At 37.8% G+C, this 56,697-nt stretch overlaps 1 protein-coding gene across 4 annotated transcripts; it reads left to right on the top strand.

Moving 5' to 3' along the window:
* The first annotated feature begins 294 nt into the window (after positions 1 to 294).
* On the top strand, positions 295 to 50,929 carry LOC126377840 (uncharacterized). Of its 4 annotated transcripts, none has more exons than XM_050025808.1 (14): positions 295 to 737; positions 31,253 to 31,373; positions 31,683 to 31,804; positions 32,723 to 32,815; positions 33,457 to 33,607; positions 37,522 to 37,633; positions 39,736 to 40,105; positions 41,050 to 41,180; positions 42,256 to 42,464; positions 42,589 to 42,726; positions 44,122 to 44,310; positions 46,688 to 46,888; positions 48,013 to 48,090; positions 49,394 to 50,929. In XM_050025808.1, exons 1-14 carry the CDS (start codon positions 687 to 689, stop codon positions 49,810 to 49,812), a joined length of 2,385 nt encoding a protein of 794 aa, XP_049881765.1. In that variant the 5' UTR covers positions 295 to 686; the 3' UTR covers positions 49,813 to 50,929. The 4 variants fall into 4 exon arrangements, 3 of the variants coding, with proteins under 3 accessions (XP_049881765.1, XP_049881766.1, XP_049881767.1); XR_007567997.1 differs by having other exon boundaries at positions 297 to 737; positions 48,013 to 48,345; positions 49,394 to 49,511; XM_050025809.1 differs by lacking the exon at positions 48,013 to 48,090.
* Positions 50,930 to 56,697: the final 5,768 nt, after the last annotated feature.

Raw genomic sequence — 56,697 nt, forward strand, 5'->3', positions numbered from 1 at the left:
GCAAACAAGTACAACTTCATGTTAACGGATCGTAAATATTGATTTTAATGATAGATAGCGACATGAATTAGATAGATTAGATAGAGACTTTCTCCGTAATAATCCGGTGTCCAGCTATGCAAAAAGGAAACTATTATCAGCATATCAGATGCAAATCACGCCACTTATCTGAACCCCACTTGGGAAAACGAGACGGCGAACATACCCATCCTTTTCGGCACACTAACTCGACGGAGCGTGGTCTCTCATTTTTCTACCTATCAGCTGATTTAGTTATTTCTTAGCCGCGCTAACTAGTTGTCTACCGAGGAAAATGCATAACGGATTTGAATAGCAACGCGATTCACGTCAGAGAAGCACCAATTACATTGTATAGTGAGTCAGCCGACGGCGCAGCCGCGCTACGGACGCCAGCAATTAGGTTTTTTACGATACAAATTTCTAAATTCAAAAGAAACGCGACTAGAAAACGAAACGAAACGAACTCAAACACATACTCTTTTCGAAAATTTAACTTCTCGACGAATTTTTAATTGTTTAAAACGATTTTCTTTTCGAACTAAATTTTAGTGCGGTCGATTTTTTGTGATTTTCTTTTTCTGAAGTGAACTTTTTTGTAGTTTGTACTGTTATAAAGTGCCAGTGTTTTAGTGAGATGGTGTCGTGATCGACATTTGTTTGTTGCAATGGAAAGAAGTGTTTTGGCAGATACGAGACACGTACATTGGGCTTCGGAAGTGAGTACCTAATCGTACAGGCTGAATGTTCGTTCACCTTTGCCCTTCGGTTGCGTGTGAAAACGCGAGGACTTCGTCATAACACTGTACCAACTGTATATAAGTATAACAAGCCACAATTAATTGGGTTAAGATACTGTTTATTTGTTTTTTATTGCTTGCCATTTACTGTTTCTCATTAAACGTCGAGTGGCTACAATTTCAATAGATTTATTTATGTACGTTTTCCTAAGTATTATACTGCGTTTTTTTTATGTGGCTTAACCTGTATTGGGTTGGTTTTCCCTTCGCGGGTTGGAAGGTCAGACAGGCAGTCGCTTCTGTAAAAAACCGGACCTGTCAAATCTTCAGGTTAGGTAAGCGGACCTTGTGAAAAACAGGATACCTAACACAGAGATGGTTTCTTAAGAATTTTAAAACGGCCTGTCTTTATTTGACGTGACTTATTGTGGATTTTCCGCAAATGGCATTAACTACTTGGCCGGTATACAACGGCCTTCATGGTCTAGTGATTGAGCGTTAGACTCTATCTATCTAGAGGTAATGTATTCGATTCCCGGTGAGCACCACCACGCCACGGTCGCGCCACCAGCAAAATATAATTATGCAGTTGACGTAGTAGATACCAGGGGGGTTAAAAAGGCCGTATCGAAGCAATTCATCTGAAAAAGCAATATTGCTATTTATTGTGTGCGCATACTTTTATATGTGCGCAGGACCGATCGTTGTGGAGATCCTTGGGGGAGGCCTATGCCCAGCAGTGGGCGTCATACGGCTGTTGATGATGATGATGAAGTGAATTGCTTTGATGTGGCCTTTTTAACCCCCTGGTGACTACTAAGTCAACTGCATATATTTTGTTGGTGGCGCGACCGTGGCGTGGTGTTGGTTGTGTGAGGTAACCTTTATACAACTGCATACCTTTTACATGGTGTCCTAATGAGATAAAACTTTTAGACTCTCATAGCTACCCGTTTCATAGTTACCGGCCTGTTCTCAAAGTGGAAATGTTCCTATTATAAAATCTCTTTTAGTTAGGACACTGGCTGCTTTTTTCAAATTCTTTTCTTCTTGTACTCTAACTTTATCTAAAGGCTACACAAATAAAATAAATAAAAAATGAAAAAGTGTTTATTTCTTCTTTTAAACAACATTATGTTATGAGGCAACCCCAGGAAGCAAGGTTAATGCTTGGGGTGGGGATGTCTCGCTCTTACCCTAATTGTTAACACTAAATAGTTGACAATAAAGCTCTTTTTACATAAATTTTTCACCTTATTACTGCCGGGAATATTACCAAAGTAGTATCACTGCTACCAACGCAATAAAAAAGCAGTGAAATACTGATATTTCGTCGACCTACTTAGAGATACAATTTAAGTTGTAAACTGCAGCAAATTCGTCATACTTACGTAACTTGGCTCACGCATGAATGATAATTTCTTTTTTTAAGCAACCTCTACTTACATTTCCTCACCGACGTCGCTAACAGACGTATCTGAATTTTTTGGCGAATCTGATTTGCACTTTTGGCAATTGTCAATAAGACACAAATAATTTCACCAAATAAATGGAGATATATCAGTTTGCAAAGTCAGCCACGATTTGTATGTCGTTGTTCGTAACACATAGTTATATCAAATTCAAATTCAAATATATTTATTTCAGACATTAAAACATCCATACGGGTTAGTATGAAAGGCAACTTAATAGCTAATGTTATCTTAATAATATACTTATAAATAAAGCTGGGTTTCGGCATTTTTTTATATATATATTTTTAATTGTTTTTATATCGTCACTGGAAAGGCAAAATTACGTAAGCGCCAAAATAGGTATTTTGGGTTTTTTATATATTCGGAATCAGCGTTTCATTCTGCGTCGATCTGTCTGGGTAGCATTGCGATACGAGCACTTTTTTGGCGCTTACGTAAATTTAAAAATAGTTGACTTTTTTCAATTCCAGTTTCTTAAACGACAAGATTTTGGTGTTTTTTTCGCGACTGGTGTACTTATAAGTAATATTGTGTTCCTATATAATAACTACATATTAACTTTAAGTAAATTTGGCATTCTATAGTTAGAAAAGTATCATTTTATTAGTAATTTTGGACTACTGAAAATAAAAAATAGACTATGTATAAGTCATTTTTATTTACAGCTTTTAAAATAAGTAAGGCGTATAAGAAAAAAATGTCTTAGCATGTTTATGCAGTGAATGGCGAATAAGTAATTTTGACTTACAGTATTTAGAATAAGTAAGGCGTGTACGTAAATTTGCCTTCGCATTTTTATGCTGTTATTAAGCAAGTTTGTGGGCTAGCAGTAAGTTTCCCAGGAAGTTATTTTTTAACAATAGATCTAAAAGTAAAACTATTTCAGTATTGATTTTATAATTTATTACCGACCCGCCCGGCTTCGCTCGGGTGCAATGCTGAGGAAAAATTAAATTATTTACGACATCACATTAAAATCCTCAAAAATAACAGTATTTCTACACTATTTATTGGGTGTTATTATACATACCTATAAACTTTCCTCTTGAATCACTCTATCTATTAAAGAAAATTGCATCAAAATCCGTTGCGCAATTTTAAAGATTTAAGCGTACATAGGGATATAGGGACAGAAAAAGCGACTTTGTTATACTTTTTAAGTTCTGTCGTTTGCATATTTAGCGCCAATTTTGAATTGAGAACTTAAAATTCAAATTTGTTGGAATTTCGAACATCAAAACAATTGAAAGCATTAGGATTAATGCAATTGTTTAGTCACAGCGTTCGTTTGAATCTGTCAGGTCACGTCCGAAAATGAATCTTACAAAGAAAAATTTTCTATAACTTTTGAAGAGGCCTACCTCGACTTCGGTGTTTCAAAGAGTTAAAATCTCTATTCCACGATGAAGTGCCATGTCTGCGGACCATCGAACGCTGGTATTTAGAATTCGAGCGTGGACATCCGCCTTCACTGAAGATAATATCGTTGCTGTGAGACAACTAATCCTCAAAAATCGTCATGTGACATACCGAGAATAGAGGCGTTATTAGGCATTTCAGGGACAACCATTTAAACGATATTGCATGAGGCACTTGGTGTGAGAAAACTAGTTTGCCGTTGCATCCCGCATTTTCTGACGATCATAAGGTAGCCCGCGTCAGATGGTGTAAGAAAACTCTTCAGAGGTTCAACCGAGGAGACTCAAATCACGTGTACGACATCATCAGTGGTGACGAATCTTGGATTTATGCTATTATCCTGATTCCAAACAACAATCCACAGTTTGGGTCTTCCAAAACGAGTCAAAGCCGACTAAAGTTGTTCGCTCTCGAAGCACTTCAAAGAAGATGGTGGCTACCTTCGTGGAGAAAATCGGTCATGTTGCGATAATTGCACTTGAAGATCGTAGGACGGTTAATGCGGATTGGTATACCACAATTTGTTTACCACAAGTCATAGCCGAAATTCGAAAATCTAACCCAAAGCGACGCATGATGATGCGCAGGGGTGCAGGATGCTGCACCATGACAACGCAAGCTCACACGCCGCTCGTCAAACGATTATTTGAAGCAGGAAAACGTAGAAATTCTTGACCATCCTCCATACAGTCCTGACCTAAGCTCCAATGATTTCTTTACATTTCCTAAAATTAAAAAAGAAACTCTTCGCGGTCAAAGGTTCCAGTGCGGTGAAGAAGCGGCCAACGCTTTCAAGTCAGCCATTTTGAACACCTCTACTTTGGAGTGGAATAAATGTTAAATAATACCTGGTTCGAGCGAATGGAAAAGTGTATTAAACTTCGTGGTAAATACTTTGAAAAACAATAAGGGGAATTATTGAGGAATTAGAAATTATTGAGGAATTAAAAAGACTTGACCCTTCCAGAGACTTGACTCGACTTAGAGCCACGTATGCTTGTCCTAATTCAAACAATTTTGAGCCCAAATATACTACTGCATGGTCGACTGTGCTGCCCTGCATATGTTATGTTATGTTAGTGGGCTCTGTTTTCCGCATTTAGACTCTAAGGTGGCCCATTATGCGCGTAATTGTTGACTACGTAAGCCAACCTATCTCCTTCCAGAAGCTCAGAAGCCTCCTGGGGATTTCACAGGCTTCGCGGAGCGACCCCATTCCTTTGAGGATTTTACCCGTTGTGCTGACACTCCCGTGCATTCCAGGATTACATGGGGGGCAGTTTCTTCTGCGTCCAGACAGCCTCTGCAAAGTGGGCTGTCCGTTATCCCTAAGTTAAATAGGTGCTTGTTGAGTGGGCAGTGACCCATTATACTGCCCACTACTATTCGGAGGTCATTGCGGTTTAAGCGAAGCAGTCGGCGAGTGAATTGGATATCATAGGCATGATATCCTTCGACTGTCTGCATGTGGGCAGCTGTGCCCATCTATCGTTGTTTAGTTGCTGGGTATGGTCCCGTACCCACGAGCGTAACTGACTGAAAGGTATCGGCAGGATTAGTTCGGGTCCATATACCCTGGTGTCTGATCCTCTTCTTGCCAGTTCGTCGGCGGCATCATTACCCAGCGATCCACTGTGCTGCCCTGCATATTATGGACGGTGGATGCCAATGACAAAATTAAGGGCAACATCCTTCTTTCAGCCATTTTGTAATATCGTCCATCTTGGATTTGAAATTTTGACATAATGACAGTATTCTACTAGTGTAGTCCTATCATTTGATACCTCTATTGAGGGGGTTGTGGAAAAATATGTACCTAGTCCGCTATTTTGGAACGGCGGCCATCTTGGATTTTAAATTTTGACATAATCACAGTATTCTACTTGTGTAGCTTTTTCATTTGATACCCATATTGAGGGGGTTTGGAAAAATATGTAATCCCCCATTATGTACCGGCTGCCATCTTAGATTTATAATGTTATTGATTTTATTATATTGTATTGACATCGGAATTAAAGGTGCGTACCATTCAGATCAATCTGACAACAGGAAGGTACTTAAACTGCAATTTCTAATTTTGATACAAATATATACCGTACGGGTTTAGCTAAATAATCCGTTTAACCCTTTCACGGACAGAGACCATGGGTCATTGGTGGTCCATAATAGGTAGTATGACACCTTGGAATCGGAACGTCCGTATACGTTCTGTCTTTGAAAGTGTTAAAAAGAAACTTTTACAAACAGATAACGGGTTGTACGCTATTATTTATATTTTATGAAACTTTATTTCTGGCACTTCAGTATTTTAATAGCCATTTTTATAAATCAATTGAAGTAATAAGTAGTTTAAGGAGGTATTGAGAATAATTATTTGTCTCTTACGTCTTTTTACCCATGTAAGATATTACAAAAACTTACTTTAAAGAATCTTTGGTGTACTGACATAATCAATCGATCACTTTTTAGGCAATTTTTACATAATGAAAGCAGATGTGTAAAAGTCGTTACAGTAACTTTTACTCCGCTAACATTACAGTATTATTATATTTAAAGAAATATTGTCGTTCTCGTATGCATTGTCGTAAGAGCTGTAAGTAATTTTGCTTCCAAATAATATTTTAACCAGATGGCGGTTAAGTAAATTTGCTTTACTGTAAACTGAAGTCATTTTTACGTAAGCGCCACTATATCCTAAAATAGCAATCCAACTGTTATGATATGTATTGCTGGACATAGACAATTAAAAAACAATGTAACCTTACTTTGACGTCATCTAAATTGGATAATTGGGTAAAAAGTTATGATAAAAAAACTAAAAAATGAAACTTTAAACGGCTTTTTCTCGAAATGGCCTTTTGGCGCTTACGTAATTTTGCCTTTCCAGTGACGATATCTACTTATTTATTTTAATTTTATTTTTTTGTCCTGTGCTCAATAAATGAACCCTGGGCGCAGGCCGCTATAACTTTCAGGTGGCTGTTTCCGCTTCCACGCACCCTGCACATCAAGGATGCTACTCTCTTTCTCAAAATAGCAGCGAAACCATCTATAAAAAAATTGAGTTTAATATTTTGTAACATTGCAACACTCTCTTTACATTTTTAAGGTGTGCATTTAAGATGTGCTTCTCTGTAGTTAGAGCAAATAAATGCATTAACAGTGTAAATTCAGTGCATATTATTTAATAAAACACGCAAACAAAACAGTTGCAAACTTGTTCTAATTCGATCAGTCTTTAGGGGATTAGTTTCTGCCTAACATTGACGTGTGTTCCATAAATTTTATGCGATTGCCCGTCTCTTTCCTTTTCAATGGATGAGAAAAGGACAGGTATAACTTAAAATAAAATTAGTTGATGTGTGCATCAGCACTAGTATTTGAAATAATGATATATCCACGGTAGATCGTTTAAAACTGTAATAGGCTAGTTTTAAAGATTAACTTTGTGTGCAATGAGGTTTATTTCATTTCGTAAACGGAGTAAATTGGTATTTCCTTAAGGACTACATTGATATTCCACCTATCATATTAGTATAAAAGAAAGATATTTAGTTCAAAATCAGAATCACTTATTCAACGTATTTAACTCAGTATGTCTAGTATGCATAAATAATTCATCATCTCCCTAGCATTATCCCGTTTCTCACAGGGTCCGCTTACCTAACCTGAAGATATGACAGGTCCGGTTTTTACAGAAGCGACTGCGTGACCTTGCAACCCGCGTGAAAACCAGCCCAATACAGGATAGGTCACATACCTCCGAAAATGCATTTCTCGGGAATGTGGATTTCCTTGCGATGTTTTCCTTCACCACCGAGATATATATCCACCGTGTATTTGCCGTGGACAATTTGTTAGGTGTCAGTGGCGGTGTAGTAATTTATCTTGGAGGTAAACCTAGCATACTGGCCCCGTGTCGTTTGGCTGTGAACGATTGGTCATCCAGGCACATAAAGGCCAGGTAAATAAATAACTTAAAAATGTTAGGTTACGTTATGTTTCTGCATAGGACTACTAATAGAAACAGATACATACAACTTACGACAAGGGAGCTTAAAAGGGCCACATCGAAGCAATTCATCTGATAAACAATATTGCTAATTGGCATTTGCGCATATAAAAATAAGTGAACAATGGCCCCGATTCCTGCAGACATCGCCTAATTTTATTTTAAGTTATATCCGTCATTTTCATATCCGTCGAAAAGGAAAGGGACCGATGATTCACAGCTCTTAATTTTAGGAAGAATGAGTAAATGAATGAATGAACCCGGGTGAATCAAAAGATACGTCGCTGGTATGCAATCCGTTTGACGTGCTGTCTACTTAACTGTGTCGGGTTATTGACGGATGTAACATTTTTAGACGGTTGGTTTAGATTTGTGCTTAAAATTGACGTGTGTTCCATAAATTTTATGCTTGTCGATTACCCGTCCCTTTCCTTTTCGGCGGATAAGAAAATGACAGATATAACTTAAAATAAAATTAGATGCTATTTACAGGAATTAGCACCAATGTCAAATAGTAATATTGCTTTTTTTTAGATGAATTGCTTCGATGTCGCCTTTTTAACCCCCAAGGTATTTATACCAGGCTTGTAAAGCTTAGGTTATTATAACAGATTTTATAGTAGGTTTACCCTACGTTGACAGATAATGAAGTCAGTTATGAGGGGATTTACTCTTATATGCCAGGGACAAGTCCGACAATGGGACAGACACAAAAACGGTTTCATCATCACTAATTTAAGAACCACGATCGTGTCGATGTAGCATTCTCCACGCTACTTTTTTGAAGGAAAAATGGAGCAGTGGTTTCCCTCTTGCCTTCTGCCTAAATAAAGACAGATCTAAAGGTGACAAAAACCGTTTTCGTTTTTCTATTTTAAGTAACTTATTTATGAATTTTATTAAAGAAAAACGTAATATTAAGTGCGACATTTTGTCACTTTTCTATGACGTCACAGTATGCTTTTTCATACAAATTCCATAGTAATTTCGTGTTTTTACGTTTAGTAAAAAGTTTAGTGTTATGTTTAGTGATTTGACTAGTTGGAAACTACCCTATTACTTCCAACGTATTTTAGAAATAATATAACATTTAAAGGTGACCGTCGGTTTTGACGGACACTCCTGCGTGCTTCATGGACTCGACTAAGACCTATAATAAAGATATATAATAAAGATTAAAAACTATAATATAGAACATGAGATCTTCAGCATTAATAATAAGTAGATGCTACTGGCCCCGATTCCTGCAGACACCTCCTATTTATTTTAAGTTATACCTGTCATTTTCTTATCCGCCGAAAAGGAAAGAGACGGATGATTGACAACTATTAATTTTAATGAATAACCCGGGCTAATAAAATAGGCATCTCGCTCATATGGAATCCGTTTGTCGTGTTCTGTCAACTTAATTCTGTCTGGTTATTAGCCAATATAAAATTTCGGAAGGGTTTTTAAATTTCTGCCTAAAGTTGACGAGTGTTTTATAATTTAATTTTATACCTATCGATTACCCGTCACTTTCTTTTTCAGCGGATAAGAAAATGACAGGTATAACTTAAAATAACATTAAATGATGTATACAGGAATCAGTACCATTAAATTACAATACTTAAGTAAATCTCGTCAAAACCACACTGTCTTGCTTCAAATTGCTTAACTCTGTTAATCGTTTCAAGTCGTCGTTTCGTACCTCACAATATCAATTACCGATTTACGAAATATAAAGGTTGAAACAATGTCGGAATCAATCGGATCTGTTGCCTATAGCCTGAGGTACCCAGACTTTAAGCAATCAATGTTTCAGAACTCCATCTCAAATTAAAAGCTGTAATTTCCACGGTTTCCCAATGTGAGTCAAATTAATAGTTTCTAGAACCTAAAGAACCGTGTTACAGTCACATGTCTACAGCCGCTTTCCGAATATTGATAATAAAACTCTAAGTTGCGTAATACGAACACCGTGACGTTCGTTGCATATCTACAAAATCCGGGTCGTGTGAGAATCGCTTAGAGTACTCACCTACCACCATAGGAAAAGAAAGTCATGAATTTTCCGACAGGAAATTCCAGTTGATATTCTATACTCCGTGGTTGAGCGTTGGGCTCACGATCCGGAGGTCCTGGGTTCGATTCCCGGTGGGGACATATCACAAAGAAAAATTAGTCCCTAGTTTGGTTAGGACAATACAGGCTAATCACCTGATTGTCCGAAAGTAAGACGATCCGTGCTTCGGAAGGCACGTTAAGCCGTTGGTCCCGGTTACTACTTACGTAAGTCCGTAGTCGTTATATGAGTCATGTCAGGGGCCTTTGGCGGCTCAATAGTACCCCTGACACCAGGGTTGATGAGGTTGGTAATTCACCTCACAACACACACGATAGAAAAGAAGTTGATATTTACTCAGAACCATCGTCTGAATCATTGCCCTCAGTATTCGTTACGATGGGATTAACACCCTGTATTATATAATACCTTAGCTGTAGGCTTGTCTACATTAATGTAGATATATATTCAGTTTCAGTGCCACATACAAACGAGGTCGCATTTCATAGCTGTCTCATTTCATTTGTAATTAACTAAACGCCGACTACAACGTGTTACTCTGTAATTAAACGAGTAGATCGATGCCACATTGGGTAGTGTCTAGCTTGTGGTAGATTACCTGGATTTGTGACTAATTTTGTGCTAGAATTATGTCGGGACATAAATTAGGCTTTAGGCACGTTAAGCTGTTGGTCCCGGTTACTACTTACTGATGTAAGTGAGTAGTCGTTACATTAGCCATGTCAGGGGCCTTTGGCGGCTCAATAGTAAGCCTGACACTAGGGTTGATGAGGTTGGTAATCCACCTCACAACCCACACGATAGAAGAAGAATGTTCTATTTCGGGTTAATAGATAATAAAGACTTTTATAAAGTTTATTGGCATATGTCTCAGAATCGCCGTTACGTGTCTGAATTAGAGGTGTTCGTCAAAATGGCCTGGTAGTCAACCATTGCTTCCCTATTAGTGTCGCTTAGTACCCAGACAAAAAAAACAGTTTTCATCTCGATCTCCTCCGTGCTTCGGAAGGCACGTTAAGCCGTTGGTCCCGGCTGCATTAGCAGTCGTTAATAACCATCAATCCGCACTGGGCCCGCGTGATGGTTTAAGGCCCGATCTCCCTATCCATCCATAGGGAAGGCCCGTGCCCCTTGCAGTGGGGACGTTAATGGGCTGATGATGATGAGTAAGTATAAGAAGTTATTGTCAATCATGTTAGAGAGGACACTCTACCTCTGTCGGGTTTTACGACTGCACGGAAAGACAAGCAGCTGAACGTGTTCTATGTATGTATCATACTCATATTCGCTCCCAATCCAGCATAGAAGCTCTATTTGAATCTCAACACAAAACAGAAACAAGATAATAAAATCAGCTCATTTCTACACAGCCATTCAATTCCCTATCTCGTTCCCACAAAAATTCCATTAACAGAAAACAGTGGTTTTAAAACAAACAATATTATACAGACACTGAGAGATTCGTAAAGATAACTTCCAATTTCAACTCGTGAATATAGCTTGAATCTCGTAATTGCACTTGGAATTTCCCACTGTATATGGCTTGACTATAATATAATAATGGTTCTCATACGTTTCTACAACTTTCACCAGAGTGGCTAGGGAATCATATTGATTGTTTGCCACACAACTGAATACACACCGTCTAGTGATGGTCGTCGTTTTAATAGTAACTGTTAAATTATACTAGGGTGAATAATAGTGACAAAAAGGCCGCTTGTTGTGCATTTCTTGTCATCATCATCATCTCCGCCAATCGTCATTTCAGTACTCACACCTTTCATACACACATCAATCGATCAATCAATAATACGTTATTGCACAACGACAGACACACAGGATATAAACATACGAATAAAAAATAACACAATAGGCGGCCTTATTGCTAAACAGCAATTTCTGCCATGCAGAAAGAAGTTTATGCATTGGAGCACGTGATGGTGCAATAAACATATAATGATACCAACATAACTAAAAAATACCGTGAGTAAATAAATAAATATAATATATACTACGTATATACATACAATTAGCCTATACAATATAATACATATAAGGAAAATAAGAAAATTACTTCCAAGTTACGCCTGCAGGAAAAGCGACCCACACATACATACACACACACACCCACAGACACACACGCACACACACACACACACACACCCTTCACACACCCCATCCACTTTCTTGGGTCCCCTACCCCTATATACATGCACATTCTTACTCATAACCTTTCCTCCTTATATGCCTTCTTTGTTGTACATTTGTGCAACACAAGGAAGAAAAATGAGAAAAATATAATGTTTTTTTCTTATTTATCTTATCTTAAGTTCACGTCCACTTGGCGACTCAGGCACGATTCTTTTTTCTTAAAATTTGTACCGGGTGAGAACACTCAGCGCTTCCCATTTGGCAGGCTAAGTAGCGAACGCTATTCTAGCTAATGTACGATAAGTTACGTCAAAAATATGTTGTAAGAAGTTAGTCGAGAGAGACTAGCGAGCAATACTTTTTGTAGGACAAGCTAATTAGTATGATAATACCTAGATAGAGAAAACAGTAAGCTACGATGCTTTTGTCTTGGCTAGCTCTAACGTTACGCTCTCTAACGTTAACTAGTGACCTAATACCAACCTGTTATTAAATGAGTATCACTACATAGTATAAAACAAAGTTGGTTTTTCTGTCCCTATATCCTTATGAACGCTTAAATCTTTAAAACTACGCAACGGATTTTGATGGGTTTTTTTAGTTATTCAAGAGGAAGGTTTATATGTATAATAACATCCATTATATAGTGGAGAAATACTGTTATTTCTGAGGTTTTTAATGTGATGTCGTAAATAATTTCATTTTTTCCTCAGTATTGCACTCGAGCGAAGCCGGGGCGGGTCGCTTGTTTAATTATCTATTAAAGTAGCAGTTACAGTTCGTGTCGTGACTATTCTACTCCAGGCACATATATAGTAGCTAATACACAGCTGTGACACTACAATTAGTAGAATATGTGGCTGTCTCATTAAGAATAGAAACCTCATTTAAATACTTTGTAGGAAAGCCAAGATATCTTTATTTCTCTCTCTTTTCAACATAAGAGCCGGGTATGGCTCTTTCTCTTTCATTTATTTACCAACTCAGAATGAAACTCCATCATAGACAAGTAAATACCTACTTATTTTTTTGGACAGACATAATTAACTTGTTTTGTATGTTGTGTGCAATAAATTTGTATTTGTACACTTTCTTCTTCTATCGTATGGGTTATGAGGTGGACCTTGTCACCAGGGTTGATGAAGTTATCAACCCTGTTGTCAAGGTTGTTAATAAGCCGCCAAAGGCCCTAAGTAACTACCACGTAAGTAGTCACCGGGACCTTGCGTGCCTTCCGAAGTACAGATAATCTTACCTTCAGACAATCAGGTGATCAGCCTCTAATGCCCTAGACAAACTAGGAATCACAAAGTATGTCGGCACCTCCGGAATTCCTGTAAACACCATCTAATTTTATTTTAAGTTTATAAAATAAAATTAGGAGGTGTCGCAGGAATCGGGGTCATTATCATCTACTTATTATTAATACTGAATAGCTTAATTATAGTTTTTAATCTAAAATTACTTAAAATACTTAAAATAAAATTAAGATGTATCTGCAGGAATCGGGGCACACCTACCTACCTGCACCTACCTACCTACACCTACTTACCTACTGTTGACGACAGGTCGACATGGCGATCGGGGCATGAGGTGAGCCGTGGAGGCGGGGTCGCCCCGCACACCCGCACAGTCCCCGCGGCGTCTTAGTCTTAGTGTCGCACGAGTCCGTATCGACCGCGTTTATTTATCGATTATAATCTCGCTCACATAATTTATTACTATTGTGTTACAAAAAAAAAATGTTAAAAATGTTGTTGTGTGCTGTGTTAAAAATGGCTACGGTTGCATCTTTGTCGCGTGTTCAAGCAAAAAAACCATTAATTCACTCTCAAATGCAATTTTGTCAGTCACGGCAGAAAACTGGAGCAATTTCGAAAAACATGTCCAGAACCTTGAAAATGAATATTGGGAAAAAGACATGGGAATGGAAAATGAAATGGAAGATTTTATTATAAAAGTCGGAGATACCAGTAACGAAGATTCTTTAAGTTTTTGTAGCGATACGTTAGATGATTCAGATGAATAAATATTAACTTAAATGAAAACGTGGTATTATTTTATTCACATTTTGTTACATACATAATAAAAATATATCGATATTGAAAACGTCACGTCACTAGAGAATTGCCATGTCGACCTGTCGTCTACATTGCACCTACCTACCTACCTATATACCTACTTAAATAAACATTCGAAAGAAAAACCTACCCACTAGTAGGCATAAAGGCAGCGCCTCTCGCGTCCACAAGCCGTGCCTATCCATAGTGTGGCCCTAAAAAAGCACAAAGAGCACCATTAGTCCGCTCCAGCGACATTTCACGCTCTCAGCCATCTTACGCTCTAGCTAGAGCAACGTGACACCACTCTCCGCGACCCAATTTCTCTGTGAGATGTTAGTGGATGAGAAAACGAGGAAATTCGAGTCTAGTTTTTATTTTTTTAGGTTTTACTTGTGATGAGACTTACGCAAAATTACTTAAATATGTTCTTTTTTATTTCTAAACAAGAAATTATAACTAGTAGAGTCAATAAAGTCAGAGTTTCTTAACTAACTATTAATTTGGCAGAGAATAAAATAGAATAGAAATATGTAGTTTATTTTTCATGGTTAATTTATCAAATTTCCACAAACAATTACAAAAAAGAGTTTTAATGATTTTTTTCTTTAATATAGTCGTGAACTTATCTGTGTTATCAAATTTCCAAACACGGTGCTTACTATTCATCATCATCTCGCGTTATTCCGTTTTTCACAGGATCCGCTTACCTAATCCGAAGATTTGACAGGTCCGGTTTTTTATAGAAGCGTCTGCCTGTCTGACCTCCCAACCCCCTCACCGTTCGTTGGGGCGGTGCTTACCGTTCGTATGAAAGAAATTCAAGTTCGAAATTCAATGAGCTAATGGATCAGCCAACATTACAATTCACTCCAGAAGTGTTTGATAAGGAAGACGATATGTTTGTTATTCCGGATCAAGTTACGAAAGTCAGATATTTTGGGCCGCGAGTCAAGATTACTTTTCCCTCTTCTGCAGAGTCAGAGAAATTATGGACGAGAGTTGCCTTTAATCTGTCTAACTAAATAAAGCTAAACTTTTTCTGCCAATTTTTGGAGGAAATGAGGTACCTATTGCCGATTTATAGTCAAACCACGTAAGCTAAATTTATTTCAAGTAGTTTTCATTCTGGGTAAAAATTGAGACCAATTTTTTTTTTCCTGATTGAAATTAATTTGTCTATTGCGAGGTTTTGTTGAAAAAGATCACAATCGAATGTGAATTTTCAAAAAACGCTTACGTGGTATTCGATATAAGGCTACGATATGTGTCATGTATCCACTCACTGCTAGACTTCTTTTTTTATAAGAATTTGAGTACGTTTGACCACCATCCTGGTCTTAAGCAGCGACGACGTGGTCTAAGATGGAGCTTGCAAACTCAAATAGTGCCTATTCACTCTTGCCTTCACTCTTGCCTTGAAAATCCCGACTTCTTGTCGTGTCTATCCATTACTGGAGGTTGGCGATCAGCTCATGGATTGTGTGTCTGTCTCTAGCCATACGTAAGGTCTTATACCGTCGCCACCCTCGTCCACTCCTTGATATCATCTACCCATGTCATGTCATCCTCGGCCTTCAACTGTATTGATTATAAAAGGACACCACACATAGTTTTACATCAGAGTTAGAACTTCTCTTTGTAAGTAAGTATTCTACAAGATATAACACGACGGTAGACGAAACACATTTTTATGTAAATCTAGAGGGCGCCAAATTGAATTTAGCATGACGTAACATAGCCTATAACCACCGGACAATTAAGACGCTTCTAGAGACACCTCATTTGTTAAATTCTGACAAGTGGTTTAGAAGTTTGGTTGGAACAGACGTGCATACATAACATACATACATAACGGTCAAACACATATCGCTCGTTTTGCTTCGCCGCAGTCGGGTAATAATCAGCTTCGCAATTTTTATGTTCTGTTGTGGTTGGTATATTTTACAACTGCTTGTTTAACTTTTAAACAGTTTCTTAAAGTCTATCAAGAAGTCCTAGATATCCAGGTATCTCCACTATGTTCTTTAAATGCTAAAAGTTTTCAGGCAGAGATAAATTTTAAACTGCTTAAGTTCGTCTTTGAAACAACAACGATAAAAAAGTTTGCGTTTTATAGTGCGGAAATCGTGGTCATGTTTTTACTTAAATAATAGACGATCAAACGAACTTCTTGAAGCGAAGTTCGATCACTATTATATGAGTCGCTTCATTCGAAGATATAAGTATTATTAACCAGGTAGTCCTTTAAACCTACAGGCAACTCGCACGAATTTTAAAGATTCTATCGATTTTAAATCGATTGATTGATATTTTTTTTTTTTTTTTACTAGCTCGCGCCACCCTATACCGTCCTGTCACCTCATTTCGTTTAGAGAATAGGCTAAGCTACATTTAAGTCTTTTCTGTGTTTTGGGTTCAAGGGCGGGTGGGTGTGTTTATATCTTCGAATGAAGCGACTCATATAATAGTGATCGAACTTCGCTTCAAGAAGTTCGTTTGATCGTCTATTATATTTCGTCGCTTCATTCTTCAGATATAAGTATTATTAACCAGGTAGATGTTTAGAGATAGTGTTTATAATCAAACACGCCATATATACCACAAGAAAAGACTTTAATAAACAAAACTTTCTCTCCTTACAATGATTACTTATAATTTGTTAATCATATAATGGCGTAAATAAAAATCAAAATCAAGACGCTCTTCTGTCAACTGGAGTGCAAACTGATTTTGCAAATGCTCCTTCGTCGATGATTGGGCGATTGTAAAATCGAGCGAAAGTCAGGGATGAACTAGACCATCCGGCGGTTTTTCTTATTGTGTCTATGCTTACACCAGCCGACGCCGCCGCCGAGGTGGAGGCGTGTCGGGTGCTGTGTGCACTAAATGTGCTCACATCAATGCCGCTCTCCGCCAGAGTCTGCTTAATCCAGCGACTAATGGACTGCGGAGAGGCCTTTTTGTGGGGTTTTTTATAAGTCAAAATAAGGTTTTCAGTGCCCGCAGGTCGTAAACCTGAGGTAACACGGAGGTATTCATCGAGTGTCAAAACCGGGCAGATACTTAGGTTTTCCTGGAATGACGGCAAGTAAAGAGTGGGCTGCTCTCTACCAGCAGCAGACGTCTTAATAATATCGGGAATATAAATCTTTATACCGTTTGGGCACCTATCCACATTTTTCACCTTAATCAAAGATAGGGTCTGCACTCTGTGGCCAGTACAAAGGGCGAGTAACATTAAAAATTTTTTAGTTAATTTATCGAGGCTTAGATTGCTATTAGGCATCCACTGGGAAATGTAAGTAAGCACCATCTGTGGATCCCAAGTAGTTGAATACTTGGGACGAGAGGGGCGTTGTCTATATATACCTTTTAATAACCTTTTTATTCTTTCGTCCGAACCTAGGTCGTTGCCCAGGAGTAACGACAAAGCAGAGCGGTGACTGTTAATGGTACCGTAAGCGGCTCTTGAGTTGAATTGTTGTGTGATGCTCTGTCGCGGGGCCACCACCTCCAATTCAGTTGAAAACGATATAGATTACTGTACGTACCATGTACATAGTGTACGTGAAAAGATTTTATGTGTACGTGCTATAATTAGAAAGAAAACAACAAATTAAAGTGGCTTCGCTGGAGAGCATACTCCCCAGCGGAGCCACTCAGTTTGCATACTTCGAGATGTTTTCTTCCTGTAAATTGAAGTATAGTTTGATGTACGTACTACGTACATAGTGTACGTGAAAAGATTTTATGTGTACGTGCTATAATTAGAAAGAAAACAACAAATTAAAGTGGCTTCGCTGGAGAGCATACTCCCCAGCGGAGCCACTCAGTTTGCATACTTCGAGATGTTTTCTTCCTGTAAATTGTAGTATAGTTTGATGTACGTACTACGTACATAGTGTACGTGAATAGATTTTATGTGTACGTGCTATAATTAGAAAGAAAACAACAAATTAAAGTGTATATGACGGCATGAACAAAACGTGAAGCGCTGAAGATTTTAAGAAACAATCTCCTTGCGAGAACTTTTTATCTATGCACAAACTACTAAGAGAACCTATTTCAGACGAACGTCTCTCATACAAAACAAAGAGCCTCAGAATTTAGAGTATGACACTTGATTTGACATATAAAATTATATTGCCACACGCAAAAATAATTGTGGGGTTGCCATAGTAATGATATGGCACGGCGTGGCAGTAGTGATAGCTTTAAATTATTTAGATTACTTTAAATTTTGATGACAAGGTTTGGTGACGGATCGGTACGGCACTGACAATTTATGTCAAATCTGTCATAGATACACGGCCGGAAATGTTCATACAAAAAAATTGTACCATAGCGCAAATGTACCGAGTTTAGAAAATGACAGCTACTTCACCCCTCTCCTACTTCATTTCACCCCTCTGCGATCTTCCGCCATCTTGGGACAATCTTAGGTTAGGATATAAACATAGACACAAGGGCAAGCGCTGCCCGCCTGGCGTCCTAACCAAACAAAATCCAAAATCAATCATTGTTTCATTATAGTTTTATAAATGTAAGTGATCGAGTGAAATTTGCGTTGAATAAATTCCGTAGTTAGCCTCTCAACTAGAAAACTGTGATATCCATACAGTATGAGTGTAAGATAAGTAAGCGAAAAGACGAAAAGACGCTATATTTCACCAGTTTCCTAAAAGTGAGCTAGGAAGAACTCTAGAAGTGCAGAAGTTACAGTGTTTGTGTGATGACAATTTGCGAAGGCTTAGGACTACTGGGAACAATTGTGTTTGCCATGCGGATTGCACAAAGACATTTTTATTAAAAACTTTCCGGGTCTCTCAAGATTAGCAGTGTTATTATAAACAAAATATTAAAGGGTACAGATGTCTCTAGATTAGAGAGTTTAGAGGAAAGTTTGCCATTAATGCAAAAAGGCATATTTAAAATAATAATAATAAAGCTCTATTTCAGAAAAAAAATCCATAAAATATAAAACAAAATTAAAAAATAAAATGTTATACAAGTAAACTGCAGTCTTTTTTTATAAACCTTGTCATCAAAATTTAAAGTAATCTAAATAATTTAAAGCTATCACTACTGCCACGCCGTGCCATATCATTACTATGGCAACCCCACAATTATTTTTGCGTGTGGCAATATAATTTTATATGTCAAATCAAGTGTCATACTCTAAATTCTGAGGCTCTTTGTTTTGTATGAGAGACGTTCGTCTGAAATAGGTTCTCTTAGTAGTTTGTGCATAGATAAAAAGTTCTCGCAAGGAGATTGTTTCTTAAAATCTTCAGCGCTTCACGTTTTGTTCATGCCGTCATATACACTTTAATTTGTTGTTTTCTTTCTAATTATAGCACGTACACATAAAATCTTTTCACGTACACTATGTACGTAGTACGTACATCAAACTATACTACAATTTACAGGAAGAAAACATCTCGAAGTATGCAAACTGAGTGGCTCCGCTGGGGAGTATGCTCTCCAGCGAAGCCACTTTAATTTGTTGTTTTCTTTCTAATTATAGCACGTACACATAAAATCTTTTCACGTACACTATGTACGTAGTACGTACATCAAACTATACTTCAATTTACAGGAAGAAAACATCTCGAAGTATGCAAACTGAGTGGCTCCGCTGGGGAGTATGCTCTCCAGCGAAGCCACTTTAATTTGTTGTTTTCTTTCTAATTATAGCACGTACACATAAAATCTTTTCACGTACACTATGTACATGGTACGTACAGTAATCTATATCGTTTTCAACTGAATTGGAGGTGGTGGCTCCGCGACAGAGCATCACACGAATTGTTCAGTTAAAAAGGTAATAATCAATTCTATAGTGGGATTGAACACGTCTAAGCCCCGATGGTCACAGAATTGCCACCATAGCTTAAAAGAAGTATTATACTGTTTCATGGTGCTACTGGAAATTGATGAAAGCATTAGGTCGAGGGCTATTGGTGGGACCTTTCTTCTGATGAAGGCTCGCCGGAGAGCATCGCGGCTGCCAGGGTAAGCGTTTTGTGTAATGGATGCATCGATCTGAAATGGGATTTGAGAAGATTTCTTTTAGGGTTGAATATTATGATATCTGAAATTAACAAACTCTTGAGGAGGGGAAACCAAGGCTGTCCGGGCCAGTAAGGGAAAACGAGTGTTCCCGTGGCTTTGTCGCTGATTATTTTTCTAATGCATTTTAGCACGAGGGAAAAAGGGGGAAATGCATAAAAAAGGTCTGGATGCCAATTGACGGTGAAAGCGTCAACAGTTTCTGCATCCGGATCTCTTTTCCAAGAAATGTATCTACGGCATTTGGCGTTAATGCGAGAAGCGAATAAATCTATATTCGGTTCACCTAATGTATTAGTTATGTGTTTGAAAGCCCAATCAGCAAGTTCCCATTCGGTGTCACCGTCAAGTTTGCGTGATTCCTCGTCAGCTTCTACATTATCGTGAGTGTTTATGTACGAGGCAAAAAGCCAAATATTACGCTTCTCACACCACTGCCAAATGGATTTTGCTAAGTTATTTAGGTGTGGAAATTGTATTCCACCCATACGGTTTATATAGCAGAGTGCTGTTGAGTTATCTACTCTAAGTAGAATCGCACAGTTAGTGAGAGTACCAGCAAAGCATTTGAGAGCCATAAAAATGGCGAGAAGTTCTAAGTAATTAATATGATGGGAATGCTCTTCCTCTTTCCATCCACCATTGGCACGATTTCCATCACAAAATGCGCCCCAACCAGTTCTGGAAGCATCCGTAAATATTTCTATTTTAAAATCTTCTTGTGGTCTAAGGGGATTGAAAGAGGAAGTGATGTGCTTTTCCCACCATCGCAAATCTGGCAAAATAGTATTAGGTAAGCAGATCTTTGTGTCATAGTTTCTGTATTTTTCTAAGAACAGATATTTTTCCCTTTCTAGTTCCTTAGTGTACAACCAGCCATATTTGATGGCTGGGCATGCTGCGATTAATACACCAATAAGCTGTGAATATTCTCTTATTGTGCATCTCGGTAACATAGAATACTTTTTTACCAGATTTAAGATGTTATTTCTCTTTTCATGTGGAAGGGATAGGGACATATCAACCGTATCGAACATGAAACCAAGGAATTTACAAATTTGACGGGGTTCAAGGACACTTTTTTCGTAATTTATCACGAAACCCAAGCATTCAAGTAACTTAATGGTCTCTGTCACGTTTTTCTGACACTCACTGTATGTATTGCCTATACATAGAATATCATCAAGGTAAATAACCGATTGGTATCCTTGGAGTCTTAAATAATGTATGACCTCCTTCATTATTTTTGTGAATACACGTGGAGCGACAGATAGACCATAGGGCAAAGCATTGAAGCAATAAGTCTTCCTATCAAACTGAAAGGACAAGTATTTGCGATCTTCCGTTGCTATCGGGACGAGAAAATAAGCTTCCTTAAGGTCGACAGTAGCCATGAAGCCTTTTTCTGGTACCAACCTCGCTGCTGTCCTATGGTCTTCCATTTTAAAGTGAGCCTTTGAAATGAACTTGTTGAGACATTTTAAGTTTAAGATGAATCTTTTTCCTCCGTTGGGTTTTGGGGCTAAAAAAGTACTTGAAATAAAGGTGTCTGTGTCTACGTGTTTGCATAGCGAGATAGCTCCTAAGGTCAATAATTTATCTACAGCCAGGGACATATCGGTTTTTTCATGAGATGATAGGGAACTGCGAGGAGTTTGTTTCTGATAAACATCGCTACAAAATGGTATACGGTAACCATCATGAATCCAGGAAAGTATTAATGGATTATCGGTAATTTTTAGCCAACAGTTATAAAAGTAGCGTATTCTGCCAGCGTGTACCTCTACTGTTGTTGTGTTGGAGCACGTTGTGGCTTGTTCTGGAACGAGGTCCTCGACTGGGTCGACGATGGTGCTTTGCGGCTCCAGGACCCTGCAGATGAGGTCTTCTTTGTCCCCCCTCGCCCCCCTCTGTTCGACGGGTAGCGAGGAGGGCCCGCCCAGTTTCCCTGAGGCCGCGATCGACTTGTCGAAGCTTGTGCATTAGAAGGCGTTGATTTAGGAGCAGGCGCTGATTTCTTGATTTGAAGGCCTTGCTTTTCAATTACTCTTGAAGCCTTTATTTTTTCTGAGAGCTTTTTTCCAAAAAGCATCTCATCTCTTTCAACGTCTTGAACAATATTTGAAAAAGACTTGTCTAATCCCGGGGTAATGAATTTCATTCTAGCTTGCGTTTCTACGTGATGTAAGTCGCATAAAATGCGGGAGCTCTCACTTAAAAGTTTAATAATTTCCAGCTTATTATCATTGCCTTCAAGTAACAGGGTCAATGCTCTGTTAAGCGCAGTGATTCCTACGCCCAGCTGTTGCTGAACTGACTCAACCCTTTTATCTCGATTTCTTGTTGCGTCAGACACTGCTGCTGATATCTCGGGGTTTAGCTTCGGAGCTTGTAAAAGTGAGCAATTTTCAGGCACTAAGAATTGCTTCATAGTCTTTTCTTTCAGTTCCTTGTTAAGTCCCTTGCGTAAAATAGGGGTCCATAAGCGTGATAGACTATCGTGAATATTTTCGCCAAACTTAGGTAAGTCTTCGGTAGACTCGCCTAAGGCTAAAATAATGTCTGGATCAAGTTCAGGCACAGTGTCTTCTGGTTTTTGTTTCTCACTTGGTATATCCGAAGATTCCGAGGCAGGAACTTCCGGAACCGTCAAGGGTTCTTCGTTGTCCGGCAGAGGAACTTCTTCGGTAACCATTTCTTGATCGTCATCTAAAATTAGAGTGACGGTATTAACTAAATGTTTTAACCAAATAAGAGTGAACTAGGTAGCTAAAACTACGCGTAGCTATAAACAAACTAGCTAGGTGAAAGGAAAGTGTACCAACCTAAAGTTGGTGTCACATTCATTTTTTGCAGTAAAAGTGCTATTTACGAAGTAATATGGCGATATGTTATACGCTAGATATGTATAATTACCATCGTGATGACCCACGGTCAACCTCACGGTAAAATAGGAAAATAATAAAATTATTATTTTTCTTGAGGGTACTTGATTAAAGACATACTGTTGTATTAACCCACGGTTAATCTCTCAGCGTTCAAAAGTGCCACTGTGTTAACCCACAGTTAACCTCTAGGCCTAGTATAGTAAGAGACGAACACAAATATGTTAATTAATAAAACATAGAATAAGAAGATAAGTACCTGATTTGTTTTCCGATCCCGACGAATCAGCAATTAGGAGGAGGCGGTCCCTTTCTTGTTTTTCCTCGAGCTTTCTAATCTTGCGTTGATAACGATCTATCTTTTCGTTTAAACTTCTTTTCGGCATGATTATAAACTCAAAAACTTCAATAAGTAATATGATGATAGACGTGCGTGCGTTGCCTCGCACGAAAAAAGAATGAGGTGACAGGACGGTATAGGGTGGCGCGAGCTAGTAAAAAAAAAAAAAAAAAAAAAAATATCAATCAATCGATTTAAAATCGATAGAATCTTTAAAATTCGTGCGAGTTGCCTGTAGGTTTAAAGGACTACCTGGTTAATAATACTTATATCTGAAGAATGAAGCGACGAAATATAATAGATTTTACTGCCGAATTTTAATTTGTGACTGGCTAGAATACTTTACGTAATGTGACCTTTTATATTTGAGTCGTGAAGTTAAATTTTTTCTTACCATAATTTTCTTTATTTTTGACCCTTTAAACATCACTCGTTTGTCCGAACAAGTAATAACTCCTGGCGGGAATCTTGATATTATAATAGTCCTAACAACAACATAACATCTGTAACACAGGCTTACGCCTATCACAGACACCAGTCTCTCGCCTGCTTTATTAATCTGTACCCGTATTCATTGGATATTGTACTCAAGTTCTAAGCTAGTGAGAGAAATAAACATTATTTTTATTTTATTATTTTTATTACATAAGCTTACTACAGTGAAACCTGGTTAAGTGAGACATCAAGGGACCTGCAATGTCGTTTCACTTATAGAGGTATTCCACTTACCCAGTGTCTCAGATATACAGGTATAAATAAATATCTGTCTCATTTACAGAGGGTTAAATTAATAGAGGTGAGAATACAGGTTATTTCAGTTATACAGGTGCGATCATTAAATAAAATAACGTGTTATGTATTTTCCAAATAAACATCTGTATGATAGTAAAGCGAAACTAAAAATGAAGGTAATTGAAGCTCAAAATTTGTACTTACGTACTTGGAATTTGTGGGTAGAATAAGAATGAGTAAACAAACAATGTTATCTCAGTTACAGAGGTTTATGCATATAAAATTTACTCGCTGTCTCAGTTATACAGGTAACTATGATGATAAATCGAAAGAACGAATCCCAGATATAGAGGCTTACCTCGTCCCACTAACAGAGGTAATTCAGTGCCAAAGTGTTGGGACCTCAGCATGAGTTCCAGTTATGGAGGTTTCTCACTTATCCAGGTCCCACTTAACCAAGTTTCACTGTATATCCCAATCGCCGTATTCAGAAGTAACGACCTCCGCGGTCCAGTGGTTGACCGTTAGGCTCACGATCCGGAGATCCCGGGTTCGTATCCCAGTGCAGAAATATCACAACAATTATGATCCCTAGTTTAGTTAGGACATTACAGGCTGATCACCTGATTGTCCGAAAGTAAGATGATCCGTGCTTCGGATGGCACGTTAAGCCGTTGGTCCCGGTTACTACTTACCGATGTAAGGATCTGACATGACTCATGAGTGGTCATGGTCTATGTCGTGTCTGTTGCGAGGTTTCGTTGACACAAATCACCGGGTGAGAGCCTTCAGCGCTCCCCATTTGTCCGGCCAAGTAGTTAATACCATCTGCGGCAAATCTACAATAAGTCAACTCAAAATAAAGTAATTGTGTAACTCCTTTGGTATTCAACATAACAAAAACGTCAACCATAATATATAATTACCTAATTACAAATCTGTCCCTTTTCAAGGGCCGTCACCTCTTGTCATAATGTCAAAAACAGGTAATATGAAATAATAACCGGGTTACTCTACCCGGATTTTCTCACTTGCTAGTACTGGTTGTACCCGGGAGGTTATTGCGGTTCAAGAGATGCCCGCAAAATTGCCTGGCTCAACTCCGGATGATAGAGCTTGCTAGTGATGGGAAGTGAGAAATATCGATACCTGTATAATATTAATGATGTTGTTTCTGTTAATAAATTCAAATGTTCTTTGTTTTTCTTTTTTAAAGGTATAATGGGCTAATTCCAGTACACACCGTAAAAAAATAACGGGTATAACTTAAAATAAATTTAGATTTATTTTAAGTTATACCCGTTATTTTTTTATCGACGGGTAATCGACAGGCATAAAATTTATGGAACACACGCCAATTTTAGGTAGAAACTTAAACAAACCTCTCAAAATTTAACGTCGGCCAATAACCCGACATAATTAAGTTGACAGCACACGTTAAACAGGATGCATATCAGCGAGATTCCTATTTGATCGCCCCGGATTATTCATTCATTCATTGGTTTTAAAATTGACAGCTGTCAATCATCCGTTCCTTTTCGGTGAATAAGAATATTACAGGTATAACTTAAAAAAAAATGAGGAGGTGTCTGCAGAAATCCGGGCCATTTACTAATTTATTTTTATTTATTTATTTAAAAGGTACATTTATAATATATAATATACATTTATAGCTCTATCTATTCCTAAAATACTTACGGGCTTGACTTTATATAGCGTTGCCTTATAGTGACAACCGCGTAAGCGCGCCTGTTTTAAAAGGCACATTCTGATGTGATTGAGGTGAAAATTAACTAAGAATATAATTTTGTACCTGGATCGAAACTAAGCTGTGTCTACTATTAGGTTTTGTTAACAAAAACCACATCAAAATGATTTTTTTTTAATGGCGCTTTCGAACTGTTCACTATACGACGATGATACGGGTATATGAATTTGTTTAACAACAAAAAAGTTTTTTATTTCCTCAATAGTGACCCATAACTTAACCCATAATTAAGTCAACATTTAACCCATTTACGAAATAATAAACCCACCACAATTACGCCCTTGCCACGCACTAAAATAGTTATCAAAATCAAAACGTAAAGTGATTACGTATATTAATTAACGTCAATCATATCCAGAATGTTCGCAGTGGTCGGACTCCTTCAAATATTTCATGCATATGTTATAAATTTCACGTGAATAAGGTTACTGGAGCAATGCGGCGCCTGCGCGTGATTCAGTCGGTCGGTAGAGTGACCATGATTAATATGACGAATACTTAATTAATGAACAGAAATAATGAATGCCAGGAGAAAATATAAACAGAATCAAAGTATTACAAAATTTTGCGGAACAAAATATCAAGTTTAAATTAAAAATAGTTATGAAAAAATAAAATGTAAAAAAATGTTGTAAGTAAGTACATAATCTACCGAATACCTAAAGTCACACTTCACACGTGTTTTTTCCTAGTGTCGATTATCCTACTGCTGGGCAAAATCCTTCCCTTTTAGCTTCCACTTCTTCATGCCCTGAGCGATCTTCCTCCGTTGCGACTTCGTTCAGGACGGTTAAAAAGGCCACATTGAAGCTATTGATCTAAAACAGCAATATTGCTATTTGAAATTTGTTGTATGTTGATATTGCGCACTTACATAGTTTTATATTCGCAATTGTAAAATTACAATGTTTCTTTTTTAGACAACCAGGCCGTCTCTCCACCGCTTCCTGAATAAACATTTTCTCTCTCTCTCTCTCTCTCTCCTGAGTCTGCCACTGCTTCTCCACTCTCAGTGACATACATACATTTACCTTATTTATATTCCCACTGAAATCAAGACGTGCGAATATTTTTTGGCGATTTTTTTTTAATACGCGGACGAACCAACAACTTGTGGTGTAATAAATTAATGTTTAATGTGTGTATTGCCATCATCTCACGTACTCTCACCCACAGACTAACCCCAATAGACACCGGTACATATAACATCAGAACATCATCATACCGTCAGATTCATTTGCACCCATTTCTATCAACACTAAGCCAAAATATCAATAGATCATACAGGGTCTTCGTGACAATGTAGCGAAAACTTTGAGGTATGATTTAAACTATCTGAGTTGATATTAATTAAATGCTGAAAAAAAATTTAAAAAACACATCACGAATTTTGTAACAGAAAATTCCACTTGATATTAACTCAGAATCATTAGCTGAATCATCCCTCTCGATTTTGAAGTAACCTGACAAATGCTTTTTTTGGACGCAAACTTCACTTTCCTATTTTTAATAAATGATAATAATAATAGTATTAATAGTATTGTTATCATTTATTACAAATATCCATTATTATTTATTAAAAAATAAGAAACAAAGATGACTCAAAATCGATCAGAGATCACAATAATCCAAACACACTTTTATTTAATAGAACCATAGCGCAGAATAACATCTGTGAATTTGACTATTGAACGCCCAGCTAGGTTGGCCCGTCAGGGTATCCTATATAAAAACGAATGAGAACGATTTCGCTTGAATCAGCATCTACTGAGGATAGTCTGTGCTGTCGCCACAACAACTGACCCCAAATCCCGACACGATGAATTGTTAACTAACCGCCTCGTAAATGATCCAACCATGTCGTAACCACATCGTCACCCCATAAAGGGTAACCATAACGACTTTATTCACGCTTTAAAATTATCCAAACTAATGGAATTAAGTAATTTAAATGTGGGTAACTGTCTACGTACAGTCGTGTACCCACTTTAGAACCCTGTCGAACTATCATATTTGACATTTAATGAGACTTACGGTTTACTTTGTCAAAAAAGTTAATCTGACATGGTTTCAAAGTGTCTCATATTATTACTCGTGACCGTACATACTGGTATGATAGCATAGTGTGATGGCTCTGAACTTCAAATGCTAAGTATGGCTGCAACTTGTTTTTTGATGTCTTTATAGGTTTGTCACACATCCTATACTTAGGAATTATTGTCATGTTTTTTCTAACATGTCCGAGTCAGTCTAAGCTTAACACAAATCTTACGAAACACATTAAATGAAAGAAGCCCTATGTCTTAACCTACTTTTCTTCTTTCTGAAGATAATAAGTGTGTAGTACACACTAAAATTTGTTTTATATTATGGCAACACCGCATTTCAATCTTCCTTCTACCCTTTATTGGCGACAGGTGTTGCTATTTTTCACTTTTTGTTAATTTAAATAATACAGGCCATTTCTAAAAGTCGAGCATGTGTTTTTTATTTATATTTAACATCAGCGACGCACAATAAATACTTACCTCTCCTCAGAAGTCTGAAATGATTTATTGATATATTTTTTTATTAATATTTTTAGGGTTAATTTTGAAAGAAAGCATGAAACGTTTGTAATTTCAAAGACATTTTGTTGTTGACTAAAAAACGAGGTCAAAATATAGTAAAACCAGAGATAGCATCTTCTAAGTTATTATAATTTTCCAATAAACGGACATGACCGCCATACGATTATCCGGAACCATCAAATGCATGTGGGCACCCGAGCGTGCGTGGAATAATGCATTAAGTCACCACGCGCTCGAATGTCGTTGGACAAACTACTACTTAATAATATAAAGTTTAAAATACCTGCGCAATGTTAGGAGATTTATTGAGGTTCCGTTTTTATACTGGTTAATAATAAATATGGCGCCCTTAAGCCTGTGTCATTCATCACTACAACAAACTAATGAGTTCAATCATTCTCGTTGAATTGTGAACTAAATTTCTTCTGTTATAATTATAAAATGTCTACCATAATTTTAATGTAGGTACTTGTAGATACTTAATAGGATTTATTCCAGAGTAGAATTTGGTACTTTCCAAAGGCTGTCTGGAAGAGATTGCTATTTAGGCATTAGGCCACCTGTTCTACTTTTTGTATTTCTCTTTTATGTTATGTACGCTTGAATTTGAATTCTACGCCTCTGAATATCAAGAGAATTATAGGTATTTTACCGTTAAGCCGTTGGTTCTGGTTACTACTTACTGATGTAAGTACGTAGTCGTTACACGAGCCATTTCAGGGGCCTTTTGCGGCTCAGTAGTAATCCTAATATCACGGTTGATATGGACAGATAATGCTTTATTATGCTGGATGAATACCGAAATAACGGATCATATGCAAGGAAATTTTCTACTTAAGACGGGTCCCGAAAGAATCTGTTGGAAGACCACAGATGAGATGGAAAGACGACATTAGATAGTTGGTAACACATAGTTCTTATTATAGAGTGGAATATGCACAAAATGAGCATATTATATGAGGCAATGATCGTATTGTTGCTTCTTTGGTATCGCCGCCACCATAACAACTAGCGCTTGTGTGAAATAGTAATCCTCACACCACGGTTGATGAGGTTGGTAATCCACCTCACAACCCACACGATAGAAGAACACTTTACTCGATAAGTGTTACATCACTATTCTACGCGCTGTCGAGAGCACTTTACACGGTTTGCGGGTAATATCGTGTCAAGATACGAGAGCGCGGGCCATCGCAGCTTATCAACTTGAATCTATTTGCATTCCATCACTGCAGAGTTAGGTTACATGTGTGAAGTATGGAACGGGCTTATCACAGTAAAAACGATTTTATCTTTATATATAGGGGGCATTGTTCGGTTCTACATATTATTATCCAATATTATGACAAATTTTAACACATAAACTTATGGATAGACCCCCCTTTCCCCTCCTTTTCTTCCATAGTATATGTAGTAGTTTAAGTAGTGATATTTATTTATTATAACAATTATAATTATGTGTATTATTATTATGTAGTTTATGTAGTCGAAAGTGTATTTATTTTTATATGCACAAGTATTCCCATGCTGCACTATCCCGCTATATTACATAATATTCAATATCTCCTATATTTAAAGGTTGCCTGGAAGAGATTGCTACTTAGCAATAAGGCCGCCTATTGTACTAATTATATTTCTCTTTTGTTCTGTATTTTGTTTTTTCCTGTTTGTGCAATAAAGTATTTGTTATGTTATTATGATAGAGTTATGTTCGCTGTTACTGTGGTCTATCTACATCATGGTATAAGAAAACCAGCCGGGTCTGCATGACAACCGATTTATATTGACCGCTTCGACCAATACACGATACAAATGCTATGCTTAGCTAAGGCCTCGATATAATTCGCGCCGCGCGCGGCGCGGTTACCGTGCACAGCCTACACGTATACTCAAAACTAACAGCTAGCAATTCCATCTGACATCACCCCACCCTACGTTGCCATTTCGTAAAAAATAAATTACCCACATTCAATGTTTTTAATTTACTTTGCAAGGAAATTTTCTACTTTTAGTAAAAGATTTACGTAAGTACAGTTTTAATGATTTTTGTATACTTATGTGACAAATAATAGTCATTAAATACATTAGTCAGTAATTCACTTAATTTTCAATAATAAAATTTACGTCCATGGAATGTTTAAGATACCAATTTAATGGTAACACTTTACGTCATCAAGGGCTAGCAATGGCGGCTTGTTATAGGATTGAGCATACCTGGTCTTCTTATACCATTGTCTACATCAAACCGTTTATGATTCGAAGATTAGAGTTAAGCAAATGCTGTAAAGTAAACCTGTGGCAGTACTTTATATACATAAATAAATACATAGGCTTTATTAGAGCGATGGACTCACGGTCTGGGTTTGTTTCCCGATGGGGACAATGCAGAAATCACTTTGTGAAACTGTCCTTTGTTTGGCTAAGATATTGCAGACTGAATTACTATGATTGTCCAATAAAATAAGATGATTATGTGCTTCGGAATGCGCGTCAAACCGTTGGTCCCGGATTAGACCTAATGCCTTCACCAACTCGCAGTAGAGCAGCGTGGTGGAGTATGCTCCATACCCCCTCCGGTTGGGTAAGGGGAGGTCTGTGCTCAGCAAATGAGCCTTTGATTAAACTAAATTAAACATTCATCCTCTATTATATATGAACATTCTTCTCCTATCGTGTGAAATGAAATGTTTTTTTTTCTGTGCATGGTATTTAGGTTACAAACAGCTGTTATTTTTCATTGAATATCACCAAATATTACCTTTTCAGGCATACACATAGATTATTTAAAAGTGTGAGTTGTGAGGTGGAGTACCAACCTCATCAACCTACATTACACAAGATTTAACAACTAACTTTTTTTGGAACATTTATCTTTGATTAATCTACGTATATTGTATTGTCTGGTTGTATGAGGCCTCATGACGATCATTGTATTGTTGCAGCTGCACTCTGAATACCGCAGCACGTACCGATGGCACGAGTTCAAGCAGCAGCAGCCGGCGCAGGATGGCGTGGTGCAGCAACCTGCGCGCACGCCGCCTTCCGCACTGCCGCTACAGCGCGGTCAGTATTACGTCTACTATAGCAGCTATACTCACCTTACTACCCAATTGAAGGACGTAATATACGATCCCGACGACCCGATTACTCTAGCCATAGAGGCAGCCAATCAGCTCGCGACACCAAACACTTCAGGACCCAGTTGCAATTTCTTGTCAATTCTTCTCCTCAGCCATAACACCGAAATGACGTAGACTCAAAAATGTTAAATTGACATTCAACAAGTTTATTTATGATAATTACGTTGAATAAAATGATTCTGATTTCTGATATACCTATCGGCATTTGTAACAGTACCCAATCCATCTGCAGGTCCCATCGAGCCGGCGATGCCGCGTCGCAAAAAGTACCCCGGAGTGGCGTACAAGGCCAACGAGTTCTTTGACCCGGCGCCTGCTGACGACATACGGCCGCAGAACACCGACCGGGCGCGGGTAGGAAGTGGGGGGTTAAAGTGGCCACATCGAAGCAATTCATCTAAGAAAGCAATATTGCTATTTGACATTTGTTTGCATTGCGCACTTACTTTTATATGCGTAAATGTCAAATTGCAATATTACTTTCTTAGATGAATTGCTCCGATGTGCTCTGCTGCTTCATTCCCTTCTAGGGGGGGGAAGGGGGGGGGATAAAAAAGGGCTTTTTCGACATATGTTGGCATTGCGCAATTAAGCACTTTTATATTTATGCGGAAATGGTGCGCATGAAACAGTGGTGCAGGGGGGTTAAAAAAGGCCTCATAGAAGCAATTCATCCGACATTTCTTGGAACACTTGCATGCTTACTTTTATATTCGCAAATGTCAAATTGCAATGTTGGTTTTTTATGATGAATTGTTTCGATGTGGCCTTTTTTCCTCGAAAACCTCATCAATCCTGGTGTCAGGGCTACTATTGAGCCTCCAAAGCCTGACGTGGCTCATGTAATTACTTACAACTCATGCTCATGTCCCGACTCAACTCATACCCCCTCCGGTTGATTGAGGGGAGGCCTGTGCCCAGCAGTGGGACGTATATAGGCAGTTTATGTGTGCATGCTCATGTAGTACCCACGTTCAGAGAAGAAGAATGATTTCTTCGATTACCGGTTTCAACTGAAAACCAGCGTCATAGTCTAGGCTATGGCATTATGCTGAGGTGGAACCGTTTCGGCATACATTCATAACTGTATTATTTTATGTTAATTATGTTAAAACAATAAGTATGTCGAATAAATATTTTTCTTTCTTCTTCTTCTTTCTTCTTTCTTTCGAGATAACAGCTACTGATGAAACTGCAAAAAGGGCTTCTCCAACAACCCAGTTATGTTGTAAAGAGTTCTTGAATGATTAAACGTGAATACTTTATTGGCAGAGCGCTCAAAGGAATGACAACGACCGCGCTGGCCGACGCAGCAAGTCCGAGGGTCCTCGACAACCACGATGGACTGACACCGTTGAGCCCAAGGTAAGAAACACTTTGGTCAAAGCAGCAGCATCAGTATCATCTCCCTAGCGTTCGCGTCCGCTTACCAAACCTGAAGATTTGACAGGTCCGGTTTTTCAAAGAAGCGACCTGTGTGACTTTGATTTGACTATATGACTGAACATTAGAACACATTTCTCGGGAATGTGAATTTCATTTGGTAAAAGCAGTTGCAAAACTTCAAATCAATCTAGTTTTGAAACGGTTACAGGCTTTGCACCTCCATCACGTAAAAAAATATGTAAAAATCACTAAAGGAAACAATTTTATTAAGTAGAATAGAATAGAAATTGTTTATTATACGAGGACGCCACACACAAAAACAAGATAATAACATCACTTACAATTTTTCCAAATCAATTACAAAATAGCAAAAAGGATGTTCGGCGAAATGGTGGTGAATCCCGCTCATACTCGACGATCGCGGCTAATACGATCGCGGCGTGAGAGTTGACTAGAAGAGTGCTGGCTAACTCAACAGCCTCTGCGATTTTAAATGAAAAATATATTTCATTCTGCTCTTCAAAATTACAAATCACGACTATATTGAAACTATGTTCTATTTTCATATTGCAGAGTTTCATCCAAAATGTTTGTCATTCTAAATCGTTCTCCATCACCAGGCGACCACAGCCCTGGGCGAGGTGATGGCGAAGGAACCGGAGCCAGCCAGCACGGAATACCGCAACCAGTTCGCTTGGCCCAAGGACACTGACGCCGCTCCTAGGAAGAGCATCTCCATGGGAGCATTGAAGAAAGCCGCTGTTGCTGAAGGTATGTTGATGTATTCGTTGAGGCACTTATCATGTTGCAAAGTTCTCCGATTTCCATCATCATTATGTCTCCCTATCGCCATCTTGTTTTCAGAGGATCCACTTACTTAAACTGAAGATTCGACAGGTCCAGTTTTCTATTGAAGCAACTGCCTATCTGACCTTAGGTCTAAGCTGAGATTTGCATCCATCTAGGCACCCTCAGAATTGTTAGAAACTGTTGCTTGATAGAAACAAGTTCCATGTGATATTTTCTTGCAGTTTCAGTTGGTACGATACGATATTAACGCTCTTGCCAACACAAAGTAGGTTATAAGTGTGACAAATTGAAGAACGAATTAGATCGTGTCCTATTTTGGCCACGAGTCTTTTTAGGATTTTTTGCCCTAGTTCGTTGCTATCCAGCCTATGTACAGTAAAAACTACTACAAAGAAATCTTAAGAAATGCAATGCAATGACTCGACACGATCTCACTAGGACACCATGGTTGCGCCACCAGCGTTAAAATTATTCGGGATTCGGTTACCAGCACCAAATTGGTTGCGCAATCAAGTGAGGTACCCTTTATACAACTTTTTGTATTGACATGACTTATGTTGTAGGTTTGCTTAGCATTAATTATTTGGAAAACCCACTAGGGTCGATTCATTCTTTCAAATATTTTTCCTCTCAGACGACGCCCTGAGCCGAGGTTCGCGCTCAAGTGGGCACCCTCAGGCCTGTTGTCTTAAATGTTGTACCGGGTGAGAGCCTTCAGCGCTCCCCATTTGTGCGGCCAAGTAGTTAATGCTATCTGCGGCAAATCTACAATAAGCCACGTCAAAAAAAAAGTATTCGGAAAACTCATCATCTATCACGTTTGTCGTACAAAAAGCTCAGTGCCGTGTGGGTGATCAGTTTATCATGCTATGGATGACAATATTGGGAATAGGTAGTATAGTTATGTTCTGATGACTAATTAAATGTATACAGTGCTTGCTACAGTATTACACTTACACTGTATCACTGTGTCATCTGGAAATCCTCTAATGATGAGTAATCGTTTAAGAGCCAAAGAACAATTTTTCTTTGAGAAATGTGATTTAGGAGGTATGTTGACCTAACCTGACCTGTAATGAACTCTGGAAAATCATTTACCTTTTGGGTTGGGAATTGGCAGTTTATTCTGTGTAAAGTCCGGAGTTGTCAAATTGTGGAAAATGACCGTTCTACGTAGTATTATTATATTCTATGCTGTGTTCCACGCTTCGTACCATTCCCTAGTTTTAGAGGCAAAGTTTGTAGGTATTCAAATACAGTATAAACTCAAAGGGGACTGAACGAAACAGTACGAATGTTTTATGTATTGTGCTGAACTTCCACTGAGGATTAGCATACGGATGCCATCTGCAGGCTGACGAAGTTTATAACTAAGTAAATGAAAATTGTCGCTTCGAGTTTTTGAGAAAAAAGATAGACTGTTTTATAAGCTTATCTACACATATTTAAATAACATCACACGTTTTTCTCGTTGGGGCAGGCAAAGACCATGAAATTAGGTCGTGTACTAAGGTTCAAAATAAATTATGAAATTCTGATTACAAAATACAGACAGATAGATTTAAAAGTAACGAAAACATTGTGCAATCATCTTGTCATGACCGTTAGCTTAACTGGTTTAATAGAAAAAAAAATAGTAGTTTTTTTTCTTGTACCTATTCTTCTTTTTTTTGTTGTAGTGTTGCCTGACTGTAACTTTTCATACCTTTTGTTGTTCCGTTATTTATTTTTTTAAACTAATTCTAGATACATGTTAATTACATAAGTTGTGCACGTCTGTAATTGGTGCAAACACTAGTACTAGCCTTAAGAAAGTTTTATTAATTGTTGTGTTTTTGTACTGTTGATGTGCCTAATAAATAAATAAATAAATAAATAATAAAATAAAAAAAAATAATGAAAAGCATTTTCGTTGTTCCATTTCCCTTATTTATGAATTTGAATTTAAATAAAGTAATATGTCCGACATTTCATAACGTTTTTCTATGACGTCACAGTGTGCTTTTTCATATAAATTCCATAGTAATTTCGGGTTTTGACGTTTAGGAAAAAGTAACTGATTTGACTAGTTGGAAACTAGCCTATTCTAGAAAGATTTCCATGGCATTTTCCGGTATGTAGTTCCCTAATCGTCAATAATAGATGAACCTTGTCAATATCGACCACAAATACACAGTCTTTACAAGTCTGTGAGTGTACGACAATGATGTTTTTATAATGCTTTTTCTATAGCGTCAAGGTCGCTAATCATTCAGTAACTACAATGGTTTTTTAACTAAATCCATCTAAGTATCTGACTGTTATCACGCGTTCACAACTTGTAATGATATTTTGTAGATTTTTTGTGACCGACTTCGAGGTTTGAAGCCTTTATATAAATCGGACATGCCTGTAACAAAATAAGTTGTTAAGTATCGGCTAGGAAAATGCAAACAGGTTAAAGGCAAATTTTGTCTAGTCTAGTTTCATCTAATTTGCTTTTTCAAATTTTTTCGCTGTTTGTCAAAAGGGGTGTGATGGTCTGTCGCGGAGCCACTTTAATTAGTTTTTCTTTCTTACTGAGTATAATATATAATCATCATCACCAGCCCATTAACGTCCCCACTGCTGGGGCACGGGCCTTCCCTATGGATGGATAGGGAGATCGGGCCTTATACCACTACGCGAGCCCAGTGCGGATTGCTACTGAAGCCGGGACCAACGACTTAACGTGCCTTCCGAAGCACGGAGGAGTTCGAGATGAAAACTTTTTTTGTGGTCACCCATCCTATGACCGGCCTTTGCGAAAGTTGCTTAACTTCAACAATCGCGGACCGAGCGCGTTTACCGCTGCGCCACCGAGCTCCTCTCATAATATATAATACGCACGTATAATATATGTACGTGGTACGTACATTAAACTATATCGTCTTCAACTGAATTGGAGGTGGTGGCCCTGCGATTGAGCATCACACCAAAAGGGCCCTGTCACTCTAGGACATGGTGGCGCAAACACAACAAAATGCCACTACACCTGTTGTTAGCAGATAGTGGTGTTGGTTGAACAACCAACAAGACACCAGGTGTCAAATCAGCATACATACATTCTGCTGGTGGCGCAACCACCGTCACACCTTACAAGTCAAACATGATTTAGTAGCCACTATTCATCGTAAATATAACTATTTGCTATGTGTAATGTGGCACTGTGTGTGTGATCACTTTGTGAGACTGTCCTTTGTTTGGTAAGGACTTTTCAGGCTTGAATCACCTGATTGTCCGAAAAAGTAAGATGATTCCGTGCTTCGGAGGGCACGTTAAGCCGTTGGTCTCGGCTATTAGCCGTAAAAACACCTCCACCAACCCGCAGTGGAGCAGCGTGGTGGAGTATGCTCCATACCCCCTCCGGTTGATTGAGGGGAGGCCTGTGCCCAGCAGTGGGACGTATATAGGCAGTTTATGTTTATGTAATGTGGCAGTATTTTATTTGTCTCAACAAAAGTGTACTTTAGTGTATTTGGGATCCGTGAATGCTGTCATGTACACTTCAGAAACCTGTTTATTCAATCCAATCCAAAATTTTGCCCACATCATCTTATTATGTGATTCTAAAACTAAATATAATATGAAACTGTTAATAAATAAGTCATCATCACTAATTTAAGAGCCACGCTCTTGTCGGTGTAGCATTTTCAATGCTACATTTTAGGGAAGAATAGAATAGCCTCCTAACGCCGAGATTTGCAGACACAATAGTTAAACAATGCAGTTGGGATTTTAAAAGGACATTCGGTCGTACGACTTTAAAGCAGTGGTTTCCCTCTTGCCTTCCGCCTGAAAATAAGTAAAGCGCCATAAACCAAATGACCAAACCAGCATCGCGATTGACTTTCCAGGGTCTACCGAAGCAGAGCCACTGATGAACCACGTGGACGGAGACCACAATGATAGACACAAACCCTACATTGAAGACTACCTATGGAACGGGCAGAAACCAGGAGTGCAGAGGTGAGTAACCAGCCCTTGTAACCTGACCAACCCCAGAGGTTTGTGTGTCTACTTCATACAAACGATTATGGAAAATATTATACTGTGAATGCTATCCGAGGAAAATCTAAAAACTTGGAACAAGAGACAAAGAAGGAAGATGATTAAAAAGATACTACTATTAATTGAAAAAACACTTACACATGTATAGATTTTGTTGGAAAAGGCTGCCTTAAAAACATAAATGTAATTTATGATTCAAGTTAACAAAAAGGTTATATAAATCGTGTTGTTATAAACTGTATTTATAATGGAAACCTTACGATGGCAGCGTAAGTTACTGAAGCTTTCATTTAAGAAGATTAAGCGTCTAAGATACTTAAAGGTATTTTGCAATCGTTACATTTTTGAAGTAGACATTCAAACCATAACTCAACTAAACCTAACTACCTGTGAAGCAACAAAAGCTCACATATGGATATTTTGATTCCAAAAATATCTTAACCAGGCCTTTGCTTCCCACATTTCATATGAAGCTTCATCTAGTTTATTTTATAGATTGTTTCTATATTCTACTTACTTAATATTCTACCTATCTATCATTTCACTGGCATGCTTTGGTTTCTAAACACAATACAAACCATTCATTACATTCAAGGGAAACAGTCTATAATACCTAAAGCCACAAATAACATAAAAATTATCAAAATCCATTTATCATTATGCTTTGCTTCAGCTAAAGCAGCTTTTTCGCAAATAAATCTCGAAATATTTGAACCCAAAGGTCACAAACAGACCTTAGAGGTTAAAAATACGCCTCTAACCGATAATAAGTACCTACATATCACATTATTTTACCCAATTCACACTAACTTCACACGAATTATGTAAAATATTTTATTTATTTGAGAAATCCGTTAAAATCCGGACCTTTGAATATCATTGCATAATTTTGTAGATAAAAACAATATATTAAGTATTCATTAAAGATTTTGTAGATTCTTTAAAAGATTTTGATATTTATCTATCAGTTTGAAAATATTTTATAGATACCGTAACTTTTTCAGGTGAAGAAAAGAATGAGAAAATATGTTTTTGGGATAATATCACTGATGTAGCTTGCGAACTCTATGTTTAGCTTTATGTCAATTTGTGTTGAAGGAAATTTTATATTAGACCATACTTTGGGGCGAAAATTTTACTCTGTACGTCTGTAGTAGACATGGATACCTATCTGCCTGAAATAAGATAAGATTTAAGGGATAATAAATCATCAAGATACACAAATCCCGTTCCTAAGTAATTAGGGTCGGTGCCTGGATTACTTAGAATATTATTCTACCCAGGAGAAGATGAAATTCTACTCTGAATTTCAAGTTTGATAATTTATGCAAAATAATTCAGTCTTAATTTTACATCGTGTTTTATTTTGTACTTATCAGATGCTTCTATTTAATCTCTTTTTATCTGCACATTTTCTTGTAAATCATCAATAGGTACCAATTTCGGTCTTAAATTTTCAAATATTGCTTATTTCTGTCCTTTCAACAGCTGAAGGCAATATAAAAGTAATATGGTATTCCTATTAGAATATTCAGGCGAAATAAAATTTGGACATTTACTTTCATTAACAAGTGATGGCTCTATATCAAAGTTTCCTCCAAACACCCGTTCTGCCCCTATTTTTCCGACTACAACACTGGGTACAGCAGAACAAAGTCTAAATTTCATTTTTGGTATTTGCTTACTAACTTTCCTCACGGTGGCGGTGTCTAGGCCGAGTAGAATAGTCCAAACTAACATTAGATTGGAATGAGAGCTATAGTTTTATACTAATATCAATGTGTCCTGCACTTGTCGATGTGAACGTTCATTCAAGTTTTTGTTAGATTGTATGTCGTTGTTTCACCTACACTTCTATTAACACTACTATAGGAATAGTTTTCAAGAGAGTCCACACTGTCTCAGTCTGTCTAGACTCTTCCAGGACTAACCTCACCATTGCGAGCTTAACAATTATTTGAAGCATGTCTAACCTTACTAACGGCGCGAGCTGTTTCTTTTGCGCATCATCATTCAAAGAAAACTCCAACCGTCTAAGACTGTCAAATGAAATTTTGCAGAAAATCGACGTTCCGTAGCGCGCTATCGGCCCTCATATCCAACGGGGAGGATCGTACCAAAGATAATAGGAAACGTTTCAAAAGCGAGTACAAAAAGAAATTTAGACCGTTCTCTCAGTACGTGTACGAGGCGTCTAAAGGGACATTTACGAAATGCAGGGGGAAAGGGAAGTCGAATGAGGAGGCGAAAGAGGCGAGCGAGAGGATGCTGGACGGGGCGGGGGCGGCGCGCGGGGGGGAGGGAGGTAGGGACGAGGAAGACAGCGCCAGCACGTTGCGCGCGGCAGGGCTGCAGCCGCTCACACGGCCGCAGGGTGACTCCTGGTACCGCGAGGTGCTGGACCTACGCAAGCGCGCCGGCGAGTACAAGGTCTGCCGCCATAACAACTACACCTCTACACTATAATACCAACGAGAGAGAGAAATTGAGAGGAAAATTTTCGAACGAATGGTCCAACACTACATGCAATTTACTGAGAATACTGAACCAAGAAGACGAAGATTTTTCAAGAACAACAAAACTCAACAAATCGCGATCTTTTTTCAGCACCTTGGTGTTAATATTATAAATCATTTATTCATTAATGAATGTCGACTTAAAGTCAACGTCTTCTTCGTTCAGTAGAATAACACTACGACGAACATCTGAAACATAAATCGAAAATCAAATACATCAGTAGCTTAGCGTAAGAGCCAAACAGTTTAGTAGATATGGTGACCTGTCAAGTATTAATTGTTTAACAAGAAACAAAGACCATAACAGAAACAGACAAAAATTAAATATAAACTCATACAGTCATTGAAACAGACTTATAAACTTAAAACGCTTTCAAAAAAGTACGTAATTAGTCTTATGTACTACACACTACTAAAAGAATTTCAGAAGTGGTAATGTTGACAATTTGCTTTAGGAAATAATTCAACTCATCACCATCGATAAATGACAAAGAAGTGGGCCATGAAATGAAGACATCTTAAATATTGTATTACGCTTTTGTCGTTCGCTTTGTAAGGACGATAGCCGACCTCACTATGGTTGGCGAGGCATCCATAGTGTCAGAGTTATTATTGAACCACCATCATACCCCTGACATATTAACACACATAATGAAGTCATGGTTAACCATCAACACCCTCAATGCAACATAACAAGAACAACAATACAACAACAAGAATAACAACAAGAACAACAAAAAGGGGTTATGATTGCAATAAAACACTCGACAGAAAATGCAGAACTTGATAGGTCACTCGTCCTCACTGCTTTGGCTCCGAATCATGCTTCATCATATTCAAAGTGACCATTTTCAACAGTACCGCGGCTGGGGGACGGAGTTAGCCCCCGAGCACATCACACAGCTTTACAATAAGCAAATCGAACTGTGGTACCAAGTATCTCGGCGGTCCTCGCTCTCGGCCCTTTCACTCGCTTCCACCAATCACAAGTAAGTGATGCACTCCGAGTGGAACTGATTGGCTAGAAGGACCAATAGGCACGGCATCTTGTTTAGAACTGTGTGTCATTAGATCTTTCGCACTCTTGTTATCTGTAGGTTCTATATCGATATTTTCTTCATCATCATTATAACTCTTCACTGTTTTTTTATTACATATTATTTGACGATGTGATCTTACGGGTCAATCTAGAGGATGTCTTCTAGATTTGATGTCTACATGTATTTCTTGTTGTCGTCTCTTGGTCCTTCGAGCCGGATACCCTCGTGTACATTACCATAAGTAAGTTAGACGCAGAAAGGCTGATGCAAGCAAAGAATGGCTTGAATGGTTAATCGCCATTTACCATGCTCAGTATTGTAGTTAGTATCATCAGCCTGAATCCTCTTATTCTGACGTCATTCAAGTGCAATGTGATTTTAAAGCAATGTGCACACGCATAAATAAAATTGTCAAAAAAATGATACACAACATCAAAGCAAAGCTGAAATATCAAAGCTTCATGTAAAAACAATAGTAGCGTATATTTGTTGACTTAAAAATTTACATTTTGAGCGATGACTTACTTGAAAAACCCCGTTCTGTAGTCGGAGACTTTTTGCTGTAAAATATATGTTTACTATTGATCAACCTCACCAAGACGAGGTCGATGATAGACCTTATAAGACTCAAAAACGTCTTACGCAATGTAGCACTTTTTTAAAGAATATGTTCACTTTATGATGATATTTATTCTCCCTTACGTTTATCCCGTTTTATACTTAAGTACCTAAGCTACGTGTATTTGTTTACGAAGATCTTCCATTAAATATTTCCGATGAAGTGCTACATCAGCTGGGATAGGGTCACCCAAATGTTACACCTGTTCAACCAGATCTTCAGAAACCTGGGAGTTAAACAGGCCATGTCAAAGCAATTAAAAAGCAATATTGCTATTTGCCATTTCTTGATATTGCGCATTTAATTTGAATAGATAAATTGCTTCTATGTGGCCTTTAAACACCCCTGGTGAAGTTTGGTTTGAGGTAGTGGTAAAGAATAAAATGATGATTTTATTTCTCCCAGAGCACTGCCTCGGGACGAGAAAGACGGGAAGGAATCCAAGGGCCACTCCCCGAAGAAGTTCAGGTCGTTCCGCTCGGCGCCGCACCAGTCCATCCATGCGAAGCTGCAGGAGACCAAGGCGTTGGAACGCTCCCCGCACAAGACTTCGCCCCAGAAGCAGAGGAAGAAGATGCATGGACATAGCTTCGATGACGGAGCTGCCCATGATGGTAATGATTGGAACATGTGTATAAACTGTTCAAATCATATTGGCCTTTAAAAACTTGTGACAAAAAACGAATTTTAAGAAGTCCAATCATTGCATTTACTAAGAAGTCCTTCCAATCATTGCAGGGGCTAAAACCGAGCCGGCGGCGTTCCGATCCCCCCGACGGCGGCCCCGCTCAGCCGACCCGGCGCCCGCGCCTGCGCACTCCGTCAAACACGTGCCCAACGGACACGAGCCCCACCCGCGCCCCGCCAAGCCTACTGGTAACATTGCTCGATGGTTTTTGCACTAGATGACACATCTCCTTCAATACTATCTTTGGTTTTAATAACTGCCATCAAAGTACACAATGGTACATTTTTTACACAAATACCTGTTTAGAGAATGGCAGGAAAGCTTACATTGTTTTTATCGATCTTGTTACTCGTAACATTGATAAGTTCATTGTTAGTTTGTTAATATTCGGTTTAGGTTTGGTCCATTTTAAAATTTACGAGAATAATATCGTTATTTGATTAACAAATTATTGGGATGAAAGAATTTTAGTAACACCACATAGAAAATAATTTCGTTACTACATACGCAACATGTGTAGATGTAGATCGACATATCAATGACCGCGACATAACCTGTAAGTACCTATATATTCAACGAACATATCGTGAGTGACTTTGCAAAATGGCGTATCTGCATTTTTTGCAAAAATAATTTGTGTCTTATTGACAATAGCAAAGGGTGCAAATCAGGGGGGGTTAAAATGGCCACATCGAAGCAAATCATCTAAGAAAGCAATATTGCTATTTGACATTTGTTTGCATTGCGCACTTACTTTTATGTGCGCAAATGTCAAATTGCAACATTGCTTTCTTAGATGAATTGCTTCGATGTGGCCATTTTAACCCCCCAGATTCGGCAGATTCGCATATACGCCAGTTAGCGACGACATGGTTGAACAATTAGCTAGCTCTAGGTACTTACGTATAATCATAGACTTGAAGAAGATATTTTCTAAATTATTCTCTACTGAAAACAGTTTTGATACTTTTGGATTTGTTCACTTTATTTTGACCGTAGCAGTTTGATATTCTTATAAAAAACAAAAAACTACTTATCTCGTCTAATATGAGTTTTGTTAATTTTATGTGTGTTAGTATCTAGCTACTCTACTGTACGATATTATTCTATATTATTCTACTCTACTCTTGCTAATCGATGTGTTTAATCAATAAATGTTGTGTTCCTGCCTGGTGCTTGACCCCTCCCTATGAGGATTTGGCTCTATTATTACTTATATAAGTTTTAAACAAACTGTTTATCGATTTTAAGTAAGTAAATCTATGATAGAGACGTCTTACAACTGTGATTTTATATTTAAATCTTGCTAAACGTTGTGATTTTTTTGCTAAGCGGTTCTAAAAAGGTGACATTGTTGCAATTCATCTAAAACAGCCATATTGCTGTTTGACATTTTGTTGACGTTGCGCGCGTACTTTCATTTGCGCAAGTATGAACTTGCAATATTGCGTTTAAGATTAATTGCTTTAATGTGGCCTTTTTGACCCTCTAGTTTTACCTGTTTTAAGTAGATTTCGGAAAAAAAAATGTTTTAGAGCCAATCCTCACTAGCCAAAAAGTTTAGTAGAAAACATTTCTTGTAGGTTTGCCGTTGAGTAGAGGAGGTAGTAGTAGAGTTAGGTCGACCACGCGGGGAGGGCGATCGCCATCTGCGCCGAGCAAAACTGGGACCATTGGGGCTTCAGGGCCTGGCGCATTGGCCAATGGGGCAACGGGTACACCGGGCCGGGGCCGCCGCAGTCGCAGCGTCTCGAAAGTGGGGATAAAATTGGGTGCGTACTCGAGTGACAGTTGCGTCGACGCTCTGTGATTTCTTTACTGGATGGCAACGGCTTTGTTCAAATTCTAATCTGTCAAGCTTAATATTCTAATTTTGAATTGGCAATGTGTTTTATTCGGCCTGTTCTGTGGCTTTGATTGGTTAGATTATAAAATTTAACGGCCTTTTTCATTGCGATCTCGCATGACAGTTGTGATGGAAAAGCTTTTAAATTTTGTTAGAAATTGTTCCCGCTTTTTACCGTTTTTGGTTTGTGAGTTGAATTGTGTTTTGTCAGTGCGTCTACGCAACGTATGGTCACGGTAATGCATTGGCACCACTTCGGGAATGGCTTGCACACGTCACGTGGTGTGTTTGTTCGTCTTGTCCGTGTGTAACACCTGCACTGACGTCACTAGGACCAGATGTGTCCGGGGAATCTGTTGAAGGAGGGATACTATCCAAGATATCTACAGAATACCCATGCATTATCCAGGAATAAAAAAAATACTGATTTTAACCTAAAAAGATTGTAACCTTTGAGATAGGCAATGATTGAAATTAATTTGAAATTAAAAAAGTTGAGATACCTTCAATAATTTTTGGGAAGTAAGTTTCTAGTTGTAAAGGCACATTAGAGGAATAGTTTTAACGGTCAAAAATATTGATGTTTAGAGAGAAACTGTATCATAATTATACTTATCACGAATGTTCCTATGTTCCAGTAGAACTTATCCACATCGCAGCTGGATTGTATAATTCACTATATTATATTACAGCTAGCCGTTTTCAAAAACACGGCTGTTTTGTAATGCACCAAGTCAACAATTAGCCGTATTGAATATGCAAAATTACCCTACAATATTTTTTTTTTTGTGCCTGTTCACTCTGGCCTTGAAAGCACCCGGATTATAATAATATGCATTCGGAAATACATAAGACGACAGAGAATTCCACTCCCAAATTAGTCTGATGCGGCTAAAGGTAAGCCGCCATTTTGTGCAATGACAATCCGGTTAATTGTTGACTCGTACAAAATGGTCCTGTTTTTTAAAGCGGCTAGCTATTTTGTAATACAACGGATAATACAATCCGACTGCGACATCAATTTTTGTAATACAGTCTTTAAATATGAAAAAGTTATAAGTACCTACATTATAGATTGCAAATTTTATTTGCATGCGTTTTTTTTTCTTGTTAGCTGTTTGGCAACCTTCCACTAAGTGTTAGACATAGGTTTTAGAATTGTTTTACCTTTCTTTCAATATCTGTTAACATAAATGTCTTGATTATTTTTTTAATTTCATATTTTTATATAGATTTTAGGAACATTATTTTTGATTTACGTTTTGTGTTGAAACACGTGAATACCTATTGTATCTACTAAGTACTTAATTGTTATTGTTCGCACAATGTATGAAATGGTTGAAATAACGCAGCAATTTGACGAGCAGAATAACTGTGGCCAGTTTTACATTTAAATAATATTAACCTACCCATTATTTTTAAAACCGATTCCTTCAGACACCTCCTAATTTTGTTTTAAGTTATCCCCGTCATTTTCTTGTCCGCCGAAATGGAAAGGGACGCTTGATTGTCAACAAGTTAATTTTAAAATGAATGAATAACCCGTGCAAATAAAATAGGCATCTCGCTGGTATGCAATCCGTTTGACGTGCTGTCTACTTAATTCTGTCGGGGTTAAGTTATACCTGTCATTTTCTTATCCACCGAAAAGGTAAGGGACGGGTAACCGACAGGCATAAAATTTACAGAACACCTGTCAATTTTAGGCAGAAATTAAAAAAGACCATCCAAACAATTTATATTTAGTTAATATCCCGACAGAATTAAATTGACAGCACACGTCAAGCGGGTTGCATATCAGCGAGATGCCTATTTTATTCGCCCGGGTTATTCATTCATTTTAAATATAACAGTTGTCAATCATCTGTCCCTTTCCTTTTCGGCGGATAAGAAAATGACAGGTATAACTTAAAATAAAATTCGCGGTGTCTGCAGGAATCGGGGCCTATATATGCATAAAAGCTACTTAATTGTTTTATAGAAAGCAACAGAAGGTCGCATATTCCTAGAATCAATATTATTATATCCCTTTCAACGTAGCATGATAACTAATCACGCCGCGAAAGATACGAACTAATAAATTATATTTTGTTCTAAGCTGTTCACCGTTAGTACGACAGAGACATATAGGTATATCTGTCGTCTCGTTCACGCTAGACGATGTACTATCTCTGTCCTGCTGTCATTAAAATCATGCTACCTTAAAAGAGGTAAAATCATGACCCTCCTTTTGCATAATCAGGTAAAAAGGCCACAGTTCTTCACCTCAACCAAGCTTAACATAGAACCCAAATTGATTATAGATGACGAGATCCCGGCCCACCGTAGCGCTTCGGTTGCTAAAGATCATTTCTTCGACGATTCTCCAGTGGTGAAGTCCCCTCCAGAACCGACTCGGGTGAAGTCCCCCGAACAGATGAACATGCGGTCACCCGACCCCGTCAACTGGACTGTCCCGCTAGACACCGGGAAGACTTTCACTGTCACCCAAAATGTGAAAAGCGGTGAGTCACGGCTCATAAGTAGGCTAGTCGGCAAATGTAGTTAGAATAAGTTTTTAGCCTAGTTCCTTTCTCGGTTTAAGGTTTTCGTGGGACTGATTCTACGATGAATATATTTTAATGGTTAAAAAGTTGTTGTAAAATTAGCCCTACTCAATCGCTCTGTACAAAAAGAGTATCTTTTTCTATAACTGCAGCCGTAGTATGGTATGCGACGCGGAAAATAAAGCGGAAATCGACCGATATACTTACAGTCATATCAGTGCCCTGACATAAGCTGGCACTTTCTCAAAAATTATGTCATAAGTCTTTATACTTATGTTTGTTTACTGACTATAAGTAAGTATCTCCGACGTTTAATCTACTTTACGTAGATAGAAGGCATATGCTGCACTGTGCTGCACACATTGGTCGATCCTCGCGTTATTACTCACGTCGCGCCTGCCATGCTACGGTCTCTGGTGGTGGTGTTGCTATAAAAACACGGGCAATTTAGGTGTTATCACATGAAAAAATTCTCAGGGCAAGCGGTCAAAGAGCAAACGGTTGATGTAATGTTGAATCGAATAAGATACTCTTTACCGCAATATTTGAAAGTATTAAATTTAAGGTCTTTGACTTGTTAACTTTTGTAGGTAAGCGATAAGGGACTGGTTTTAAAGCCATCACACTATCATACCACACTACACGTAGACAGTTGATACATTGTCATTCCATCTGTTTGGATAATTTTAAAGTGTGAATAGCAACCCTAAGATTAGTGTGAAACAAAGTAGAAGCTTGCAACACTGACACTAAAGGCGACACAAAATCATACGCATAATCGTGTTGATAAATAATCTTTAACAAACACTCATTAAAATCTCATCATTTTGTTTCTCATCATCATGTTTGAGTTTGATGAGTTGACACATCACAGCAATTGTTTTTATTTGAACATTACGAGATTTTTATATCCACAGAAACAAAAATTCTATGTGCAATAGACTTGGTTGAATATGACCAATCCTTTGCGTTGAAAGTCAAAGTTTAAAAATACCAACTGTCAACATGAATTTCCGTGGATATAGAACGTAACGTTCACAGTCTCACTCATCGGTCCATACAACTCGCTCACCATATTTCAGATGAGAGCGTTAAGCGCCCTAGCTCTGAGTTTAAGGGTGGCTCCGTGGCAGACGACGGCGTGACTGCGAAGCTGGCAGGTACGACGACCACTGCCACCGCCTAGACCATCGGCCATACACGTTTTAATGAGTGTGACAGACAGACATGCGTCAGTGAACTCTGTGACACATCCTAGAGATCACTGCCACATACGCACGACACACGACCGACACCAGAAATATATAATCTGTTTTATATTATATCTATTGAATAGTTCATGATTAAATTGTGTTAATCCAATAACTGAGATGCTTTTATTTATTTTGACCGTACTCCGCTGAGGCGTCTACCACGTATGTATTCACTCGTTTGTGTGTGTGTCTGTTTCGATGTTTGCGTACACTGTCACTGTATGGCACTTGATTTTTCCTATTGTTTCTTCATCTCATGTAAATGTCGTTCACTTTTGCATGCTGCCTGTCCTTCATCGGGAAGATGCCACCTGGCTTTCTACACCAATATGTATATTAACTATTAACAATATGTATATAATATAGATTAAAATCAATACTTGGCTGTAAATATCTGAATAACTTAGGCTGTATTGGCACTGTACAGTTAAAGTACTTATATAAAGATATTAGGCATCTTGTCGATTATACGATTGTTTCATTAGTGACGCTAGATTACTAGAAATGTTAGGCTAACTCCCTTAGTTTAGTCTGTCCTATAGGTGTTAGCGTCATTCCGAGCGATCCATGTCATAAAATTACCATTGTTGAAGGTTTTTTATAAAATAGTTGCATGAAATTGTTATAAATGTGAAGAAATGTAAGGAACTTTAGGTTCATGTATTTTTGGAGAAAAAATTCTCAGATATAGCATGTTACTTTTTCACTATTTTCAATATTAGAAGGTAGCATGTTTCAGTAACAAAAAATAGTCAAAAGTATTTTAGACAAAAAAAATTAAAATGTTTTTATTTAGATACTTAAGTATAACACTTAGGTCACAGTAAACATTATCTTTGTTGAAACAGTAAGTACTTCAAAGTAAATCAGGTAGCGAAAAAACATAGGCGCTAGAACAACCAAGTCATTTCTTCGTCGCCCTTTGCAAATGTTTTCTAGCTAATGTTGCCAAATGTAGCAAGATAAGGAGATTTCTCTAGTTAAAAAAATATAGCCAATTGTTTTAATTAATGTTCTTTATGTGCTTCTCACTGTATGCAAGGAAGTTTGAAATGATTGCTTGATTTTTCAATAAAATTTACTTTACTTCTTTTAAGATTCGCAAGTATTTCGAAGCTCAGAATGTTTAAAACTTTTGCTGTTTTTGCAATCATTTGAAACTTCCGAAATAAATGTTGAACAAGTAATACAACCAAAAATACTGTTCCAGAAATCGCACCGATTCACCACCAACAAATGTCTCCGATTCGCTCACTGAAGAAGAGCGAGTCGCCTACTAGCCTGAGCAAACGCACGGATAAGACCCCCACCACACCCGTGAGCTTGACACCTATCGATGAAACCAGGGCCTTGGACATGAAACAGGTCAACGGGGTCAACGGAGTCAATGGAGTCAACGGAATGAATAGCAACCAATTGACCCCCGAAACTCCTACCCAAGAACCCTTGAAGGAAAAGGAAGTAATAAAAAAATCAACTGAAGCGACTCAAGTCGCCCCAGGGGTTGTCGATACTACCGTTGTAAATGACCCGGCCAGTGGCGGCCTGTCTGCCTCTGAAGTCCTGGACAGGGCTCGTACGAGGTTTGACAAGTTCTGGGGTGGTAAGAAAGATGAAGACAATGTGTAGGACTTAACATGTTACAAAAATTTCAAACGTGAATCGTGACATTTGAACTAGATACCAATATTGTTTCACTGCCTTAAATTTATATCACGAAATGATACTATTTAATTGCAATGTCAATTTTACTATCTTCTGCACTGTTTTTACCATTCGTGATATAAGGAATCAATATTTAGAGCTTCACAAAATAAAACTACTTACTACGTTCAAAATGTCACTATTCACGAATGGAAAGTCAAGAATCAATGTAGGAAAAAATAAATGCAGTGTAAAACTGATATAAAAAAGAAAAAAAGCTTCGCTTTATAACGACGACTGTAATATGTATTTATTAATTTAATATTTTATCATAATGATCACTGTCTATATAATAGGAGTGTGGTGGCTTGTGATAGTAGTATCGATCAGTGATGAATCGTAGGTTACTATTAATAATAACTAATTCAATTTATTGGTTAAAAGTATATTTATAAATACGTGGGGAAAATTTAAATCTCGATATAAATAGTTCACCTTGTATAAGTTTTTGAATATTCCTTTGTAAGTTTAAAATCTCGAAGGTTATTAGCTGACATTCCTGAAGACTTCAAAATAGCTGTGACGTAGATCCAACCGACCGTCTATTCATAGTTCTGAATCATTTTATTTTATTATACTAAGAAAAATGATGGAACGATTACAAAAGATATTACCAGTTCTGTATTAAATTATATATTTATTGTTGTAATTATGTCTTATAATATGTTTTACTATTATTTACTTGTCGTGTACTTATGCTTTTTATGCAAATCGAAATTCAAATAATTTAAGGAACGTAAGTTACTTACTATGGCTATTTTTTTTTAAAGAATACTGCGACCCATTCTGAAACTAAATTATCACTCTGAAATTTCAATATTTTGTTACATCTTATGTAATGCTATCAATCAAATACGTATGAAATTAACAAAAAGCAATGTATACACAACATAATATGTGCCGTCCAACGTAGTATTTTTGGCAAAACTTATATTTTTCAAGTAAATATTTTAGCTATAGTTGTATTAATTGATACGCTCTCAATTTTCGAACGTTCCTAATTTCAGCCTATCAAGGATTCGTTTTTGGCGGGAATTATACAATCTGCGGCTTTTCGGCGGGAAACGGGAACGGGACAGTTGCTTTCTTCATTGAGTAATCTAAATAATTAATACGAAGTGGTGTTTTGTGGTTAATGATCGCATTAAGTTAGTCGGAAGACATTCGCGAGTGTTATTATATTGGAGTATTCAATAAACAAAGTGTATCTGCCTATTTTCGCTTCGTGCTGGGAAGCCGCTTCATAACTCAAAAGTTTATGCGGACTTTTGAGTTAATTCGTTTGGGGTTCGGAGTAGGAGTCTACTCCGAGGGTGGGGGCTTAGGTTTCATCATCATCACCTTTCATCATTTCATTAATCATCAAGAAAAAAAAAATACGTCAGACATGGCTGTATGGGCATAGTTCCCTTTGCCTTACCCTTCGGGGAAAACCAAAACAAAAAAAAATAAATATACAATCTGCTGTAAAGTTGCTAAACTTGTGAATAAATATCATGGATATAATCAGAAAAGTTTGTCGTTTATGTCTATCTGAGACTGATTTTAGCATCTCGTTACACAGCACCTATTGCCGTAAAACGAATATGATTGACAAAATTCTCGTTTGCTTGAAAATTGTCATCGAAGAAACGGACACCACAAACATTATTTGCTACAGATGTGCTAATAGCGTGGAAAAGTATTACGATTTTATAGCATTTGTGAAGAAATGTCAAGTCCGATGTAACGGGAATAATGACTATGAACATCGCCCAAGAGGTTTCGAATCTCCCATGAACCATCTGAACCGCCGAGTGACGTCTTACGTTCGCGAACAGGTATTTGACGCTGACTATACATTTTCTTTCTTGGAAATGCCCGAGGATAAAAAAGAGCCTGTGTCGAGTCCATTCTTTTCCTACTTTTCTCCGCCGCAAAAGCAATCGAATGAGCCTTTATGGAAGACGCCGAGGCCAGCACAAGACGTAAAGAAAGAAGATTACAAAATGCCTTATAAGACAAAATCGCGTCAGCACTCTAGGGACTTTTTCGACTCACAGTCTCAGGAGGCAGACGAACCTGAACCGAAGTCTTTAGATTGGAAGCTAACTCCAGACGACAATATTATAAAAAGAGTACGGGACAAATGTTTCGGTCGGTCAGATTTTTAATTATCTTCATCAAAAACTCGTCGGAACTAAGAAACACATATCTTTCCCACTCGCACACACTGTAGAGTGAAAACAGTAAGATTATTTCTTAGATTCCTCGGCGATTATCTTTTAGTAAAACCAGATTGCATTCCTATAAATGTATTCTAGTTTATTCGTTAAGTTTTACATGTTAATTTATTGTAAGTTTTGTTTTTCAGATGATTTATTGATGTAATTAATTATAATGATGAGTATTTTTATTTATGATTCGTGTATTTTCTATGGATGACCATAGAAACAGGGTACGTTATAGTAGGTTCTAATAAATTCAATGTTTTAGAATACCCAACTTATGTTGCTCATTATTATAAAGTACTGAAACTAAACTGTCGCTATATATATGTATGGGGTAATATTAATTAAAATTAATTAGCATCTTTTGTAAGCAACATATTCAATGATTACAAGTTTTCGTTCAAAAACTCGGTCCATGTAATATCCTTCCATCTTCTACAATAAGTTTTGTTTCGTCCTGAAAAATCTGTACAACATCGTTATCTTTTGTAAGGCTTTTAGTATTCAATAAAAATGTATTTAAAGTGGATTGTAGAACTACTACCAACTTAAGGTGTAAACAATGTTCTGATAATCAGGAATTTAGGTTATTTTTCGTCTTAACTAAATTGTTGGCAACATAACAGTGACTATGCCAAAGGTAAAAATGGCGATTCGCAGTAATTATAATAGAGTACTTGTAAATGTGCGATTAATACTCTCTTCCATTTTTTTTCCTTCAAACTCGAGGCATGGTCCCTGTAAATGTATTTAATTTTTAGATATATTCGAATTAAATAACCAAAAGTGAGACAGCATTAGTTCCTATTTCTTTTTCCCGCGCACAAATTTTAACTGTTCTAAAATAACGAGCCCTGCCCTACTGCATTTGTGAGGCAGCATTTTAAGGACTTCATAAGAACCTTGCAGTCTTGCCTCTACCAAAAAACCAGTTGTTGTTTTTATTTTTCCCATACAAAGTATCATTATGATGTTTAAATATTGTCCTATATATGAAATGGTTTAGAGATCCCTGTACAATGCGGCCTCAGAATGCAGACACTAATTTTAGTCCCAATAGCTGGTATACTATAGCTTTGCTACGGGTTTATAATAGCGTGTGTTTCAGTTGTTAACATCGAAATGGACACCTAAATAAAACTGTGAAAACCATTCCCTCGTTTTACTTACCTTTTATAATCGCACTCGTAACTTGTACTTTAATTACGTTTCAATCAGCGTTTATTGCTATCGGCCCACTAGGGTCGATTAGCTCTTTCAAATATATATATCCGGGATATCCTGAGCCAAACTTGGCGCCCAACTGGGCACCCTCGGGCTTATCATTTTAATTTCTTGTACCAGGAGAGCCCTCAGCGTTTCCCATTAGTTCGGCCAAGCTACGTAATATAAAGAAAAAAATAAATTTTCAAGACTTAAATAAGTAAATAGTCTGAAAAATTGTCTAATTAGGTTTTACATTAAGTGACGTCAAAAAAAATAATTAGACAAATTTTCAGACTATTTACTTATTTAAGTCTTGAAAATGTATTTTTTCTAGAAATGAACTTGCGACATATTAGTAAAAAAAGTAAAGTGTTTATTTTCTTTAAAAACTTTAGCAAAATGACAGGATGCCGGAAGCATCGCACTTCTTTATAGAATAGCTTTAATACATAAAAACAAACAGAGCAAAGTAAGAACAATAATAAAAACAAAAACAACCAAATAAAAGGTGTGTGTGTGAATGCATGGGTGTGTGTGTGTGAATGCATGTGTGTGAGGGTGTGTGTGTAAGTTCGAAAGATAAGAAGTACATAAAATGAAACAAAATGTACGAACAGTTAATTCATGGCTTTATTTCGTATTTATCAATTCATACACATATAATTCTAGAGAAAAATACTCCCTCGCTCACTCTAGACACTTTTTATTTATAAATCACATTTAACATGTTAAACGCTAGGATCATTTAAATAGTTTCGCAGTACAGTTTATGGCAGGCTACACAAGGTAATAGAACGATACGATTGAAATAATACAAGCATGTAAGTTGTGGAGATGGACTTTGGCTAAGGTCTGAACGGGAATTTTATACTGTGACTTCTATTATTATGTAATTTCAAGCTGCGTTCCTCAAAAAAATATAGATGGCGCTGTACAGATTTAAAGTGATATTTACCCATTTTTTCATTGCTCGGGCACATAATTATTCAAAAATACATTGTAATGCAGAGGCGTACATAAAAATAATTGTTACTATATTTTATATTTGGATATGACATGAGATATGTATAGAATTATGTGCTTCTCTTTATTTTGATCAGAATAATAATGGGTGGAAGATGTGTTGTGCCTGGGTGTAATAACAAGGGTCATCATTTATCCTGAGTGCGTTAGCAGACCGGTGGGACTACCCGCTGCTGAGGCGCTGGATGCAGCTGCACGCTGCTGTGCCAAGGGTCACGCGTGTGTATTAGCTTAAGTTGTATAAGTTGTAACTAACATTAGCATATAATTTGTTTGTTACTAACATACCGGGTGTTAGTGACATCGTAACGAATACTGAAAGGGATGATTCAGACCATGATTCTGAGTTAATATCTAGTGGAATTTTCCGTCGCAAAATTCATGAAATTTTGAGTTTTGTTTTTAATTATTTTCAATTCCATATTGTGCTTTTAGCTGCATAGAACCCAAATTTCAATAAAAAAAACAATAATGACAAATTATCGAAAATTTTCGATGTAATGGAGACAACAGCTGCTCGAACGGGTCAACGGCCACACGCACCGCGCCGCGCGCCCCGCTCCGCACGCCCCGCTCCGCGCGCCCCGCGCCGCACGCCGGCGGCGCGGCGGCGGCGCGGCCTACAAAGTAGGCACTACGAACCGATCCTATTTCTTTCTCTGTCTATCGTAAATTATAAATTTATTTTATTCTTATTCTTAAATGGACGGATAATCAACAGGCATAAAATTTATGGAATACACGTCAATTTTAAGCAGAAATCTAAAACAACCGACAGAATTAAGTTACCAGCGAGATACCTTTTTGATTCGACCGGGTTATTCATTCATTTACTCATAGGAATCAGGGCCATTATCTACCTAAAACAGTTGAAACAGTAAATAATTGTATTCTTTGTTGTCATTAGAATAACTAACAACCAACTAACACAACCACCACAGATTAGGTAATTAGTTACCTACTATGTCAACCATCCACCAACTTAGTATGTAAGTACCTACGCAAAACCTCGCTACACAAAAATCGAAAATAAATAAATCTTTTAGATCAATACCCATTATTGTTACAAAGCAAGACCTATCGGTACTATCGCTAGTATCGATCTAAATGTACTATCACTACTTTCGATAGTTTAGACAATTTTCAAGTTCAACAATTGATAATCTACCTATCGATAGTTCGGCAACTCCGCCGCGTAGGCAATGTCGGCATGTTCAAAGAAAAAAATTGTCCGAGTGGAGTGATCTTATTTTTCTTGTTACATGTTGGTACCGTACCGAGGTACTAAGTACTAAGTTATTCGTAGTTTTAAATCTCATTGTTAAATCATCAGTAAAGAACTAATTAAACCTATCCTGTTCTGTGTACAATATTCATGTAACGGCTACGTGCTTACATAAGTACCTAGTAGACGGGAGCAACGACTTAACGTACCTTCCGAAGCACGGATCATTTTACTTTCGGACAATCAGGTGATCAGCCTGTAACGTCCCAACCAAAGGCCTTATAAACAGATTTTTGTGATATGTCCCCACCGGAATACGAACCCGGACCCTCCGCATCCCATCGCTCAACCACTGGACCACATAGGCCAAGAAGGTTCTAAGACATAATTAAAGGATCCTGGGACGCAAGACCTCCGAGTTAGGGCTTGTTTGATCTGTCTTGATGGATACTCGGACGTGAATAGCCTCACGGATCAAGGGCAACGCGCGCCAATAAAGTAGGCATTACGAACAGATACTAGGTATTTCTTTGAGTTGATAGGTATCAAGTGAAGTTTCCTGTCGCCAAATTCATAAAAATAATAGATTTTTTTCAGTCCCATATTGTGTTTTAAGCTGCATAGAACGCACATTTAAAATAAACAAATAAAAATTACTAATTATTAAATTTTATCAATGTCATCAATAATAATAATAACGTATCTACAACTTCAGCTATGCGCAGGTGAATAGCCGGCGCACGGGTCAAGGGCAACGCTCGCCAATAAAGTAGGCATACGAACAGATACTATTTCTTTCTCTGTCACTTGCACCATAAACATACTTCTCTCTCTCTCTCTAGTCGTCGGCTCGACGCGGCCGCGGCCGGTACGTCGTCGGCGCCCTTAGTCGGCGCCTTTGATGCTTTGCGCTAACGCCGCCGCGCGCTTCCGCTCAGTCGAATACTAAGCTTGACCGAATCGCGTGATGTTTTTCGAGGATATTTTTTTCGTGTTTGTGAGTGTTTGTTTCATTCTGTAAATGAGTAGTGTCGACTATGATGATAGATCATAGACCATTTACTGCGCAAAAGTATGGAAGATTGTTGATGTTTATTAAAGAGCAAGGTGTTGTTTGTGAGTGCGTGTGATACCTACCTACCGCGG

This window comes from Pectinophora gossypiella, chromosome 24 (assembly GCF_024362695.1).
Source record: "Pectinophora gossypiella chromosome 24, ilPecGoss1.1, whole genome shotgun sequence".
NCBI classification, from domain to species: Eukaryota; Metazoa; Arthropoda; class Insecta; order Lepidoptera; family Gelechiidae; genus Pectinophora; species Pectinophora gossypiella.

What these genes read in the sequence shown, in the direction of transcription:
- LOC126377840 (XM_050025808.1), top strand. Translation starts at nt 687, where the DNA reads ATGGAAAGAAGTGTTTTGGCAGATACGAGACACGTACATTGGGCTTCG. An exon ending in CAGAAACCAGGAGTGCAGAG is followed by an intron (nt 37,634 to 39,735) that starts GTGAGTAACCAG and finishes GAAATTTTGCAG; the next exon opens with AAAATCGACGTTCCGTAGCG. An exon ending in GCGCCCCGCCAAGCCTACTG is followed by an intron (nt 42,727 to 44,121) that starts GTAACATTGCTC and finishes CATTTCTTGTAG; the next exon opens with GTTTGCCGTTGAGTAGAGGA.